The sequence below is a fragment of the Homo sapiens genome, chromosome X, assembly GCF_000001405.40.
Source record: "Homo sapiens chromosome X, GRCh38.p14 Primary Assembly".
NCBI classification, from domain to species: Eukaryota; Metazoa; Chordata; class Mammalia; order Primates; family Hominidae; genus Homo; species Homo sapiens.
Genome location: NC_000023.11, coordinates 151,888,076 through 151,959,466, shown reverse-complemented (window position 1 = coordinate 151,959,466; position 71,391 = coordinate 151,888,076). Strand labels below are relative to the sequence as shown.

Sequence of the window (71,391 nt, the reverse complement as noted above, 5' to 3'; positions counted from 1 at the left end):
ATCCAGTCTGGTTGAATGGGAAGCAAAGTCCATTGTAGTGGGAGGTGGAGGCTAGAGTTCTAATGTCAGCTAGTTTAAGGCTGGGAAAGTCTGGAGGAAGTTACAGCAGCTACACTGGCTGCTGCATTGACATTTATCTTAAAGGAACAAGTCTGAAAAGCACAGATTCTTATCAAAGGCTTCATGGTGGATTCCACATAGACATAGTGGCCACTGGTTTTCTGACCTTTTCTCTGACAAAGACTAAAGGGGAAGGTCCTGGGTATCTTACACTTCAGCTCCCAATTAGATGTGAGCACCTTCACTTATGTTCCTAGGTGACCTGAATGAGGAGCCAAGGGACCTCCCCAGGGTAGCTCCCAGAGCAACCCTGGAAACACTCTTCACACATCCTGACCAAGTTCAGGGCAGTGAAGGCACTGCCCTCATCGTTTCCAGAATGTGGATGGAGCCAGTCACCCAACCAGCCATTTGTCGTGAGAGGCATCTTGTTCTGCTACCATGTGACTAGGCAGAAAATCTGCTTTTGTTTCATTTATTGAGTCAGTCTCTGGATGAGGGAAAGCTCATGCTCATGTGGCTAGAGCTTTGCTTGCACAGTATTAGGCAGGGGCAGAGGGCTGGGCTACCTTAAAAATACTTGCCCTTTTTCTTGGGGACTCTGGGGAAGCGGTTTTACTACCTTTGACTTGGGAGCCTTGCTCTTCTGCCAGCTAACCATGGGCCTGCCTCTTGGTTTTCTGCACCTCAGCTTTTCCCGGATAGGTGGGGACCCATCATCAAAAGTGACAGAGAAGATAAGGCCCAGGGGCTTTCAAGTCACTAGTGGTTCCGTTTAGTAGATGATTGTGCATTGTTTCAAAATGGTGCCCTAGTGACTACAAAGCCCCAGAGCCAGCATCATCATCAAAGCAATGACAGTAGGTAAGCACCAGACCTCCTTGGGAGTGAGGAGGATTCTTGAGGAGAAAAGAGGTCTTCTTTCTCCTCTGCTGGAGACTAGTTGATCTGGAGACGTGGTTCCTTCAATGTCAGAGTTATCTTTGGGACTGGTCTCAAACTCTTCCAGTTGGGCCCTGGGGCAGGTCTCTCCATCTGGAGCATACTTACGTGCTCGGCGATTAAGGGTTCAGAATGCAGTGGTAGCCTGCTACTCTGGCCATCTTGGACCTTGATCCAGAGAATCTCTGCTTCAGGAGCTTCTAAGAGAGTCCAGCCCTGCCTCCAGAGAGAGGCTTGCCCTTCACTGATGGCTGTGGAGCCTCTGATGGAATATTATTGCTGGTCAGGAATTCACTGTCTTACAAGGAGGTTTCCTTCTTCTCTAGACAGTTCTGTTCATCAAAAAACTCTCCCTGTTCTTCTGAAATTGGAGTCTCTGGAAGTTCCACACATTAAGCTTAGTTCTTTTTCCTTGGAACTGTCCAGGTTACATTAGTCCAGCCACTGTTTCACAGGACCGAGATTAAACGATCAACATCATCATTCCCGGCATGGATCATAGTCTGTTGTAGTCTACATAGCCCTAGTTTATTTTTCTTCCCTTATTCTTCAAAGCTTTGGGTCCATTCATTCTTCTAGTCCCAGTCCTCTGGACATGGTCTATTTAATTGTGTCCCTCTGACACTGCAGTGACCAACCATGATCTGGTCAAAGAGGATAAGAGTTTGAGCAGAAAACCATCTTTAGCATATATTTTTTTGCTTTGGTTCATCAGCCCCAGATATATTGTTTTCCTTACCCGTGCTTCTCTCACTCCTCAAGAAGAAGAAAGTGTGTGTTAGCATCTTTCTCTTGTCCTTCAAGACAAATTGGCATCTCTTGACGAGCGGAGAAGGTTCTTTTTTGGCCAGAATAAATAAAATTAAAATAGAATCATCCAACAGAATAATAAATCTTCGTGCAACAAGAATATATTATATAAACCCAGCAATTTTGCAGGGCCTGGGTATAACTAATTAGAAGTGTCTTAAATTGCAGTCAAGATCCCACGGCAAGAGGACTTTTGATAAATACATTCTGGCCAGTAGGCAAGTGCGAGGGTGGTCCGTGCAGCAGCTCTGGAGGAGTTCTATCCCAAAGCTATACTCAACACACAGGTTTCCCACTGACAACAGGTCGCTCCCTTGCCTTCTTCCAGAAGAATCTGAGAAGCTTTGCTCCTTGAGTTTCAGTGCTGCCAAGGTGAGTACGAAAGGCTGCTCTTCTCATTCAGCTCCAGCCCACCCAGACCTGCTGGGCAGTTGATCCACTTTCCAAAATAGGAGGACACACGGACAGGTTAGTGTTCTGGTCTGCTTTACAAAGCTGTTGCCTGACAGGAGCAAGAGTTGCTGAGTGTCTGCTGGGTTCCAGGCTGTTCTGAGCTTGGATGGGCAGGGGCTAAGCCACAGGGCCTGCATGAGCCCTGCCTTGAAGGGACTTAAAAGACGACCTAATTATAGGCCTAGGAATTTTACAGTATTGCAACTGCAATGTGATGCTGAAAGTGGAAAATGATGTCCTGGGCTCAGAGAAAAGCCCACACCAGCCTGGGAGTCATGATAGCAGCAGAGTGCTTGGGGAGGGTGTGTCAGAGCATAAAGCAGCATGAATGCTACAAAAGAAGATGCCAACTAGAGATATAGGTTGTCATCAGGTCCCGGAGGAGCCATGACCGTCTAGCTGAGAGCCATGACCAAGGACACAATGTCCAAGTGACTGTGAGGACCTCAGTCTGCCCTGTGGATGTGTATGCCACAGACCTGACTTCTGGAGGGCTGACTGAAATGTTCATTTTAAGCTTTTTCTTCTCTTTCCCTGAAACACTCAGTTTGGGTTAGGGGTCATAGACTAAGACCAAAGAGTCCAGGGTTAGAATCTTGGTGTAAAATTGCAGGCCATCTCAGGAAATCTGTGAGCAGATGGGATTGGCTTTGGGTAAGGTGCGTGTGGAAAATGTCAGTGGGAGCCGGGTCATGGTGGGCCTTTAGCATCAGATTCCAGAGTGCAGATAGTCTGTATAGCTCATGTGAAACAGGGAGCCACCAAAACTTTGGGGAGCAGGCTAGTGCCGGTTTTGACCACCTGTGGAGCAGTGCTCACTCACGAAGGCATTTTGCCATCACATGAATGTGCAGAAAGGAGGCCAAAAGCATTCTGTGCTTCTCCACCACAGCACAGACTTCCCTAGTCTCATTTGCTGAGAGTAGACATTCTGAGGGCCAGCAGTGCAGGTGTGATGTGCCTCAGAGGGTATGAAGCCCTTAGTCAGCCATCTGGATATCAGCTGCGTGGGCATGATATCTAGAAGGCTAATTGATTTTTTCACTTTCACCTGACTCTCTTGCCAACCTGCAGAGACAGACATTGGGTGTAGGACAGTGAACTGAGAAGGAAGCTATTAAGATTCTGGCCTTGGCTTAGCTCTCAACTGGCCATTGGTCTTGCAGTAAGTCTTTTTTCTGGGCTTCTTCTGGTCCTATTTGTATGTATTGCATTGTCACATCATGCCTCTATCCTAGGGAATACTGTGAGCTGAAAAATGAGACCCTTACTGTTCACGTCCTGCTAAGGGGGACCGTCGTGTCAGCACTGTAATGCAGTGATGTTTTTTGTGTCTTTCAGGTGACTTCATGGTCATGACGATTTTCTTCAATGTGAGCAGGCGGTTTGGCTATGTTGCCTTTCAAAACTATGTCCCTTCTTCCGTGACCACGATGCTCTCCTGGGTTTCCTTTTGGATCAAGACAGAGTCTGCTCCAGCCCGGACCTCTCTAGGTAAGAGGAGAAACAGGTATACGCATAGGCACATGGCTGGGAGTTGGCTGGGCCAGGGCAGAGTTGCCTTGTCATGGAGTCTTTTAACCAATGTCGCACATAGGTCAGGAGCTGAGCCCATCACTCTTGTGCTCTTGCAGGGATCACCTCTGTTCTGACCATGACCACGTTGGGCACCTTTTCTCGTAAGAATTTCCCGCGTGTCTCCTATATCACAGCCTTGGATTTCTATATCGCCATCTGCTTCGTCTTCTGCTTCTGCGCTCTGTTGGAGTTTGCTGTGCTCAACTTCCTGATCTACAACCAGACAAAAGCCCATGCTTCTCCTAAACTCCGCCATGTATGAGCTGGGTATGGGAGTGGTGGCAAGGCTTTGGAGTGTAGAGACATGCTAGCAAGGGTACTGGGGTTATGGCACATGGGTGGTCAGCTTGCTGAGTGATGGAATGTTACCCAGGGTGGTGGCGGGGTTGAATCAACTTCCTGATGTAATGGTGAGAAGTTGGAGGAGAGAAGCCAAGATATGGTGTGCCAAAGACAGTTTCCAGAAAATCCGGAGGCAGCACTTAGACTTGGGTTATCTTCCCTTGACTTTTCCCCACTTCTTTCCTTGTCCATTTTAGCCTCGTATCAATAGCCGTGCCCATGCCCGTACCCGTGCACGTTCCCGAGCCTGTGCCCGCCAACATCAGGAAGCTTTTGTGTGCCAGATTGTCACCACTGAGGGAAGTGATGGAGAGGAGCGCCCGTCTTGCTCAGCCCAGCAGCCCCCTAGCCCAGGTAGCCCTGAGGGTCCCCGCAGCCTCTGCTCCAAGCTGGCCTGCTGTGAGTGGTGCAAGCGTTTTAAGAAGTACTTCTGCATGGTCCCCGATTGTGAGGGCAGTACCTGGCAGCAGGGCCGCCTCTGCATCCATGTCTACCGCCTGGATAACTACTCGAGAGTTGTTTTCCCAGTGACTTTCTTCTTCTTCAATGTGCTCTACTGGCTTGTTTGCCTTAACTTGTAGGTACCAGCTGGTACCCTGTGGGGCAACCTCTCCAGTTCCCCAGGAGGTCCAAGCCCCTTGCCAAGGGAGTTGGGGGAAAGCAGCAGCAGCAGCAGGAGCGACTAGAGTTTTTCCTGCCCCATTCCCCAAACAGAAGCTTGCAGAGGGTTTGTCTTTGCTGCCCCTCTCCCCTACCTGGCCCATTCACTGAGTCTTCTCAGCAGACCATTTCAAATTATTAATAAATGGGCCACCTCCCTCTTCTTCAAGGAGCATCCGTGATGCTCAGTGTTCAAAACCACAGCCACTTAGTGATCAGCTCCCTAAAACCATGCCTAAGTACAGGCGGATTAGCTATCTTCCAACAATGCTGACCACCAGACAATTACTGCATTTTTCCAGAAGCCCACTATTGCCTTTGTAGTGCTTTCGGCCCAGTTCTGGCCTCAGCCTCAAAGTGCACCGACTAGTTGCTTGCCTATACCTGGCACCTCATTAAGATGCTGGGCAGCAGTATAACAGGAGGAAGAGATCCCTCTCCTTTGGTCAGATTATTATGTTCTCAGTTCTCTCTCCCTGCTACCCCTTTCTCTGCAGATAGATAGACACTGGCATTATCCCTTTAGGAAGAGGGGGGGGCAGCAAGAGAGCCTATTTGGGACAGCATTCCTCTCTCTCTGCTGCTGTGACATCTCCCTCTCCTTGCTGGCTCCATCTTTCGTCTGCACTACCAATTCAATGCCCTTCATCCAATGGGTATCTATTTTTGTGTGTGATTATAGTAACTACTCCCTGCTTTATATGCCACCCTCTTCCTTCTCTTTGACCCCTGTGACTCTTTCTGTAACTTTCCCAGTGACTTCCCCTAGCCCTGACCCAGGCACTAGGCCTTGGTGACTTCCTGGGGCCAAGAAACTAAGGAAACTCGGCTTTGCAACAGGCATTACTCGCCATTGATTGGTGCCCACCCAGGGCACACTGTCGGAGTTCTATCACTTGCTTGACCCCTGGACCCATAAACCAGTCCACTGTTATACCCGGGGCACTCTAACCATCACAATCAATCAATCAAATTCCCTTAAATTTGTATGGCACTGGAACTTTGGCAAAGCACTTTTGACAAGTTGTGTCTGATTGGAGCTTCATGATAGCCTTGTGACATCTTTAGGGCAGGATTCTTATCCCCATTTTGCAGATGAAAACCCTGAGTCACAGATTTCTGTGGGACTGTGGATCTCACTGGAAGCTATCCAAGAGCCCACTGTCACCTTCTAGACCACATGATAGGGCTAGACAGCTCAGTTCACCATGATTCTCTTCTGTCACCTCTGCTGGCACACCAGTGGCAAGGCCCAGAATGGCGACCTCTCTTTAGCTCAATTTCTGGGCCTGAGGTGCTCAGACTGCCCCCAAGATCAAATCTCTCCTGGCTGTAGTAACCCAGTGGAATGAATTTGGACATGCCCCAATGCTTCTATATGCTAAGTGAAATCTGTGTCTGTAATTTGTTGGGGGGTGGATAGGGTGGGGTCTCCATCTACTTTTTGTCACCATCATCTGAAATGGGGAAATATGTAAATAAATATATCAGCAAAGCATTCAAGGTGTGGCTGGTTTCTCTGGTGTTCAAGTTTGTTCTCAGCCCAGGTTTTAAATCTGAAATCCATGACCCAAGTGTTTGCTCCCCTCTCCCATCCATAATTTCCAGACCTGCCAGGCATGGACCATGTACCCTTCTCTCATTAGTAAGGAATGGGAATGAAGGGAGAAGTGCACCTGGGTATGTGGCACCCTTTACAGTTTCCCTTAATTGCTCCTATGCCCCTGCTGGCTCCGTGTCCCTTTTGCCTTGCCTATCACTCTAGCCCCCCTTATCAGAACGAGACGGTTCCTAGGGACCACCAGACTCAAAACATTCCCCTCCTCTACCATGGAAAGATGAGGATTCTGAGGCACAGAAAACAGGAGATACTTGTCTCCTGTCACACAAGGACTTAATAGTGGAGTGGGACTGGACCTTAGAAATGCTAATACCCTGGCCAGGCTTGGAGCAAGCCTGGACACCTTGGATTATTCACCTTTCAAAATAAGAGAGTCTAAAGGTATGCTGGGAAGTGTGGCCCTGGCATCCTGTGACACTTCTAACTCTAAAGGAACTCAGAAACAATAATGAGAACCAAAGAGGAGACAAAAAGGCTATATTTGAACAGCCATTTTTGCCATAAAGCCTTTAGAATGATGCTCAAACACTTTGCATGCAAGAAACTCACAGAAAATATAAGGAACAATTTTAGAACTAGGAAAGTAGTTCCTCACTAAAGATATAGGGAGGAAAAAAGGCAGTGTGGCTCTTGGGCAATGTAGACATGCAAATTTGTAAGCAGTCATATTTAAACGGATTTTGAAACACAGAAATAGTGCAAACCAGATTTTGTAATCACACTGTAATAAATCTACAAATACATAAAATCCCTACATCGGTAAATTTTTAGAAGCTCACATAAATAGTTATTTTGAAAGGAAAAAATTAAAATCATAATTAAGTGCATAATATCTAAAAAATAAAATTAATGAATGACATGCAGCCAACACTGCACTTAGAGAAAAATTCATAATTTAAACATTTCAATTACTAAACACAATGGAAGAAAACTGAGTTAGGCATTGATAACTAGAAATTGGAAAAAGGATAAAAACATTATACATTAGAAAAATTTGGAGCGTTAAAGGAATTTTAAAAATAAATAGCACAGGGAACCAATTAAGCATTTGAAAAACAAGAAATAAAGCTAGGTCCCTATGTCTCTCCTCATCCAAATTACAGATGAATCAAAAATTTAAAAACTTTTTGAAAGGAAACCATAAAGACACTATAAGACAATATGGGTGAATATGTTTATATTCCTGGAATGGGAAAGCATTTCTAAGCATGACGTAAAATACCAGAAACAAGAAAGGAAAAGATTGAAAACAGTGTTCATATTAAGAAATAATAACAAAAAAAAAGGAAAAAAATGTAGAGTAAAACACACTTTCACATTTTCATAGGTCAGGTTTTCTGGGAAGCAGTCTTTGAGACCAAGATTAGAAGGCAGGAAGTTGGTTGAGGAGTGCTCTTTGGATCCCTGCCTTTGGGAAGAGTGCAGGGAACAAGGTGAGGTGGAGAAGAAATCGGACTATGATGCATTGGCTGTTAAGAGCCTCAGATTAACAAATTAGAAGTTCTCAAGCTGAGATGGTCCTTCTGAATGATCACAAATCAGGGCAAGGGGGATGGGCCCTTATATTCTCTCACTGAATGTGAGCATGAGCATGGGTATGCCTGAGACGGTCTCAGTTAAAGGCTGTCAGCCTCCAACAATCTCAGCAGCTGGAGAAGTGAGAGCTGTGCCCAACGGGCAGTGGTAGAGGAAGGACTTGGTGGAACACTACAGCATCCACGATCATTCATCCCTTACCTCGCTGAGGCTCGTTTGCGTCATACAAATACACAACAGAATCATCTTCCCCTGGTTATGTTGAGCTTCTTTTCCTTAGAGGATTTACAAGACTAATGAAACACACTACTACACATCTGTTATGGGAGCTGGTCTTGGGGCCTTAACTGATACTCATCATCTCTGTCCTGTACTACTCATTTCAGAATTCCTCTCACCCTTAGCTAGTATCTGCTTATCTAGGTAGCTTACCTCATGGACTGACTGAAACCTTCACCCCTGGAGGTTCTGAGCCTCTGGATACCATGTCATTCTCAGGCCATGGCTGGTGGACTTGTTTATCATTTCTAAGGGATATCTAAATGGGTCCCCTGGATACCAAACTTATTCTTGCCTGCCCCAACTGTAAAGAAATGGCATGATCTCCTCATGGTAATTAGAATCAATTACCCCTGCCAGGAAGGTGACTTGTTTTCTTTTGGCTGGTGCCAAACATGACCAAGCAGCGGCCATGGGTAAAATCCGATGGAACTCTTGTGTTCCCTGGTAAAGGCATTGGCAATCTGGAAGCTAAGAGCTCTAAACCTGTAGGACCCAGAACTATGAAAACTGGAGCCACAGATTCCCCTAAGTGGGTCACCAGGAGTGGATAAGCAAAACAACTTCTACTTCTACTCCTCAGTTCCCAAACCTGTACATTCTACCCCATAGGGTGCAAACTGATTTAGGGTCCAAAATGCTTCCTGGTGAGTGGGATCCCATCCTCTTAGAGTATCATCCCTAAGCTTACACTTCAGCTCTGTCTTTAATACACCATTTCATCACTCTATCTGGCTAGCAGTTTCAGGGTAGTATGGCATGTAATCGAATTCCAGATCATGTCCCCAGTGTTGCCTTCCTTTTTCTGGAAAGGGAACCTCTGGGTCCAATTCAATGTTATATAAAATCTTGTCTCTGTATATTGTTGGCAAGATTATATAAAATCTTGTCATAGTCAAACACTATGCTCTTGACCAACAACTGGCTGAGGACCTCCAGGAAAATAATCATAACTAGAATTTGTGTCAATTGCAGTCAAACTGAATTATTGCTCCATCCGGTTTTGAAGAGACTCCATATTTGTCCCCAAGTTGCTTATTGGTTTCCTTCAAGAATGGTGACATATTGGGGACTCACCATTGGCATCTTTTATAGGCAAGGACAATAGCTAAATGAGCCTTAATGTGTAGGTAGCTATGCTGTTGTGCCTACATATAACCTCTAACCCTGCCACTGTGGAAGGGTTGCTGGATTTGGCAAATACAGGATTTCCAGTTACATTTGAATTTCTGATAAATGACAAACTTCAGCATAAATATGCTTCATGTGAGGTCATGCTGTTCTTGGGCTACTCCTAGCCCAGGACTGAATATAACAGGGGTACAAGAGCATGGATATGTCTACCAATTGCAATAATACAAGAAAACATGCAATTAAAGGGAGTTCTCAGACTGGATTACTCACCACCATCTTGAGTAGTATATGGGGCATAGGTAGTACCTGGCACACTGTGACAGTCCAGATCCTGAAGATTTCACTGATGGTTACCTGGGAAAACATCCCCGTTGGGGGGAAACCCCATTGCTGATTCAGGCATTTGAAGGCTGTGAGGGGAACATTGTATATACAACAAGGGTAGAGTTGGCCAGTTATTACTAGATTGTACTGATGCTCTACAGAGAAATAAGGAGAAACTGAGGACATAGTCAACAACAGTTAAAATTTAAGGAAGAGAGTCAGAGGGCCATTTGGGAAACTTACGAAGAGGACTTTATCTCCTTCAGTGGGAAATCAGGCATAGATGAGGATCAAATGCAGAACTTGAGAGTTAGATTTGCAAATTTGCAGATATGACCAGATGTCCAACCAAGCCCTATCTATTAGGCTAAAATGAGGGCCCTGTTTTGAAAAGCCTGGAACTCCAAAACATTGAGTGAGTTCATCTGGATGTGTGCTATCAAGGATTGAGGCTTTGTAGACTTCCCTGAACCCTCTCAAAGCCTGTAGAGGTAGTCCACCCCTCCCTATAAGAGTTAGCACTTCTCAGTAGTGGAAGACCTTTTGGAGACTATTCTCCATCAAGATAACAGGTGTTTGCTTCAAGAGCACCCCAACTTCCTTTCCTGGCTGTTAAGCCAATAATCGGAATCAAATCCAGACAAGGCCGAGCGTGGTGGCTCACGCCTGTAATCCCACCACTTTGGGAGGCCGAGACGGGCAGATCACGAGGTCAGGAGATCGAGACCATCCTGGCTAACACGGTGAAACCCCATCTCTACTAAAAATACAAAAAATTAGCCAGGCGTGGTGGCGGGTGCCTGTAGTCCCAGCTACTCGGGAGGCTGAGGCAGGAGAATGGCGTGAACCCAGCAGGCCGGGCTTGCAGTGAGCCAAGATCTCGCCACTGCACTCCACCCTGGGGGACACAGCGTGACTGCATCTCAAAAAAAAAAAAAAAGAAACAGACATAATCCGTTAGGACAGTCCTAGGTCTCATAAAAAGATAAAAGATTACACCCCGGATGAGCTATAAGAATTAACTGCCATGTACTAGAAGGGGTCGGGGGGTAGCACAGGGACTTGTTTTGAGGATCCTTTGTTAAGATAACTGAGACATAAAAATGGATAAACAGAAATCTATTGACATTGGACAGTTTTTCAAGACATGAGATTGAAACCTGGCAAGAAACCCAAGGGATGGGTCAAAAATCTCTGCTACAGTGGCTCCTAGAAGCTTGAAGAAAGTGATGATCAACGCTGAGTGAGGTGGAAATGCCTGAGTTGCCTCGGCAAACAGTATTAAAAAAAAAAGATTCAAAGACTGAGGGAAATCTGCATGCTACAATATATTGATTGGAACTATCATCTACTAGGTGAGGCCCAAAGACAATTACGTTCCATGAGAGGACCCAGAGGGCATGTAATTCCCCAAAACCACGAGGAATGCAAAGAAGCACCAACACCACTAAGAAATGAAGTAGTTATTCTCTGCAGGCCGGGACTGACCATAGCAGAAATATTACCTTGGATGGTGTCTTGGTCTGTTTGGGCTGCTAAAACAAATGCCATGAATTGGGTAGCATATAAACAACAAAAAATATTTCTCATAGTTCTGGAGGATTGGACCTCCACAATTAAGGCCCTGGCAGATTCTGTGTCTGGTGAGAGCCTGCTTCCTGGTTTACAGACAGTCATCTTCTCACTGTGTCCTGACATGGCTGGAGAAGTGAGGGAGCTCTCTGGAGTATCTTTTATAAGGACACTGATTCCATTCGTGAAGCCTCCACCCTCATAACCGAATCACTCCCTAAAGGTCCCACTTCCAAATATTCTCACATTAAGAGCTATGATTTCAACATAAGAATCTGAGGGCAACAATCATTCAGTCTACAGTAGATGGCTAATAGCAATGGGGATGACAGTGCCCTGAAGGAATAGAGACCAAGTAGCAGTGCTTAACCACCAGAAACCAGGGTCTGTTATGTTAACTAGCAAAGTTGGAAGGGCATCCACAGAAACTTGACCTACAGGAAGTTGTAGAGATGGTCAACAAAGCAGGTAAGAACAGATTAATAGTAAACAAAGGTGTTGCTTAAAATCTACACTCAAAAGGCAAGGATGCAGGATCAGAAAGCTAAGGCTGATTTCTCAAGTTAGAAAGGCATGATGCTTTGCTCAGTTATTGCACCTGAGACAATTTTCAGAACTGTAGCCTACTGACAGAACAAGCGGCTAGGTCTGAAGGAGGAAGTACACTGCAACACCGTGGCAAGTATATACTGTGATTATATCCCCACTCCTTTTCCAATGGGTTTTCCATCTATTTACTCAGGTGATTGTACACTTGGGAGAGGAGGGAACACCCAGACATTTCAAGAACTATTGGATATAGGTCTAAATTAACACCGATACCAGAAGACTAAAGCATTATTAGGCTTCTCTGTTAGAGTTGCAGGCTTATGGAAATCAATAAATAAATTTAGTCCTGGCTGGAGTACAGTTCTTAGTGGGCCAATCAGATTCACAGACGCATCCAAACATCCTCCCAGTTCTGGAATGCATAATTGGATTTGCTGTACCTGGAAGTTGGAGTAAACCCCACATCGAGTTTCTGATCGTTATAAGAGCTTCTGTAGTGGGAAAAGCCAAGTGAAAACCTCTTAAAATACCTTCCTCCTGCCAAGATAGTAAATCAAACACAATTTTGCAAACCAAACACAGGAAATTAATGCTACCCTTCAATATCCTAAGGATGTTCCTATTGCATCTCCATTTTATTCATCAGTCTGGCCCCTGTAGAAACTGGATGGATCCTGGCTAATGAAGCCAGGGCTTCACTAAGTGGTAGTTCAGATCACAGCTGCTGTGATTGTTGCTAGCAAATATTGTCACTAGAGTAGGTACATGGTATACAACAGATTTGGCAAGTGTGTGTTTTTCCATTCTAATTAGAAGAGAGGATTAAAAACAGTGGGCAAGATAAGAACATTTACTTACAGTTTTTCTAAAAGCTATGTTAATTCTCACACCTCCAGTCATAATATTGTCATACAAGATTTAGGCTGTCAGGATATCATGAAAAACATCACTTTGATCCATTACCCTGACACCATCATTCTGATTGGACAGGACAGGTAAGAGGTAGCCTGCACACTGGAGGCCTTAGTAAGACATGTGCACACCAGAGGATTGGAAGATAAAGGCCATGGGGATTCAGAGTTCTACATCGGTGAAGTTTTTAAGGGTCCAGTGGTCAAAGGCATGCCAGGATGTCCCCACCAAAGGAAAAGACAAATCACTGCCTCTTGAATCTCCCACTGCAAAGAAGAAAGTAGTGCACCTGGTAGACCTCTTAGGGTTTGTGGGAGAAAATGTCCCGCCCATAAGATAACTTCTCCAGTCCACACACTGGGTGACACGGAAGGCTGAGAGTTGTGAGAGAGGCTGGGAGCAAGAGAGGGATCTGCAGTAGGTCCTGGCTGCAGTGCAAGCAATTCTTGGACCATCTCATCTGACAGACCGTGCAGTGTCAGAGGTGTCAGTGATAAGAAAGGAGGCAGGGTAGGGTTTAAGGCCATTCCCCATGGGAGGATCGCCATACAGACCCCTAGGGTTCTGGAGAATGGCCATGCCATCCACGTAAGACAATTAGCTTCCATTGTGCTTTTGGGCCCTGATAGAGACAATGCTTGACCATGGGACACCAAGTGACTGTGTGCCTCCTAGCTAGTTGCTATCAGAACTACCAAGTCATAAAGACATATCCAGTAGTAATCCTTCCTAAATTGAGCCTGAGCATCACCAGAAGGCAAGAGTCAGTGCCAGAGCAGTAGCCCAGACCCCTGTGTTACAGTTGCCCCATAGTGTGGTTACTCATGTTAAAAGCCAGTAGAGGGGAAAAATCTCCCCAGTGAGTGGAGCTGCAAGCAGTGCACCTAGTCACCTGGTCGTTAACTTTGTGTAGAAGGAGACGCAGCCCAGGATGAGAAAAAAATACACACATACACACACACACACACACACACACACACACACACACACACACACAGCATATATGTATGTTTGTTAATGTGTATATATATATATAAAATAGTATACACATATATATAATGAATAGTGTACATATTATACATAATAATTAGTGTGTCTATGTATACACACACACACACACACAAATTCATTGAATGGATTCTGAGTTTGAAGAATGGCTCACATCCAGAAACTAGGCACGGAATCATGACTTTTTATTGAAGTGTCCCTCATCTGCCTCCTGATTATCCATTATTTTGGTGGTATAGATGGAGCAACAGCCTTGGTATCTGCCACTAGAAAATTTATTTTCTAATAATTATCTTCATAGCCCTCTTCAAGTCAGACCTCTGGCTGCTACTTTGATGTTGTTGCTCATTCTGATAGTTGTGCTCACCTTCCTTATAACGGTTAATCACCATCACCTGGTCTCCATTATTAAAGCATCCTCTTATTGTTAATAGGGAACCCGATTCTGTAACAGCATATTTTACTGGCTACCTTGACCTTCAGATACCCATCACTGAACTTCTTCATGTTACTGGTACTTACTTATTTACTTACTGCTGTGCTAAACCGAGCATCCTCCTGGCTCTCCCACGGCCATTCCGGTGGGTTTTCTGGTCTGATGCAGGATATCCACTCTTCCACATTAATTTCTCTGAGTGTTTTGATCCCTTCTTCCACTGTCAGTCTTGACAGTTCTGGCATTTTACCTTCACTTAGTGTGGCCCATCACTTTCCTAATGCTTCTAAGAACCATGTAAACAGTACATTAACACTGTTTCCCAGGGGCCTGGCCAGGCTGTTACATCTTTTGTTACAGGAGAGTACTCCTATACCTATAATATCTCTCCTATCCAACGTTATGCTCCACCTCCATTGATCCAACATTCTCAGAACCTAGTCCCATGCTTACCGTCACAGCTTGATGGTATATATTTGCTAGATCTTGTAGCTCCTTTGGAAAACAGTTTGTCTCATCTTCTAGCAAGTTTAGCACTTCTTTGTCCAGGTTATACAGTAACTTAATGCTAGTTATTGCTCTGGTATATGGGAGGGTGAGTGGAAGCAGACCTTGAGGGGGATACATATTGTCTATAAAGGTCACATGGACTTTAAGCAAGCATGGAGTACTGTTTTTTAATAGGGAGAAATGGTCCCCTTTGAAAGCCCCTAGAAGGTTCAGAGAAGTTTGGGCAATCAAGATGCTAGAGTACATCAACTTAGATGTTCTTCCTTCTTGTCTCAGGGTACCAATCAGGGCACTGACCTTTATGTAGCTGACCTCCAGAAATTTAGAATTTATCCTGCTCTTCTCATAATTACGCCCCGGGTCTCATAGTCAGCATTTCCTGCCTACCTTCTGGCTGCAAGTAGAGTTTCTATATGTTGCCAAGGAGGTCTTCTATTTTACACACAACCTCTAATGGGTAACTAATCACCCTCAGCCTTTGATTGCCTCTCTCCAATATTTTTATTGCTCCCAGCACCGTTCACCCATTCTATTTTTCTTGTATTTAATTCCTCTGCAATTCTCAAATACTTGATATTTTGCATCTGCCATGCATTCTCTACCATCTCAGTTCATCACTGAGTAAATGTTATCAGTTGCACTGCTATCTTCCAGGAAGACCGGGTGCAGTTCCAGTCCAAGCTGAAAGACTGAAAACCAGAGGAGCCAATGATGTACGTTGCAGTTTGAGTCTGAAGGCCCTAGTAACTATGGGCTGCTGGTATAAGTACTGGTTCAAGTCCAAAGGCCTGAAAACCAGGAGCACCAATGTTTGAGGGCAGAAGATGGATGTCTTAGCTCAGGCAGAGAGAGTGTGTCCTTCCTCTACTTTTTTGTTCTATTTGAGGTCTTAGCCAGATTGGAAAATGCCAGCCCTCATTGGAGAGGGTGATCTTCTTTATTCAGTCTACCTATTCATATGCTAACCTTTTCTGGAAAAACCCTCACAGACACACCCAGAAATAACATTTTACCATCTCTCTGGATATCCCTTAGCCCAGTCAAGTTGACACATACAGTTAACTAACTATCACAATCTGTTGGTCATTTGTAAGTACTTTGACTATTCCTCGGAGTGTGAAGGCTCCTGATCAGAGAAATGTTCTAATCTGACTTAGTTTTTAAAAGGATCACCCAAGCTACACTGTTAAAATTAGTCTATGATATTATCTATAAAACTACTGCAAGAGTCTAGGTGAGAGTTCATGATGGCTGAGACCAGGGTAAAGAAGAAAAATGATGGGAATATTGTTAGGGTTTAGCGAATAATATTCCTGTATGAAGTGGATAAAATTCTTGCAAGTGAGACTTTTCTCTCCCTCCAGTGAATTGTTTCAATTCTCAGTCTTTGCACAAAGGAGCACACCTGGAGTTCCAAATCAGAAAGGGAATCCAAGGGGTCCTGTACCTCTTGATTTATAAATTTGAAAACATAAGATCTAAGAATGGATACTGAAACTGATGTTTGCTTTATCCTGTGGGGCACATTCAATCTCGTGCAGCTTACACACTCTTAGTTTGAGCTCAATAACCATGTGGCATGTTTTTTGTTTGCTTGTTTTTGGTTTATTTGTTTGTTTGTTTTTTTTTGTGACAGAGTCTTGCTCTGTCGCCCAGGCTGGAGTGCAGTGGCACGATCTCGGCTCACTGCAAACTCCGCCTCCCAGGTTCACGCCACCATGTGGCATGTTTAATTCTTTGATAAATGCAGTTTTGCCTTGGCCCCAGTGAAGCTGATAGGGACCTGAAGTAAGGTCAGACAAGTAAAATCCTCAGACAGAGGATTACTCTAATTCCCACTGGAGTAAATATAAACTCATGAGGGAAAATGCAGCGTTATGACTTCTCCAAGGTCAAATATACATGTCTCAAGTAAAGCACTTGAAATTGGGGGAAAAATTCATAAAAGGGACAAAAAGTGTGGTCCGAAGCACATGATAGTCCCATGTTGCATTTCAAAAAAGTTGTAATCAGTCCAGCACGGACCCCAGCACGGTGGTAGTAACAAAGTAGATGCTTTGTAAGCCAAAAGGATGGACTTCTAAAAGCTTTATGAGCTAGTCTAAAAGTAAAATAATTGCCTCAAAATTGGAGACCCAGTGTGGTATGTATTTCAAATCTGTTTTATATTTTAATAACTGAATAATAGCAGCCTACGGGAAGGTCAGTTAGGTGTTTCTTATTTTTATCACTAAATCTGACTGACAACAAGGGAAATACTAGCAGCCATCCATGTGGTAGTCAAAATTTAAATCCAGTCTGTTAGGGGCAATACAGTATTAATGCCATGCCAGGAAATATTGGCCCTTCATAAGAAAAGCAATTATGTTCTATTTTTATACTTAGATTAGATCCCAGTTCAAGAGAATGTAAGAAAAGAGGCAAACATTTTAGGTAGTAGCCCACAGAAATTAAAGATGATATAAACAAATGGAAAAACATTCAATGCTCACAGATAGAGATAATCAATATTGTTAAAATGGCCATACCCCCCAAAGCAATTTACAGATTCAATGTTATTCCTATCAAACTATCAATGGCGTGCTTCACAGAATTAGAAAAAAAAAAACTCTTTTAAAATTCATGTGGAACCAAAAAATGAGCTCAAATAGCCAAGGCAATCCTCGGCAAAAAGAACAAAGCTGAGCACAACATAGTACTCGACTTCAAAATATACAAGGCCACAGTAACCAAAACATTGTGGCACTGGTACAAAAACAGACATGCAGAAAAATGGAACATAAGAGAGAGCCCAGAAATAATGCCACATACCTACAACCATCTGCTCTTCAACAAAGATGACAAAAACAAGCAATCGGGAAAGGAATTCCTTTTCAATAAGATGGTACTGGGATAACTGGATAGCCATATGCAGAAGATTGAAACTTGACCCGTTCCTTACACCATATTCAAAAATCAACTCAAGACGGATTAAAGACTTCAGTGTAAAACCTAAAACTATAAAATCCCTGGAAGATAACCTGGAAAATAGCATTACCAACATAGGAATGTGCAAAGGCTTCTTGACGAAGACACCAAAAGCAATTGTAACCAAAACAAAAATTAACAAATGGGACCTAACTAAACTAAAGAGCTTGTACACAGCAAATGAAACTATCAACAGAGTAAACAGATAACCTACAGAATGGGAAAAATATTTGCAAAATACGCGTCCAACAAAGGTCAAATATCCAGAATCTATAAAGAACTTAAATTTACAAGCAAAAGCAAACAGCCCCATTAAAAAGTGGCCAAAAGTCATTAACAGACTCTTTTCAAAAGAAGACATACATGCAGCCAACAAGAATATGAAAAAATGTTCAACATCACTCATCATTAGAGCAATGCAAATCAAAACCACAATGAGATACCTTCTCATACCAGTCAGAATGGTGATTAATAAAAAGTCAAAAAATAACAGTTATGGTAAGATTTCAGGGAAAAGGGAACACTTATACTGTTGGTGGGAATATAAATTAGTCAAGCTGCTGTGGAAAGCAGCTTGGCAATTTCTGAAATAACTTAAAGCAGAATTACCATTCAACCCGGCAATCTCATTATTGGGTATGTACCTAAAGGAACAGAAATTATTCTGCCATAAAGACACATGTACGTGCATGTTCATAGAAACACTATTCACAGTAGCAAAGACATGGAATGAACCGGTCTATCAATAGTAGACTGGATAAAGAAAACATGGTAGATATACACCATGGAATACTATGTAGCCCTAAAAAAGAAGGAGATCATGTCCTTTGCAGCAACATGGATGCAGCTAGGGGCCATCATCCTAAGCAAACTAACACAGGAACAGAAAACCAAATACTTCATGTTCTCACTTATAAGTGGGAGTTAACTTCGTGTGTATATGGACGCAAAGAAGGGAACAGCAGACACCAGGACCTGCTTGAGGGTGGAGGGTGGAAGAGGGTGAGGATGGAAAAACTACCTATCCGGTACTATGCTTATATCCTGGGTGACAAAATAATCTGTACACTAAACTCCTGTGACATGCAATTTACCTATATAACAAACCTGCATGTGTATCCCTGAATCTAAAATAAAAGTTAAAGAAAAAAGTTCATAGAAGGAAGAGTAATCATGAGAGTAAGTTTTGGGGAAGTCTGGGAAAAGGGTTCTGGCCTTAGGACTCTGCAGAGTTTTGCTAATTAAAAACTGAAGAGGAGAAAACTTCTTCTTGCATGACAGTATGAGGAACTCTGCAGACCCACTGCCAAGTGAAACTAGTAAAAACTATTTAAAAACAACCTTTTAAAGTCTCTGTAAATGGTGATAAGGATGGGCAGCAATTGAATAAATACCTATTCAAATCATCTACAAATATTCTATAGATTATCATCAGGTATTCGTTTTCCTATGCCTACTTTAACAAGCTACCACAACTTTGGTAGCTTAAAAGAAATTTATTCTCTCACAGTTCTGGAGGTTAGAAGTCTGAAATCAGCATCACTGAGCCAAAATCTAGCAGGGTTGTGCTCTCTCCAGAGGCTGTTCTTTGCCTCTTCCACCTGGCAACCAGCATTCCTTGGCATGTAGCTGTATCACTCCAATCTCTGCCTCCATGATCACATTGCTTTTTTCTCTTTTGTCTGTGTCAAATCTCTTTCTGCCACTCTCTCATACAGACCTATAAAGTAAATTGTCATATAAGGTAATATTCAGAGGTTACAGGGATTAGGAGGTGGATATCTTTTGGGGAGGCTATTACTCAGTCTATCATCCTTCAAAAAAGAAATAATTAGATGGACAGCTCAATTCTCAACAGAAACTATAGAAGACACAATACAATAGTATGATGTGCTCAAAGCACAGAAAAAATATAGCTGCTGATTTAGAATTCTATACCCAGAAAAAAATATGCTTCAATAAAGAAGATGAGTAATATTCCATTGCACGTGTGTATGTGTGCGTATCACATTTTCTTTATTTACCCATTTGTTGATTGATACCTAAGTTGTTTCCATATCTTGGCTACCACAGTAGCCAAGATAATGCTGCAATGAACATAGAAGTGCAGATATCTCTTTGAGATAGTGATTTTATTTCCTTTAGATCGATACCCAGTGCAGGATTGTCAGATCATATGTTTGTTCTATTTTTAATTTTTTTAATGGAACTTCCATACTGTTTTTAATAATGCTATACAAATTTACATTTCTGCCAATAGTGTACAAAGCTATAGTGATCAAGATGGTGTGGTTTTAGCTAAGAGACAGAGACATAGATTAATAAAACCAGATAGAGTTCAGAACCAGACTCACATAAATACAGCCCAGCAATTTTTACAAAAGACTAAGGCTATTCAATTGAGAAATATTGGCTTTTCAATAAGTGCTATTGGAACGATTAGACATGTTTTGTTAAAAATTGAAACTCTACCTAAACCTCACACTTTAAACAAAAACTAACTCAAAATGCATTATCTAGATGTTAAATGAAAAACTATAAAAGTTTTAAAAGAAAACATGGAGTCAAGTCTTCATGACCTAGAGTTAGGCAAAAAGGTCTTAAACATGACACCAAAAGAATGACTCATAAAAGAAAAAAAGATAAATTAAACTTCCTCGAAACGAAAAACGTTTGCTTTGAGAAAGAATAAAAAGTCAAGCTACAAACTGGAAACATTTTTGCCAATCATATATCTAATAATGGTCTTACACACGGCCGGGCGCGGTGGCTCACGCCTGTAATCCCAGCACTTTGGGAGGCCGAGGCGGGTGGATCATGAGGTCAAGAGATGGACACCATCCTGGCTAACACAGTGAAACCCCGTCTCTACTAAAAATACAAAAAAATTAGCCGGGCGTGGTGGTGGGCGCCTGTAGTCCCAGCTACTCGGGAGGGTGAGGCAGGAGAATGGCGTGAACCCGGGAGGCAGAGCTTGCAGTGAGCCGAGATCGCCCCACTGCACTCCAGCCTGGGCTACAGAGCGAGACTCCGTCTCAAAAAAAAAAAAAAAAAAAAAAAGTCTTACGCGCAAATTACATGAAGAGCTCTCAAAACTCCAATATGATAAAATAACAACACAATATTTTAATTGCCAAAAGATAACGATACATACTTCACCCAAAGCAGACATGTGGATGGCCAGTAAGCACATGGAAAATTGTTCTACATCTTTAGCAATAGTGAAATGCAAATTAAATGCATACATTTGAGAGAGAATAAAATTCAAACAAATTTTTAAGTTAAAAACAGCATTACAAAATGATAGCAATAATGAACAACTTTGACTCTTATACATTATTAGTGGGAATGTAAAATGGTACAGCAGATGTGGAACATGATTGGGTAATTACTCATAAACATACACTTACTGTATGACTCAGAAATGCCACACCTGAGAGAAATAAAAACATATGTTCACACAAAATCCTACACATCAATTTTTATATAAGCTGCATTCATATTTGCCAAAATGTGGAAACAATGCAAATGTCCTTCCACAGTGATGGATAATCTGTGTTGCATCCATACAATGGATTACTATTGAATAATAAGAAGGAATGAACTGCTGATATACACAACAACCTGGATAAACCTCAAATATAATGTGCTAAGTGAAAGACACCAGTCTCAGCAAGTTACATTCTCTATTCTCCCATTTATATGACTTTGTCCAAAAAGCGAAACTATAGTGATGGAGAACAGATGAGTGGTTGTCAAGGTTATGTGTGAAGGGAAAGGAGTTTTTCATTTTGAGGAAGTCTAATTTATCTTTTTTTCTTTTATAAATGAATAGCACGTGAAATTTTTTTGCAGAGGGCGATGAAACAGTTCCACATTCTCCTTGTGGTTGTGGTTACACAAATCTGTACATGTGTTAAAGCCTAAAACTGTACATACAGCAAAAGGGAAAAAAAGAGTTTTATCATTTGACAATTTAAAAAAATAAAATAAGAAAATGAGAAAACTGTAGTTAACAATATTAACATCAGAAATTCTTGCTTTCATAAGAAGGAAAGTTACTTTGAATAAACAGGGACATTACATAATGATAAAAGATTCAATTCACCAAGAATATAGCAATACCAAAGGTGTGAACCTAAAAGCAGAGCCTCCAGATAAATGAAACAAAAACTGATAGGACTAAAATGATAGCCAAATCTACAATTATATTTGGGGATTTTTATACTCATCAGTGAGTAAATAATAAAGTAAACAGAACATTTCTGAGTACGAAAGAACTGTAATGACACTATTAACAAACTTAATCTAATTTGCACATGCAAACCACCACACACAACATGGAAATATAAATTACACTCAAGCACACATGGAATATTCACCAAGAGGAGCCATAAAACACCTCTTAAAAATTTAAAAGAATTGAAATCATGCAAAGTATGTATTATATTTTGAATGTGTCCCCCAAAAGCATTTGTTGGAAACTTAATCCCCAATGTAAAAATGTTGGGATATGGGACCTAATGAGAGTGTTTAGGTCATGAGGTCTCCACTCTCATGAATGGATTAATGCAGATTATGAAAGACCTTGAGGCTGTGAGTTTAATCCCTTGTTCTCCCTCACCCTTTCTTTTCGTCCTTCTGCCACGGGATGACACAATAGGAAGGCCTTCACCAGATGGTGGACTCCTCAATCTTGGACTTTCCAGCCTCCAGAACTGTGATCCAATAATTTCTGTTCATTATAAAGTACCCAGTCTGTGGTACTCTGTTATAGTAGCACAAAAGAGGCTAGGACAGTATGCTCTTTAATTACAATGAAATAACACTGAAGAATATAACAAAAGAAATATCTGTAAAGTCCTCAAATATTTGCAAATTATATAACACATTTTTATAACCCATGTTTCAGAAGAAACAATTCAGGGAAATTAGAAAATATTTTCAATTAAGTTAAAATTGCAACATGAGAATTTGTGAGATTCAGCCAAACTCATGCTTAAAGGGAACTTTATATCATTACATGTTCATATTAGAGAGAAAGAAAGAGATCTAAGCAATAATCTAAGCTTTCTCCCTTAAGAAACTATATAAAGAAAAGTAAAACAAATCTAAGGCAAGGAGAGAGATGGGGATAATATAGATAAGAGCAGATACTAATAAAATTAAAATTGGAAAAACAATGACTAATATCAATGTAACCAAATTCTGACTCTTTGAAAAGACCAGAGAAGCTGAAATACCCAGTGTCAGAATGATAAATATTTGAAACAGGATTGTTGAGAAGCCATGGCTAAAGAGTACAGCTAAAAGCCTAGGAAACTCTACATATAGAGTGAGGGATATATGATACAAGAGTTTTAAGAAAGGGCAAAAATGACCTTAAAATTAACAAATCTCTTATGATCTAGTAGTAATGTTTAATTGTTTAAAAGTGTGGAGTAGCCCACAAATCATTTAAATATACAGCAAAAGCATATAAAGAAAACAAGGTGAGAACACGGAAAAATAAGAAAGCATTTTTATATTGTAAGGGGAAAAATACTGCCTGAATATAAAATGGTGTTAGCAAGAAAATGTATTAGCAAAGATACTAGTGTTTACTCATTTCATTTTTTTTGAGAACGTGAACTCATATTTTAAAAGAAGAAAAAATAAAAATACTATGAGATTATTCCATTGCAAAGCAATAAATTATGTGCATATATTTTATATCTGAAAATCTATAGACATACATTTGGATCAAAATAATTTGGTAAAATTCAGAGATTTATGAGTTTTAGGAAAAAAGCTATGGAACAAAAAGTAAAGGAAGTACTCACAGGAAGAAAAAGGGTGTGTATTCCTTCTACAAGGGAAAAAAAGAAACAAACAATATGGCGCTGAGAAAATTCTGAGGCCCCAACACAATACAGAATCATATCAGTGTGAGAGACCGCTAATGGCTTGGTTAGGACAGTGTGGGCATGAAAACATTAAAATGGAGAAACTGTGATTACAGAAAATAAATATGTGGGATGAGCACATAACACTTCCAGTACAGAAGAAATATTAATAAAATCATAAATTACAGTTATTTTTACATGGTATTGACTTTGTGAAAGACAATCATGTATTAACTGAAGAAGCCGTGATGTGTAATCACCTGTGGAGAAAATTGTTGATCATTATTCTGAAAATCTTGCATCATTCTTATTAAAATAAAGAAATGTTGCATCATTCTTATCAAAATAAAGAAATGTTTAAAGAAAAGTGCATTTTCAGACATTGCTTGGAATTAGTGACAATAATGACTGAAGCACTTTTTAAAAAACATAATTTGTTTATTGTGAGCTTAGAGAAGAGACATGAATAACATTCATAATAATGAATATAACCATAATAATTCCTTCTGCCAAGACTGCCTATACACAGTCCTTTATATAAATACTGGATTCAAACATGCCATGTAGAATATGATTTAAATATAAATATAATTTTCCTTTAAAATATAAGTTAACTTTTCTAGAGGGAGGACTTTAAAAACAAGGTAGTTTCTTACCTCTTTAGCATTGTATTTGAAAGTGTGAAAGAAACTGGGTGACAACATATAGCCTACTAATTTTATTTCAAATTATTTGTTTCTTTCTGGTTACAAAGATGGTAAGCATATCAGAGGCTGAATAAAAGAATCAAGCAAGAGGTTAATCAATATTGGAAACAAGCCAACTAAAGAATATATGTTTATTTTTGGTAGTCTAAATCATCTTTTAAAATATTTATAATATTTTATAATTATCAAGGTAATTCATGTGTTTCAGATGTGTTGGAAAATATTGAAGGCATAAATAAGAAAATAAATAAATCAATTACATTTCCCCTAGCAAGAAAAGAACATTGTTGCTATTTTGCTGTATATTCTCCCAGTTCCACGTAAGTCTATAAGAACACATATGGGTGTCCCATAGTCTTCCAATCCTGCTTTGTAATTTAAGTAAGTTTGAAATATTGGCATCTCTGTCATGCAAAGATAGGTTTTAAATTTGGAGCACAGAGCTTCTGCTTCTGGCCAAGATTAAGTAATAAGGACCAAAATTATACATATGCTTACAACAACTAGAACCCAGACAAAATATATGAAACAACACTTTTCAATTTATTGGACATAGGCAACAAAGGTTAGTTATTTCTGATAGATGAAAAACAAAAAAGGAAAGTCCTGCAATTGTACCCAGCGTATTGCCTGAAGACAGATTGCAAATGGCAGTGCACAAAGCAGGAGCCTGATTGTATCCTTCAGCTGAGGATCTGGAGCAGGCAGTCCAGAAAGGCCAAAGTGGCTGGAGGTTTCAGTGCAAAATACTGGAAAAGAGAAAGGTACACAGGGAGATCTCCTGAACTCACAGAAAGCTTGACATAATTCCCATTCCCAACAGGTAAAGTACAGTATCTCACAATTGACAGGGCATTGGTTAGAGCACTCAGAATGGTTTTGTCTTAGTAATGAAGAAATACCGACCATAGACAAAACACTGCTCTGATCTCACATAACAAATTAAAGCATGGCCCAATAGAATCATACTATTTCCAAGAAACTTAACTATGGCCCAGAAAAAATCTCAAGAATATTTATTTATAGACACACAAAAATACCCAGCACACATCAAGGTAAATTTCACAATGTCTAGCATCCAATCAAAATTGCCAGGCATTCAAAAAGAAGGATAGTAGGATGAATGATATCAAGAAAAATCAATTGATAATACTAACATACAAATGAGACAGATGACATAGTAGATAAGGATAATAAAAACACTTATTAAAACTGAATTATATATGTTCAAGAAATTAGAGGAAAAATTAAGCAGGTAAAATAGAGACATAGACAATATTTTAAAAACTAAATCATCTTTGACATATGAACACTATAATGTCTGAGTTGAAAAAATATAACAGTGTGGATTAATAGGGGTCAAGTCATAAAAGAAGAAAAGATTAGTGAACTTGAAGATACAGTGATAGAAACTCTCCAGAATAGAAACAGAAAGAAAAAACACAGGAAATAATGAGTAGACCATCAGTGAGCTATGAGGCAACTTCAAATGGCCTAATATGGATGCATTGGGAGACCTCCCAAAGGAGAGGAAATATGGAGGATAAAAATCATTTGAAGAAATAATGAAAATTATCCAAATTTGATGAAAACCATAAATCTACAGAGGCAAGAAAATAAAAGAATCCCAAGAACAGGAAATATGAAGAAAACTGTACAGCACCTCATAATAAAATTGCTTAAAACCAGTGATAAAGGGAAAATCTTAAAAGTAGAAAGAGGCAAAAAAGGTATTTTACCTACATATGGATGAAGATAAAGACAACAGCATATTTCTTGTCAAAAACAATGAAAGCCAGAGAAAAGCAGAACAATATCCTTAAAGCACTGAAAGAAAAATAGTGAACCTAAAATCCACAATGTCTGACATTCACTGGCATCCCAGGGAAAATACGTTTCAAATCAAAGATGAAATAAAGTATTTTTCAGAATCAATCACCAACAGAAATGCAGTACAGGAAATGTTAAAGAAAGTCCTCCAGGTAGGCAGAAAATGATACCAATAGAAATCTGGACTAACACAAAGGAATGAAGAGCATCAAGATTTGCAACTTTATGGATAAATATAATTTCTCTATTATGTAAATGTCTTTAAAATGACTGTTTAAAGCAAAAAACGTACTGTATTGTGAAGTATATAACACATGTAGGAATAAAATGTGTCTCAACAATAGATGAAAAGCTAAGAAGGGAGAAATGGAAGTAAATTGTTGGTTTTCATGTGTTTGACTATTCTGAGTTCCAGTGGTCAGCTTGCTTCCTTTTTGTACCCAAGGCCCTAGCACAGTAGCCAGGTGGGCCTATATATGTCAGGCGTTTAAATACCACTCATCATTTAAAGTGTGAACACAGTGTCACTGGAGGGAATCTGTGAACTCCACACCCAAATTACTCTTCTCTGTTAAATAAGGAACTCATAGGAATCCCTTCATCTTGTGTTCTTGAAGGGAATTAAGCTATACATCTTTAATAGACTTTAGTTGAGATTAGGCAATCTGAATATCAGTAAAGATGATTATGTGCTGTGTTGGGGGAGCAGAGGCAACATACATAAGTAAAACGTACCAAGCTCTTTGCTCTTGTTTAGGACGGTTGAACGTGATCTGAGAATACTTTCAAAAGAAAGTAAAAATGCCCGGCTGGGTGCGGTGGCTCACGCCTCTAATCCCAGCACTTTGGGAGGCCGAGGCAGGCGGATCACGAGGTCAGGAGATGGAGACCATCCTGGCTAACATGGTGAAACCCTGTCTCTACTAAAAATACAAAAAAAACCAAACAAAATTAGCTAGGCGTGGTGGTGGGCGCCTGTAGTCCCAGCTACTCAGGAGGCTGAGGCAGGAGAATGGCGTGAACCTGGGAGGCAGAGCTTGCAGTGAGCAAAGGGGAATGGTGAGTTGGAGGGAGGGGAGTGAGTCCCATGCTGACAATAAAAAATACATGAGTGAGCAGGAGGACAGTGTGTATCTATGTGGGTTTAGGTCAGGGGATGGGGTGGGGGGACACAATGAGGAGCCTGGGAAACCAGAAATGGAATTGTAGCATATACAGAGAATGGAGAGTTTGGGAGGTCACAAGTTTTTGGCAGTGCCTGGCAACAAAGTTGAGATTCTGTGTGGCAGACAGAATGGCATCCACACAGATAGATGCCTGTGTGAGGGCATGAGAAAGTCCGTGTCTGGGAAGGGCCTTTTGCACAGAACTGCTCCAGTAGTGCTCAGGGGTGTCAGGGCCCAATGCTCTGAGGGAAAAAAAGGTGCTGGGTAGACAGGACTATGGGATGAGTCCTCGCTTCATCCACACTGCTCTGTCTTCCTCATGTTCATGGACTGGAGTTCTGTGGAAGGCTTCTGTTGGAGTAAGAGTTTCCACATCTAAAATTTTGACAACCACTTTCCACCAACTAGATACAAAATACATCATGAAGTACTGACCCCCAGGTACTTCGACTCCAGATTGCTTCTTGCCCCTTGTTCTGTTTGTCATGATAATCTTTATTTAGTTATGGTAGAGCTGCCAGCTGCCAAAAACAGCACACTCTTATAGGAGATAAGTGTCTGGGTATTAGTAGTTATACACTTAATCTTGGACAACAGATGCCAAGAGCACTAAAAGTAACATAATATAGCATATATGACATTGAAAATGGATGATATATAAATCTGGCCAGGCACAGTGGCTCATGCCTATAATCCAGGCATTTTGGGAGGCTAAGGTGGGCAGATCACCTGAGGTTGGGAGTTTGAAACCAGCCTGGAGAACATGGCAAAACCCTGTCTCCACCAAAAATACAAAAATTTGCTGGGCATGGTGGCACATGCCTGTAATCCCAGCTACTCAGGAGGCTGAGGCATGAGAATCTCTTGAACCCGGGAGGAGGAGGTTGCAGAGGGCTGAGATCGTGCCATTGAGTCTGGACAAGAGAAACTGTGTCTCAAAAAAAAGGATGATATATAAATCTATATACAACATGAGACAGCTGAAACATATATACAACTATATATTGACACAAATGCATATGCACATATACCCATATGCCCATATACCCGTATGGGCATATACACATAAGTAGTTGCATATACACATATGCAACTATATATATTCACACAAATGCATATACACATATGTATTTTTATACAAATATACATGTTTATATACAAATATACATGTTTATATATATACAAATATACATGTTTATATACATGTTTACACATGTATATAACAAATATACATATATGTATATGTATATATGTTTATATATGCATATATAACAAATATACATGTTTATATGTGTATATGCAAATATATACATATATTTGTACATATACACACGTGTATACATGAAGATATACATATATCTTTGTATATATGTATATATACACAAATATGTATATACACAAATGTATACACACATATATAGGAAACATTCCCTATTTGGATTTCTGGAAGTGTTCTCTCTCCCTTTCAAGCCTCCTGTACGCTTCCTTCCTTTATTAAACTTTGTGTAACTTTGGTTACCAAATAAATGTGTTTGCAAGAAATGGAATGGCGTCATGTAGCATGTAAGCCAGTATCTACACAATAATCACTTGATTTTACTTAAGCCTATAGCCTCAAATTACTTCTCGTGATGCAGCCAACCTAATATCCAGTCTTGGCCCCAACCAGATAGACAGACCCCTTTCTCTACTGCCTACTTGATAGCACCACCTGGACAGGCTACAGTACCTCCCTGACTACATAGTGCACACGGACCTCATCTCCACACTCTTCCCCACCAAAACAACACCAACTCTTCCTCCTGCACCTTACTCTCAACTAAAGGAATAGCATCACCTAGGCACAACCTCAGAAGTCAGATCAATAGCAATTCTCTCCATCAGTTCACAGTCCCTCACTTCCTAAAACGCTCACATGTCTTTCCACCTCACCATCTTCTCCACACCCCTCACAGAATGAATTAAGGGGCTTGCCACTTTCTTTTGTATTGTTGACTTGGTGTGTCCTCAGCATGTGTTCAATAAATGTTTGCTGGATGAACAAATGAATGAATGAATGAAATTACCAGGCAAGGCATCAATGAAATCACTGATTTAAATTTCAGAGCCTGACCCCACCTAGGCCTCCTGCCTCCATGAGGAAACATACACTTCCCTCACCTATGATTGCTTGAGTTCAAAATTTCCATGGAAACTACCACTGAGAGGGTCACTGTGGATGCCTCCTTCCCAGGCCCAAACACCATCATGGAGATGAGGATGCTCCCAACAGGATGGTGCATGATGCTTCATGCATTGGACCCTGTACATCCCTGTCAGTTTAACAAGGGATTGTGCCATCTCTACTGAGTTTCCATCCAACCTGCCCATGTCCACACCTTGGGCCAGCCCTCTACCCTAGACAGTGTCTGGAGGCAAAATAGGCAAGCGGTCACAGCTTCAGGACACCTGCCCCTTGTGGTCCAAGAGCTCAGAAGACACAGGAAGCCATCTGAGACATGTTCACCACCTGGATCGCTTTCACTGCACTTCCCCACACAGTGCTTCATGTGCAGAGTCTGAGCAGACTAGTCCCGCGGCACTCTTCCTCCGACTTTCCCTCCATGCAGCCACACTGCCACCTTCAACTGCATTCCTGGCCCATCTTGGCTTTCGGTCATCAGTCACCAACCCATTCACATAGCCCAGCTTTGGTGAAGGGTCCCCAGGGGATAAAACACCAGCCCCCAGCAGGCATGAAGACAGCTCCCAGCCCTGGAATGCTGCAGACTTTGCACAGGACCACTGGAATCGTCAAGAGAGGCAGCTTGCCCAGAAAGATGCAGGAAGCCAGCCATATGCTTCCTGACAGAGGGAAGGAAATTCTGAGGGAGGGTGTGGTGTCCTGCACGCGGCTGATGCATTCAGCCAAAAGGCCTGCACATTCAGATCACAGGGCCCAGTCCAATTGGTGATGATGGTGCCCGATTTCCCAAATCTAATCCTGTTGGTTGTCCTGTTCTCCCTCTTCCCTTCCCACTTTTCTTCCTCAGGTTCCTGACCCCACTGGGCTGAACTCTGGATTCAGAGCACTGAGTACCAGCCTGCCTGGGGCTCTGTGGACTTGGTTTCACATGTGGTCTCTCTCATACACCCTGGCAATTGCTCTCCCCTGGATCCTCCCAATGACCCTCATGGGCTGAGGGTGTCCTCCCTGCTCCACTTCCCTGGCTCCTGTTAAGTCTGACCAAAATCCTTCTCAAAGCAAAGTAGAAATGTCCTGTCCACATTTCAGAATTTTAAATAATCTGTGATTTTTATTAGAATGTGAATTGGTACAGCATTTTTTGTAATGAAATTAAAAAATATTTATAAAATGTTAAACTATTTACAACCTTTTCATTTTAACCCAATGTCCATGTTAATACATTTCTTATAAGAAAACATTCATGTTTGCTCAATAATTCATATTCAAAGATATTGATTTTATTCGGTTTATCATACACCAAATGGTAAATAATGTGTTTACTAGGAAGAAAGAGTTTAATTAATTATGGTGCATGCGTACTTCAGAATTATAGAAAGTGGTATCAAAAGAGAGATAGATGTATATATGTGCTGTTGTGGAAAGATCCCATATCCATTTTATGAAGGGACAAACACTAGTGGCAGATCAATATGTACATCATTATTGTCTTATATTAAATAAAAATAATATATTGTTAAAGTTTATGTGTCAGTGAAGAGCCTAGGGTCAGCTTTAAAATAATACACACCAGATGGTTAATTGTGGGACCTCTGAGGAGGGGGCTAAACCGTGGAAGAGCTTTGCAAACTTTAAAATTGTAAATTATCTACATTTCTATAATTTTTGCAATAAGAATATACAAACTATTACTTTTTAAATAAAAAATATTTACATCTAACAGCAGAAATAGCAGCTGTGTCAGTTAAAGTAACTGCTAGCTGATGCAACAGACAAACCCTGACATTTCAATGGCTTGACACAACAGAAGTTTATTTTATGCACACCTAAGTTCTGATGTGGCTTGGCAGAGGTTCTCCACTCCCACGTGACCTGGGGATCCATATTACTTCCACCTTGTGATTCCATCATCTCAAGCTGAAGCTGCCATGTTTGCCATTGAAAGGAGGGAGAAAGAATGGAAATGGCACATTGGCTCTCACATGCCGGGATGTGACAGACAACGCTTCTGCTCATGTTTCAGTGGTGAGGAGTCGTCACACTACTCTTCCTAACTGCAGGTGAACTGTGCTGTTCCTTTGTCAAGGAAAGAGAGGAAGACAAGGTGTGGGTGAGTACTGTAGTCTCCCCCATAAACTGTTACAAAGTGCTTAATAAAAGGCAACTATTCATATTATAATTCGGTGTTACACGATCCAGCTCATTTCTAGGAGGAGTTTCTGAGAAGGTCAAATTTGCCTTGAAGTTCTCCAGATTGTTCAAGTGCCTAATATGTGACTGATACTTTCAAATGTAGGATCACAACTGTCCAGAATCTTGAAAGTCTCAGCAGGAAGGCCTCCCTTTGCAATGCCCTTTATTTTTTTTAACTTTTATTTTAGGTTTGGGGGTACATGTGAAGGTCTGTCACATACATAAATAAGAGTCACAGGAGTTTGTTGTATATATTATTTCATCATCCAGGTATTAAGCCCAGTACCCAATAGATATCTTTTCTGATCCTCTCCCTCCTGCCACCCTCCCTACCTCAAGTAGACTTCAGTGTCTGTTATTTCCTTATTTGTGTTCATAAGTTCTTCTCATTTAGCTCCAAGTACACCGAAAATATTTTCTTCCATTTGATTCCTGGTTAAAATCTTAACCTGTGAGTCTCTGCTACCCTCCACATGCCTGAACACCTGTCGGGTGCCTCTAGGCACACTGAAAGCCAGTATTTTTCCATGGGGCAGTTAAGCATCCAAGAGGCAGTAGAAGGCTGCTTAATTATTCCTTTTTCATCGGAGCTGACATGTATTCCAAGGAATCATTTTTCACCTCCTGGGAGACTATAGGCATTTAGGAATTCAGCCTCAGTATGTAGATGTTTGTTCCACTAGGATTTTCAAAGTTTTTCCCCACCTAATACTCATGAGGGAGGCTTTGGTTTTAAAGCATTCATCTGTGTATGTGTTCAGAGCTGGATTCCAAATAAAACACCCGGTTAAAGTCTAATTTCAAGTATCAAGGTGGTTCCAAACCCCTATTAACTTCGGGGTGACATGCCAAAAACTGATGGATAATATGGCAAATCAGACTCTACTCAACCCATTCGGAAAACACTTGGAGACTGTGTTGAAGATAACCAGAGTGGTACCCAGTTGTCTAAAAGCCACTGTCCCTATGTGAATTTTATATCAAAAAGTTTGCTTATTATCACACGGCTTCCTGGGTGAGAGATGGGACAGCCAGAAGACTTCTACTGTCCCAGAATGCTCCCTGTCAAGAGGTGAGCAGGTGATTTTGGGCTGTTCTGTGGGGACCAGTGACAAGGTGGTCAGCAGGGAAGGTTCCAGAGTCAGACAGGACCATATGGAAGTGACCAGAGGAAATGCGCTGTAGTTCCAGAAAGTGCTGAGACCGGACAGAAATGCCCACACCTGGGGAGACTCAGCTGTCAAGGAACCCAGCGCAAACCAGCCCCGAATGGTGTTTGATTCTCATTGCCACCTTCTCCAAGCCTGCTTTTAGTAATGTTGGCCTCAAGGTCCTTCTTTTTGTCACCTGAGAGACATGGTGCAGTGCTGAGAAGAGAAATAAAGTACCAGTCGGGAGGTCAACCTCAGGCTGGGGGGAATGGGAACAGCATGGGCTCTAAAGGAATTCAGAGCAGGAGTCTGATTCCAGCCCTGTTCCTTACTAGACACATGATCCTGGGGATACCCCGGAAATACTCTGTTATTATGTCCAAGTTCACAAGCCCTGTGAGCCTTGAATTCTTCATCTGTAAGCAGATTTGATAAGCCCTGTCTAGTAGGACTGTTGGAGTGTGTGCAATGTACGTGAAGCACCTGGCTCAGGGAATGGAATTAAATTGGAAGTTTAAGGAAAGGCAGATGGCTGTTACTTCTAGTATTATTTGACCCCAGACCCTAGCATTCTGGGATTTTGTTGCTGTTGTTGATCAGAGAATATACAGCTCAATAGGGCATGGAATAATTAGCCAAAAAAGGAAGTTTCGTCCATAAAATTCAGTAAGAATTACCACTTAGAGAATGTGCCTCAAAATTTGAGTGTGTGGGAGTTTTCCCCAGCCAGATGCAGCTCAAAGCTCCTAGAATTTGAGTCAAAGACCAACTCCTTCCCTCGCTCCCAGCTGCTTTTCCATCCATACCACTATTTTCATTTTGTTACCACCCAAAATCTAGCCCCTGCTTACAATTGGTCAAATTGCACTTGAGATAACCTAATTAGAATGCCTTTTTAATAGTCAGTTCTGGTTCTCCCAGCCAGGTAGAAAAGCACCTGGCCAGTGGCTTCTGGGTCTCCCTTTTGGGGGAGACATACACTTATCTCACAGGAAACCCTTGCAAATAACGGGTGTCCATCACCTAGCTCATGCACTGTGTTCAACAACACTGGGACAAAAGCGCAAGACACCTTCCATTCCTGCCCCAGGTAGAGGCTCCTCTCTGTTCATCCATTGTCACAAAGGAACCGCTCAGAGCACTTTTCCAATCTGGGCTTTTCCCTCTCCCTCTGAGAATCTGGCCCTGGACCCACCAAGCTTCATTAGAATCAGATCCCTCAGAAGAAAATGGAGTTTCCCAAAGCCCAAAAGGCCCCACACAGGGAATTTACACCCGACCACTCTCACCTGGAGCCCCATACCCACACTCGTTACTTTTCCCCTACATCTTAGAGGACATCTTGTCACCTTAATTATATGACCGCGCTCCTAGACTCTTAATACCCTATCGGTAGGTGTGTGTCTGGCTTACCCTAGTATCTCCACTACTAATCCTGGGCCTTCCACAGAGCAGATGCTCAGTGCATAGAGAAGAAATGAGCCAGTTAACAGAAAGAATTATTTATTCAGATTTAATTTCTCTTACATTCACGAAGCCAAGGAAATCCAGGTATGCATATATATTTTTTAAATTTTACAGAATAGACTGAGGCATAAGGCGGGAATTAAGTATCTTTTAATTTATCTCACCTATTTCACGGTGAATTCACACTTCTAAATACTTACTCCACTGCTGTTATTATGTCCCAAATTCACAAAATAGAACGGATTTCCCAATCTGAATAAAAAACAAGACTCTTACTCCTAAACTATATTAACAGCAATATACGTTAACTACGATTCATAAACTTGGATGCTGAAGTTAATTCAACCATCCATTAAAAGGAACATTTCAACAATTGTAAAAGGAAACAGAGATAAATCTCCAAGTCATCCAACAAAATAGAAACCCACTACTAAGAACACTGACTATTTTCTTCAAACAGAGTGAAGAATGGGCCTCATGTTACACGAGGCAAGGGAAGCTGCTGCACAGGGCTGTTAGATGCACTGGCCCAGCCCTGCCCCTTCCCCACAGCCCTGGCTGCAACTCATGCTCAGACTCCCTCTTCCTCCTCTAACAAAGCTGCTTCACGCAGGGATGGGTAGGCAATGCGAACTCTTGCATTGACCCTGACCACATGCTCCAGGACTTTCACATAGCTGGTTTCAGCCAGAGCCCTTGGACCCCACAGGAACTCATAGCGCGCAGGATTACTGCCGGGTACCTGCCGGTACTCCAGGTAGTTTTCCTGCACCCAATCTTGGGTGAGCAGTTTCCTGGGCTCCCCATAGACAGTGTGCTCCCTCCCATCATACACCCCCATCACACCCAGCTCCTCCCAGATTTCCTCCTCAGAGGCGCTGTCGCCCTCCATTGCAATTGTGCCCAGGACGATTATCAGAAGGCCTGTCTTGGGAAAGATCTGATTATTACCCAGCAGGCCATCATAGGAAAGGCCCAGGCAGGTGACAAGGGTGTAGGTGTTGCTGGCGGGGTCCACTTCCTTCACGTCAATGCCAAAGATCATCTTCAGGGACTCGGAGGCTTTGCCGAAGATCACAGGAAAGCAGCGCTTGTAATTTTTGATGACTCTCTCCAGCATTTCTGCCTTTGTGACCAGCTCCTTGGCTCGATACTTGCGGAGCAGAAAATGAGCCAACTCATCCACCTTGTTACTGAGTGCTTCTCGGAACAAGGACTCTGCGTCAGGCGAGGTGCTTGGCCCCTCCTCTTCTTGGCTGCTGGAACCCTCATTGGGTTGCCTCCAGCAAGTGAAGCTGATGGTAGTGGGTAAGGCAGAGGCTCCCTGAGGACTCTGGGGAGGACCTGCTGACTCAGCAGCAGGCACTTCCTCCAGGGTGCCAGGGACCAGAGGAGAGGAGGAGGAGACAGCAGCCTCCTGCTCCTCAGTAGTAGGAGCCTGTGCACCCACCAGGCCCAGGGCCTCTTCTTGGGCCTCAACGCCTTCCTCAGGCTTGCAGTGCTGACTCTTCTGCTCAGAAGACATGATGACTCTGGTCAGGGCAGCAGGCAAGAGTGCAGGCAAAAGCTGGGCAATGGGGACCCACAGGCCTACGGAGAGAGGGAGCATGTGAGAGACCTCAGCTGAGAACCAAATCTTAGAGGCTCTAACAAAGGCTTACTTACAGATCTTCTCCTTGGTGCTCCTCTGTGGCCTCCAGGGAATCCTGTCCTCCGGTTGGCCTGTCTGCTCAGAACCTGAAGGAGGAAGTGAGAGAGCACCTCAGGGTATAGCCGGCCAGCAGAGGTCGATTCTGCAGGATTGATGGTAGGGAGGTGAGGCCAGACTCTTTGGAGTCCTATGTGTCTTGTGGCAGGTGGGGCCCTTGGTGTGCATTCAGGGCAAACATTCACTGCTGGCACAGCCTGTGCATCCTCTGCTCTGTAACCTGAGGACACTGTCTCAGACCAAGGCCTCACTGCCTTGTTCCTGGAGCTCCTAGGAGAGGAATCCATGGGCCCTTAGGGTGCAGACTGTAAGCACAGCCCCGGTCCCTCAGTGCCATCAAGAGGGTAGGCTGGACTCTGTGAGGTCCCCACTCTCATGGAGTGGATGATCCCCACTGTGTTCACTCAGGGCCCTCACATTTCTCCAGGCAGGGCCTGGATCCCACTCTTTTGCTGGCCTGAGAAACTCAGATCAAGAGCTCACATGCCTGAGAGGGAACAGGACCTAAGAAACCCCACATCTGGCCACCTGTGCCTAGGTCTTCCGAAGAACGACAGCAAAAGATGTCGAAATTCATTGGAACCCATGTGTCCTGGATGCGGAGCCTGCTTGGTCCTCACCTCAACTCCTGGCAGAGCCTGGGACCCTCCCTCTACTGACCTGGGTGCAGCCCCCTCAGACCAAGGCCTCCCACTCCGTGACACCAGTGATCCCAGGATAAGAGAGGGACCTCAGCAGAAAGCCAAGCCCATGCTCTCTGGGGTGACAACAGGAGCAGGGCTGATTTCTGTGGGGTCATCATCTGCGTTCTGGCCCTGTGGTACCCTCAATCCTCCCTCACATTCCTCACCAGGACTCTTGGCAGATCCTGGGACCACTGTGTCTGTAGACCAGATGGGGGTCCCTGTGGTGACCTGAGTCACCCTCTGAGAACAAGGTCCTCACCTCACTGAGATCTGGAATCAGAAATGAGAAGGAGCCACATCCTGTCACCCCTGTGTGGGGTGCCCAGGGCTGACCCCTTTGGTTCTGGGGTGAGGGTTCTGATGGCCTCCTGTGGGGTACTCATGTTTGCTCCTGACAGGGCCTGCCCTTCCTCAACCCCCAACCCCCTGAGATGAGCAAACATTGCCCCTTTACTCCAAAACCTCATCTCCCTGAAGGTTCCCCAACTTCCTGCCTGTGGAACAAGTGAAATTGGCACATAGGGCCATCCCTCCTCTGGTCCCCCCTGAGCTAAGAACAGGGGACAGCCAGACTCTGTGGGGTCCCGTCTTTCTGAGCCACAGGTATCCCCATTCCTCGTGAAGTGTGGCACACCTTGGGTCCTGTAGATCCTGGGACTCCTCCCTCTGCGGACCTGAAGTACCACCCCTCAGACCATAGCCCTCTCCTCTCTGTGACCTCGAAGATGCAGGAAGTATGAGCTACAGGTGGCTACCTTGCCCAGGACCTCCCAGGGCCCAGGTCTCCACTGATCTGGAATGCAAGGCCCCCTGAATCCTCCCTCGTCTTCCTTTCCTTGATCCTGGAAGGGCTTGGAACCCACCCCTCTGCTGACCTGAGTTGCCATCCCTTGGATTCCTGAGGCTAAAAGAGGAGGCACCTCATTCTCAGACGGGGTGGGGTGGGCTCCCTGCCTTGGGGTGCTGGGTCTCCTGAGGCCTTCCTCATCTCCCAGGAGGGCCAGGGTCCTCCCTCTGCTACCCTGAGGCTCTGCTCATGATACCAAACCCTCTCCCTCCTTCAGCCCTCGATGTGGATGTCAAGATCCGAGTGCCTGACCATTCCCAGGTCTTCCCGGGGTTGACTGCAGGGGAAAAAATGGATTCTGCAAAACGGAGTTGGGGATGGGGCTGGGCATGTTGGAATGCGGATGGGGTGGGGGTGTAGCGCCCTCAGTTCCCTCTCAAGGTCCTGACCCCGATGCCAGGCAGAGCCTGGGCCCTGCCTTGGGCACACCAAGCTCTTGACTCTAGAGTCCCCTGTAGCTTTAGTGGCAGTGGGAGCTGGGATGGCCTAGCCTGAGAAGTCTTCCCCCGGGTGGTCCAGGACTGGCAGCAGGAGCTGCGCTGGATTATTTGGGTTCCTCTATCTTGGGTGGGGGCCTCCTCAGTCCTTCCTCAGAGTCTCACCTTGCCTCGCCACAGAGCTTGGGCCCGCTCCCCTCAGCCGATCTCAACTGGCCCCTCAGGACTATGCCCTTGATTCTCTGACCCCCAAAAAACATCCCAGCACCAAGCCTGGGGTTTCCCTGGATTGATAGCAGAAGGGGAACTGGATTCTGCCTGGTGAGGGTGGAGGGCAAGGAATGGGAAATGGAGCAGCGAAATGGCAGCGGATTTGTGGGAGTGGGGGTTAGACTAGGATCTTGGGGGACCTCAGTTCCCTCTCAGGTTTCTGACTTTGATTCCTGGCAGGGCCTGGGCCATGCCCTCTCCTAACCAGCCCTTCCCTGATCACACCAACCTCTGACTCCAGAGTCCCCTGTGGCTTAAACAAACGCGTTGCGAAGGGGGCGGAGGTGGGGAGCAGCCCAGTCTGAGAAGTCAGCCTCCGCGGGGTAGTCCAGGGCTGGGACCCTCTATCAGGGATAGGGGTTTCCTGAATCCTCCCTCAGAGTCTCACTTTGCCTCTTCACAAAGCCTGGGCCACCTTCCCTCTGCCGATCTCAAGCCACCCTTCAGACCCAGAAACTCACTTCTCTCTAACCCTCAATTCACAAGTCAGTGGCATCACATCCGGCCACCCAGGGCTTGCCTGGATTGAAAGCAGGGGTGGAACCGGATGCTGCGCTGATGGGGATGAAGGTAGGGGTGGGGGAGGGGGGTATGAGGCTGGTTGGGGGGTTGGGGAGGATAGGGGCACAGGTGGGGAATGGGGGTACAGATGGGGTAGGGAGTGCAGATGGGAAAGGGGTAGGGGATAGGAATGGGGGTGGGGGACACTCAGCCCTCTCCTAGGGTCCTGACGTTGATGCCTGGCAGAGCCTACCCCCACCAGTCCTGCACTGATCACACCAAGCTCTGACTCCATAGTCCCCTGCGGCTTCAGCGGCAGTGGGGTGGTGGGCGTCCCAGACTCAGAAGTCCGCCCACGGGTGGCCCAGGACTGGAAGCAGGAGGGGTGCCGGATTATTTGGGGTCGTCTATCTGGGGTGGAGAGGGCCTCCCGACTTCTCCCTCAGCTTCTCACTATGCCACCTCACAGAGCCTGGACCGGCTTCCCTCTGCCAATCCCAAGCTGCCTGTCAGACTGAGAAGCTAGCGTCTCTCTAACCCCCAATGCACAAGTCACTGGCATCACATCCAGGAACCTGGAGCTTCCCTGGGTTGAAAGCAGAAACGGAATGCGATTCAACCTGGATGGGGATAGTGGTGTTGGGGTGGGGGATGAGGACATAAGGGTAGTGGGGGTTTGGGGAGGATAGGGGTGCTGGTGGGGGATAGGGTGTAGATGGGGTTGGGAGTGTGGATGGGAATGGGAAGGGGGATGGGAATGGGGGTGGGGGACCCTCGGCCCTCTCTTACAGTCCTGAGGTTGATGCCTGGCAGAGCCTGCCCTCACCAGTCTTGCACTGATCACCCCAAGCTCTGACTGCAGAGTCCCGTGCGACTTCAGAGGCAGTGGGGTGGTGGGCGCCCCAGACTCAGAAGTCCCCCCACGAGTGGCCCAGGGCTGGGAGCATGAGTGGTTCGGGATTATTTGGGATTGTCTATCTGCGGTGGGGGCCTCCTGAGTCCTCCCTCAGCGTCTCACCTTGACTCCTCACAGGGCCTGGCCCGCTTCCCTCCACCAGTCCCAAGCTGCTGGTCAGACAGAGCAGCTCGCTTTTCTCTAACCCCCAATGCGCAAGTCAGTGGCATCACATTCCGGCACCTGCGGCTTTCTTGGGTTGAAAGCGGAAGCAGAACCCGATTCAGCGTGGATGGGGGTGGGAGGAGTGAGGTCGGTGGAGGGGGCGCGTTTTGGGGGTGGGTTGAAAGCGGAAGCAGAACCTGATTCAGTGTGGATGGGGGTGGGAGAGGTGAGGTTGGTGGAGGGGCCCGGGTTTTGGGGTGGGAGATGGTGGTGTGAGAGAGGTGCGGGGTTGAGGAGGATAGGAGCCTGGTGGGGGATGGGGGCGCGGATGGGTTTGGGAGTGCAAATAGTAATGGGAAAGGGGAGGGGGTGGGGGATGGGAATGGGGGTGGGGTACGCTTAGCCCTCTCTTAGGGTCCTGAGGTTGATGCCTCGTAGAGCCTGCCCTCACTAGTCTTACACTAACCACCCCAAGCTCGGACTCCAGAGTCCCATGTGACTTCAGACGCAGTGGGGTGGAGGGCGCCCCAGACTCAGAAGTCAGCCCACGGGTGGCCCACGGCTGGTAGCAGGAGTGGTGCGGGATTATTTGGGGTCGTCTATCTGGGGTGGGGGCCTCCTGAGTCCTCCCTCAGCGTCTCACCTTGACTCCTCACAGGGCCTGGCCCGCTTCCCTCCACCAATCCCAAGCGGCTGGTCACAGAGCAGCTCGCTTCTCTCTAACCCCGAATGCGCAAGTCAGTGGCATCACATCCGGGCCCCTGGGGCTTTCTTGGGTTGAAAGAGAAACCAGAAATCAGATTCAGCGTGGATGGGGGTGGGAAGGGTGAGGTCGGTGGAGGGGGCGGGTTTTTGGGGGTGGGTTGAAAGCGGAAGCGGAACGTGATTCAGTGTGGATGGGGGTGGGAGGGGTGAGGTTGGTACAAGGGCCCGGGTTGTTGGGGTGGGAGATGGCGGTATGAGAGAGGTGGGGGGTTGAAGAGGAGAGGAGTGCTGGTGGGGGATGGGGCGTGGATGGTTTGGGAGTGCAAATGGTAATGGGAAAGGGGACGTGGTGGGGGATGGGAATAGGGGTGGGGTACGCTTAGCCCTCTCTTAGGGTCCTGAGATTGATGCCCGGCAGAGCCTGGCCTCACTAGTCTTACACTAAACACCCCAAGCTCTGACTCCAGAGTCCCATGCGACTTCAGAGGCAGTGGGGTGGTGGGCGCCCCAAGCTCAGAAGTCCGCCCACAGGTGGCCCACGGCAGGTAGGAGTGGTGCGGGATTATTTGGGGTCGTCTATCTGGGGTGGTGGCCTCCTGAGTCCTCCTCAGCGTCTCACCTTGACTCCTCACAGGGCCTGGCCTGCTTCCTTCCACCAATCCCAAGCTGCTGGTCAGACAGCAGCTCGCTTCTCTCTAACCCCCAATGCGCAAGTCAGTGGCATCACATCCGGGCCCCTGAGGCTTTCTTGGGTTGAAAGCGGAAGCGGAAACACGATTCAGCGTGGATGGGGGTGGGGGGGAGGTCGGTGGAGGGGGCGGGTTTTTGGGAGTGGGTTGAAAGCGGAAGCGGAACCCGATTCAGCGTGGATGGGGGTGGGAGGGGTGAGGTTGGTGGAGGGGCCCCGGTTTTTGGGGTGGCAGATGGCGGTATGACAGAGGTGGGGGGTCGAGGAGGAGTGCTGGTGGGGGATGGGGGCGGGGATGGGTTTAGGAGTGCAAATGGTAATGGGAAAGGGGACGTGGTGGGGGATGGGAATAGGGGTGGGGTACGCTTAGCCCTCTCTTAGGGTCCTGAGATTGATGCCCGGCAGAGCCTGGCCTCACTAGTCTTACACTAAACACCCCAAGCTCTGACTCCAGAGTCCCCTGCGACTTCAGAGGCAGTGGGGTGGTGGGCGCCCCAAGCTCAGAAGTCCGCCCACAGGTGGCCCACGGCTGGTAGGAGTGGTGCGGGATTATTTGGGGTCTTCTATCTGGGGTGGTGGCCTCCTGAGTCCTCCTCAGCGTCTCACCTTGACTCCTCACAGGGCCTGGCCTGCTTCCTTCCACCAATCCCAAGCTGCTGGTCAGACAGCAGCTCGCTTCTCTCTAACCCCCAATGCGCAAGTCAGTGGCATCACATCCGGGCCCCTGAGGCTTTCTTGGGTTGAAAGCGGAAGCGGAAACACGATTCAGCGTGGATGGGGGTGGGGGGGAGGTCGGTGGAGGGGGCGGGTTTTTGGGAGTGGGTTGAAAGCGGAAGCGGAACCCGATTCAGCGTGGATGGGGGTGGGAGGGGTGAGGTTGGTGGAGGGGCCCCGGTTTTTGGGGTGGCAGATGGCGGTATGACAGAGGTGGGGGGTCGAGGAGGAGTGCTGGTGGGGGATGGGGGCGCGGATGGGTTTAGGAGTGCAAATGGTAATGGGAAAGGGGACGTGATGGGGGATGGGAATAGGGGTGGGGTACGCTTAGCCCTCTCTTACGGTCCTGAGATTGATGCCTGGCAGAGCCTGGCCTCACTAGTCTTACACTAAACACCCTAAGCTCTGACTCCAGAGTCCTCTGCGACTTCAGAGGCAGTGGGGTGGTGGGCGCCCCAGACTCAGAAGTCCGCCCACAGGTGGCCCACGGCTGGTAGCAGGAGTGGTGCGGGATTATTTGGGGTCGTCTATCTGGGGTGGGGGCCTCCTGAGTCCTCCCTCAGCATCTCACCTTGACTCCTCACAGGGCCTGGCCCGCTTCCCTCCGCCAATCCCAAGCGGCTGGTCAGAGCAGCTCGCTTCTCTCTAACCCCCAATGCGCAAGTCAGTGGCATCACATCCGGGCACCTGGGACTTTCTTGGGTTGAAAGCGGAAGCGGAAACCCGATTCAGCGTGGAAGGGGGTGGGAGGGGTGAGGTCGGTGGAGGGGGCGGGTTTTTGGGGGTGGGTTGAAAGCGGAAGCGCAACCCAATTCAGCATCCATGGGGGTGGGAGGGGTGAGGTTGGTGGAGGGGCCCCAGTTTTTGGGGTGGGAGATGGCGGTGTGAGAGAGGTGCGGGGTTGAGGATAGGAGTGCTGGTGGGGGATAGGGGCGCGGATGGGTTTGGGAGTGCAAATAGTAATGGGAAAGGGGAGGCGGTGGGGGATAGAAATAGGGGTGGGGTACGCTTGGCCCTCTCTTAGGGTCCTGAGGTTGATGCCTCGTAGAGCCTGCCCTCACTAGTCTTACACTAACCACCCCAAGCTCGGACTCCAGAGTCCCATGCGACTTCAGACGCAGTGGGGTGGAGGGCGCCCCAGACTCAGAAGTCCGCCCACGGGTGGCCCACGGCTGGTAGCAGGAGTGGTGCGGGATTATTTGGGGTCGTCTATCTGGGGTGGGGGCCTCCTGAGTCCTCCCTCAGCGTCTCACCTTGACTCCTCACAGGGCCTGGCCCGCTTCCCTCCGCCAATCCCAAGCTGCTGGTCAGACAGAGCAGCTCGCTTCTCTCTAACCCCCAATGCGCAAGTCAGTGGCATCACATCCGGGCCCCTGGGGCTTTCTTGGGTTGAAAGAGGAAGCGGAAATCAGATTCAGCGTGGATGGGGGTGGGAGGGGTGAGGTCGATGGAGGGGGCGGGTTTTTGGGGGTGGGTTGAAAGCGGAAGCGGAACGTGATTCAGTGTGGATGGGGGTGGGAGGGGTGAGGTTGGTACAAGGGCCCGGGTTGTTGGGGTGGGAGATGGCGATATGAGAGAGGTGGGGGGTTGAAGAGGAGAGGAGTGCTGGTGGGGGATGGGGCGTGGATGGTTTGGGAGTGCAAATGGTAATGGGAAAGGGGACGTGGTGGGGGATGGGAATAGGGGTGGGGTACGCTTAGCCCTCTCTTAGGGTCCTGAGATTGATGCCCGGCAGAGCCTGGCCTCACTAGTCTTACACTAAACACCCCAAGCTCTGACTCCAGAGTCCCCTGCGACTTCAGAGGCAGTGGGGTGGTGGGCGCCCCAAGCTCAGAAGTCCGCCCACAGGTGGCCCACGGCAGGTAGGAGTGGTGCAGGATTATTTGGGGTCGTCTATCTGGGGTGGTGGCCTCCTGAGTCCTCCTCAGCGTCTCACCTTGACTCCTCACAGGGCCTGGCCTGCTTCCTTCCACCAATCCCAAGCTGCTGGTCAGACAGCAGCTCGCTTCTCTCTAACCCCCAATGCGCAAGTCAGTGGCATCACATCCGGGCCCCTGAGGCTTTCTTGGGTTGAAAGCGGAAGCGGAAACACGATTCAGCGTGGATGGGGGTGGGGGGGAGGTCGGTGGAGGGGGCGGGTTTTTGGGAGTGGGTTGAAAGCGGAAGCGGAACCCGATTCAGCGTGGATGGGGGTGGGAGGGGTGAGGTTGGTGGAGGGGCCCCGGTTTTTGGGGTGGCAGATGGCGGTATGACAGAGGTGGGGGGTCGAGGAGGAGTGCTGGTGGGGGATGGGGGCGCGGATGGGTTTAGGAGTGCAAATGGTAATGGGAAAGGGGACGTGATGGGGGATGGGAATAGGGGTGGGGTACGCTTAGCCCTCTCTTACGGTCCTGAGATTGATGCCTGGCAGAGCCTGGCCTCACTAGTCTTACACTAAACACCCTAAGCTCTGACTCCAGAGTCCTCTGCGACTTCAGAGGCAGTGGGGTGGTGGGCGCCCCAGACTCAGAAGTCCGCCCACAGGTGGCCCACGGCTGGTAGCAGGAGTGGTGCGGGATTATTTGGGGTCGTCTATCTGGGGTGGGGGCCTCCTGAGTCCTCCCTCAGCATCTCACCTTGACTCCTCACAGGGCCTGGCCCGCTTCCCTCCGCCAATCCCAAGCGGCTGGTCAGAGCAGCTCGCTTCTCTCTAACCCCCAATGCGCAAGTCAGTGGCATCACATCCGGGCACCTGGGACTTTCTTGGGTTGAAAGCGGAAGCGGAAACCCGATTCAGCGTGGAAGGGGGTGGGAGGGGTGAGGTCGGTGGAGGGGGCGGGTTTTTGGGGGTGGGTTGAAAGCGGAAGCGCAACCCAATTCAGCATCCATGGGGGTGGGAGGGGTGAGGTTGGTGGAGGGGCCCCAGTTTTTGGGGTGGGAGATGGCGGTGTGAGAGAGGTGCGGGGTTGAGGATAGGAGTGCTGGTGGGGGATAGGGGCGCGGATGGGTTTGGGAGTGCAAATAGTAATGGGAAAGGGGAGGCGGTGGGGGATAGAAATAGGGGTGGGGTACGCTTGGCCCTCTCTTAGGGTCCTGAGGTTGATGCCTCGTAGAGCCTGCCCTCACTAGTCTTACACTAACCACCCCAAGCTCGGACTCCAGAGTCCCATGCGACTTCAGACGCAGTGGGGTGGAGGGCGCCCCAGACTCAGAAGTCCGCCCACGGGTGGCCCACGGCTGGTAGCAGGAGTGGTGCGGGATTATTTGGGGTCGTCTATCTGGGGTGGGGGCCTCCTGAGTCCTCCCTCAGCGTCTCACCTTGACTCCTCACAGGGCCTGGCCCGCTTCCCTCCGCCAATCCCAAGCTGCTGGTCAGACAGAGCAGCTCGCTTCTCTCTAACCCCCAATGCGCAAGTCAGTGGCATCACATCCGGGCCCCTGGGGCTTTCTTGGGTTGAAAGAGGAAGCGGAAATCAGATTCAGCGTGGATGGGGGTGGGAGGGGTGAGGTCGATGGAGGGGGCGGGTTTTTGGGGGTGGGTTGAAAGCGGAAGCGGAACGTGATTCAGTGTGGATGGGGGTGGGAGGGGTGAGGTTGGTAGAAGGGCCCGGGTTGTTGGGGTGGGAGATGGCGGTATGAGAGAGGTGGGGGGTTGAAGAGGAGAGGAGTGCTGGTGGGGGATGGGGGCGTGGATGGTTTGGGAGTGCAAATGGTAATCGGAAAGGGGACGTGGTGGGGGATGGGAATAGGGGTGGGGTACGCTTAGCCCTCTCTTAGGGTGCTGAGGTCCATGCCTGGCAGAGCCTGCCCTCACTAGTCTTACACTAATCAACCCAAGCTCTGACTCCAGAGTCCCCTGCAACTTCAGAGGCAGTGGGGTGGTGGGCGCCCCAGACTCAGAAGTCCGCCCACGGGTGGCCCACGGCTGGTAGCAGGAGTGGTGCGGGATTATTTGGGGTCATCTATCTGGGGTGGGGGCCTCCTGAGTCCTCCCTCAGCGTCTCACCTTGACTCCTCACAGGGCCTGGCCCGCTTCCCTCCGCCAATCCCAAGCTGCTGGTCAGACAGAGCAGCTCGCTTCTCTCTAACCCCCAATGCGCAAGTCAGTGGCATCACATCCGGGCCCCTGGGGCTTTCTTGGGTTGAAAGAGGGAGCGCAACCCGATTCAGCGTGGATGGGGGTGGGAGGGGTGAGGTCGGTGGAGGGGGCGGGTTTTTGGGGGTGGGAGATGGCGGTATGAAGGTGGTGGGGTGTTTGGGAGGATGGGGAGCTGGTGGAGGATGGGAGTGTAGATGGGTTTGTGAGTGCGAATGGGAATGGGAAGGGGTTAGGGGATGGGAATGGGGTTGCGGGATGGGAATAGCGGTGTGGTACGCTCAGCTGGCTTTTAGGGTCCTGAGGTTGATGCCTGGCAGAGCCTGCCCCCACCAGTCTTGCACTGATCACCCCAAGCTCTGACTTCAGAATCCCCTGAGGCTTAAGTGGCAGTGGGGTGGTGGCCCCCCCACCACAGACTGAGAAGTCTCCAGGAGTGGCCCAGGGCTGGCAGCAGGGGTGGTGTTGGATTTTTTGTGGTCGTCTATGTGGGGTGGGGGTCCTCCTGAGTCCTCCCTCAGCATCTCACCTTGTCTCCTTATAGAGCCTGGGCGGGCTTCCCTCCGCCAGTCTCAAGCTGCGAGTCAGACGCAGAAGCTCGCTTGTCTCTAACCCCCAGTGCGCAAGTCAGTGGCATCACATCCGGGCAGCTGGGGCTTTCCTTGGTTGAAAGCGGGGGCGGAACCGGGGATCCTGCCTGGATGGGGGTATGGGTGTTGGGGGGTGGGGGTGCAGGTGTGGGGTGGGGGATGAGGGTGCGGGGGTTGAATTGGGGATGGGGGTATGAGGGTGGCACGGGGTTGGGGAGGATGGGGTGCTGGTAGGGGATGAGGGTGTGGATTGGGTTAGGAGTGTGGAAGGGAATGGGAATGGGGTGGGGGATAGGAATGGGGGTGGGGAACCCTCAGCTCTCTCTTAGGGTCCTGACTTTGACGCCTGGCACAGCCTGCCCCCACCTTGCCTCCTCACAGAGCCTGCGCCTGCTTCCCTCCGTGGATCTCGAGTTGCTGGTCAGACCAATGCGCAAGTCAGGGATGTCACATCCGGGCCACCTGGGTTGACAGCAGGGGTGGAACCGGATTCGGCCAGGGTGGGAGTTGGGGTGGGGGAGGAGGCGAGAGGTCCTGGGGTTAGGGGTTGAGGTAGGCGTGCCCCTCAGTCCTTTGATTCCTGGCATAGCCTGGACCCCTGTTCTCTGCGGATGGTGTCTGCTCCCCTCAGACCAAGGTTCTGACTCCTAGTCCCCTGAGGTCACAGTGGGGGGAGAGGTGTCCTTGGGCGACAAAGCCGCTGGGGTCTTCCAGGGCTGACAGGAGGGACTAAGCTGGATTCTGTGGCCCCTCTTTGAGCGGGGGTTTACCCTCAGTCTTCACTCAGGAGGGTCCTCTTCCTGGGTCCTGGCTCTTTGTTGAAGTGATGGGTTGGAGATGCTCTTTTTCTCTCACCTCTGAGCATTTGCCCAGCTGTACCCCTTGCAGAAAATGGCTGCGGGTACCAGGCGAGGTGTTCCCTGGGTGGCTGCAGCACCCGTTATTGTAGTGACCTCTGTGAGAAGATGCACGCCTTCCCACGGGGGCTCCTCCCCAGCCAGAGCTGGACTTTGGAAACCTTTTTTCCTCAAAGAAATATATTTTACATATCTTCCAAGGATATATATAGGTAGCAACATATATATTTATTTCTATGAAAGAATACCTACCCTTAGTTTGCATGATTCACTCTGATACCCTATTCAACTTCTATTCCATTGTTTATGTTCTGTTAAAATAATTCTTTTCGAGACCAGCCTGGCCAACAGGGTGAAACACTGTCTTCACTAAATATAGAAAAAAAATTAAAAAATTAGCTGGGCGTGGTGGTGGGCGCCTATAATCCCAGCTACTTGGGAGGCTGAGGCAGGAGAATCGCTTGAACCTGGTAGGCGGAGGTTGCAGTGAGCCAAGATCGAGTCATTGCACTCCAGCCCGGGCGACAGTCTCAATAATAATAATAATAATAATATTAATAATAATAATAATAATAATGCTAATCCTCATCCACTAAGTTGGTTTCAGGTTGTAATTAGCAGATCTCCGGAACCATACTGCCTTAACCAACCCAATTTTCCTGCTGTCCTGCTATTACCCTAGGGTTACTGGAATCGTGTTTTGAGGTGCTGCCTCAGATTGTGCAGTGCAGTGAGGTGGAGATTTTAAAATGTTCATCCTATTCATTCTGTCATCTGACGTCTAGGCAGGCTATAGACTTCAACATCCCTGCAGCCAACCCCCCTCCAACTGACACCGCCCCAAACATAAGTACCAGTTCAACACAGTCCTCAGTCTCACCCAGGACTTTCTGTGTTTTGTTGCTTAGATTTTATTGCTTATATTGTTGTTTTTTCTTTCTTTCTTTTTCTCTTCTATAATTTTCCAGAGTTGATTTGGGAACCAGAGAACAGCAGCCTAAGTGTGACTGTAATTTTTGGCAGCTACAGGTAAGACACTAAATTGTAAATCATTTAAGCAGAATTGACATTTTTACAATGTTCTGCTCCTGATCAATGAATAGGTTATGCTCCTTTACTTATTTCAAACTCCTTTTACCTGAATCTGTCAGTATACTTTGATAGTTTCCTCTAGAAAGACCTTACACATTTTTCTTAGGCTTCTTTTTTGGTAATTCTTGGATTTTGTTGCTATTGCAAATGGCATATTTTCTATTAATTGTTCTAATTAATGGAAATTAATTAACTCTAATAGTTATTGCTATTGTGTGGCAGAGAATTTGATTTTGCTATAGTAATCTGTTGTACACCTCATTCTGAAAACCCATTGACTTGAATATTCCACATGCCTTTTTCTTTGAATTTTCAAGAATGATAAGGGTATTATCACTAAACATTATGTATTTTTCCTATATTCATGCCCCTTATTTATTATGATACTTATAGCTCTGACTTTGTGTCTCAATGATGATTTAAAACGTAGAGATAATAGCCTACATCTACTTCGTGTTCCTGCCTTTAATGATAATTCTTTGAACTTCTTAAATTTGTTTGCTGTTGATTTTAGGAAATGTATGTTCTCTTTCAATATAGGTTAACTAAATATTTTTACCATGAACTCATATTGAATTTCTTCCAAAAGCTTTTCCTGTACCCATTGATGTGATAAATTTTTTCTCCTCTATTTTGTGTGTAAAAAATTACAATGAAACTTTTTTTTCTAATGTTAAATCATATTTTCTTTCCTTGGGTAGAGCTTGTTTGTTCATTTAATATTCTACTAATTTACATAAGATATTTGCTGCTATGTAAGAGAGCTTGTTTATGTGTTTTTTCCATCGGGAGTGGGGGGTGGTCCTCATCTGATTTTTGAATCCAGAAGGGTTAATCTGGGAGAATGAATTGAAGAATTGTCTATATTTTGCGTGCTTTGAAGAGTTGAGATAAGATGATGGTTAGTTTTCCTTGATCATTTGGTGGAATCAGCCTCCGAAACCGACTAACCTGGGACGTTTGAGGATGGCTTGAGCTTTGAATATTGTATAGTTTCAGTTTGTGTCGTTTAATTGAAGTTTTCTTTTTGGATCAATTTGGTCATTTGTTTATTTTATTTCTACAAAATAGTTGGATCATTTAGGATTTCATTTTTAATGGCATGATATTTATGACAAAAAACGTTTTTTTATCAGGGAAGCCTCACACATATAGAATAATAGAGAGACTAACATAATGAACCCAGCATACCTGACGCTCAGCATCAACAACCTTAAATACACGGCAAATCTGGTTCCAGTTAGACACTCACCTACCTGCATCTCAGCTGCTGGAATAATGTGGATCAAATCAAAGACAGCATACCATTTCATCTCTAAATAATTCAATATTCATTTTTAAAAGACAAGGACATTGTACCCAGCTGTACCCCTCGCAGAGAATGGCTGCAGGTACCAGGCGAGGTGTTCCCTGGGTGGCTGCAGCACCCGTGATTGTAGTCACCTCTGGGTCACAATCACTACAAATAAAAACCCAATACAATTCTCATTTCTAAAAAATAAATAAATGATTATGAAATGTTCAACTGTTTTATGCACTTATCTAGAAGACTTATACTTTATAAAAATTTGTTTATTTGGATGAGTACCCAAAAATAGTATTACATAGTGATTTTTTGTAATTAAATCTTCTCTCACCTGTAGGTCCCCTCCACATGATCTGTTTTCTTGCCATCGCTTCGTTGTTGGAAAGAAACATATCTTATGTTCTTTCCAGTTTTCCATAGTCTGGATTTGCAACACTGTAATGTCCTTTATCATATTCTCTAGCCCTTAATTTCTAGGGCTGCAAAATGGCCCAGGCTCGTCAGGTTTATGCCCTGCCCCAGTCATAAATAAGCCATTTCTCCAAATATCTGGTTCCTTTTAATGGGAAATGGTTCTAGAAATCTACTTCTGGGTGCTAGGTGTGCTCATTGCTACTTTTGCTTTTGGTGTTTAATTTAAAAGCTCTTTAACAAACAAAGTTATGTAAATTTTCTCATGTTTTCTTATAGAAGTTGTATAGTTTTTGCATTTTGCATTAGGTCTATGATGTATTTTGAGTTAATTTCGTGAAATACCTAAGGATTTGTCTAGGTTATTATTATTATTTTTGTTTAGATACCCAGTTGTTCATGTACCAATTGTTGGAACAACTATACTTTCACCTTTATTGCTTTTGTTATAAATCACTTGATTGTATGTGTGCAGGTCTATGTTGGGGCTCTATTCTGTTTTTTTAATCTACGTGTTTTTTAATCCATTCACCAAATGAAATACATCTTGGATGCCTCTGTTTTTGGTGATTATGAAATAAGCTATTGTATACATTAATATACAATTTCTTATGTAGATGTAAGTTTCCAAATTAGTTGGATCAATACCTAGGAGTAGGATTGCTGAATCTTATCGTAAGACTATGTTCAGTTTTTTAAGAAAATGCCAAACTGTCTTCCAAAGTGCCTGTACCATTTTGCATTTTCACCATCAATGAATGAGAGTTTCTGTTGCTCCATATCTTCATGGACTTTTTTTATTATTATTGTAGACATTCTAATTAGGTGTACAGTGGTACCTCATTTTAGTACACACTTCTCTAATGACAAAGGACGTTCAGCACTTTTATTATGCTTATTTGCCATCTGTATATCTTCTTTGGTGTAGTGTCTGTCCAGATCTTTGACTATTTTCATTTATTTCTATCATCGAGTTTTAAGAATTTGTGTATATTGTAGAGACAAGTTGTTTATCACTTATGTATACTACAGATGTTTTCTCCTAGTCTGTAGCTTCTGTTTTTATTCTATTCACACTGTCTTTTGAAGAGCATACTATTTTTATTTTAATAAAGTCCAACTTGGCAAATTTTTCTTTCATTGATGATGCTTTTGGTGTTGAATTTAAAAACTCACCACCAAACTGAAAATTATGTAGATTTACTCTTATGTTTTCGTATAGAAGTTGTATGGATTTTGCATTTTGCATTAGGTCTATGATGTGTTTTGAGTTAATTTTTTTTGAAATATGTAAGGATATGTCTAGGTTATTATTATGTGTGTATAGATGTCCAATGTTCAGGCAGCATTTGTTGGAAAAACTATACTTTTACCATTATTGCCTTTGTTGTAAATCACCTGACTTTATGTGTGCAGGTCTATTTCTGAGCCCTATCCTGTTTTATTAATCTATGTGTCTATTCTTTGCTAATGCTTATGTCCTCTGCCAAATTCATATTTTGAAGCTTTCGGCCCCAGTATTTCTGTATTTGGAGGTGGGGCCTTTAAGGAAGTAATGAATGTTAAAAGAGGTCATAAGGGTGGGGCCTTGATCCCATAGGATTAGTGTGCTTATGAGAAGGGACACAAGAAAGCACTCTTGTGCTTAAATGAGAACTCTCTCTCTCTCTCACCCTTCCTCCCTTCCTTCTCTCCATGCACATACACAGAAGAAATGCCAAGAATGGACATAATGAGAAAGGGCCATCTACAAGCCAGGAATAAGAAATTACAGCCTCCAGTCCTTTATCTGTGACTTTCAGTCTCCAAAACTCTGAAAAAAAATAAATTTCTGTTGTTTCAGCTACACAATCCATGGCATTTTGTTATGGAAGTCAAAGCTAACTAAGACATAACCCCAGGTAACAAGTTTTTCTTCTGTTTTCTTCTAGAAAAAAAAGTATTTTTGACATTTAGGGCTATGATTCATTTTGAGTTACACTTTTATATGGGGCAAGGCATGTGCAATGGTTAGTTTTATGGGTCAACTTGTCTAGACTATAGTACTCAGTTGTGCGGTCAAACACTAGTCTAGATGTTTCTGTGAAGGTATTTTGTAGATGTGATCAGCATTTAAAATCAGTTGATTTTAAATAAAGCAGTTTACCTCCATAATGTGGGTGTGCCTCATACAATCAGTTGAAGGTCTTAAAAGACCAAGGTTTTCTGGAGAAGGAATTCTACCACAAGATTGGAACATAAAAACGCTGTGTCAGTTTCTAGCCTGCTGGCCTGTCCTATAGATTTTGGATGTATCAGACCTCATAATCACCTGAGACAATTCCTTAAAATACCTTTATTTTTCTCTCTCCCTTTTTAGATAGATAGATAGATAGATAGATAGATAGATAAAGTATGGATTGAAATTTAGTTTTGCATATGGATATCCAATTGTTCCAGACCCAATTGTTGAATACACTATCATTTCTCCCCTCTAATCTTCATTTGCATCTTTATCAATAAATAGTTATCTATAGATGCATATACATGTTGATTCATTCCTGGAGTTTATTCTCTTCTGTTGATATATTGCTGTAATTATGACAGTCCCACACTATACTGATCATTGTTAGTTTATAAGCCTTGAAATGAAGTAAGGTAACGCCTCCAACTTTGTTCTATTTTTTAAAGTTTTCTTTGGCTATTCTAAGGCCCTTGCACTTCTATATGAATGTTAGAGTCAGCCTCCCAATTTCTATTTAAACATTTCTGGAATTTGATTTGGATTGCACTGAATCTTCCAAAAACCTTGAGGGAAAATGACATCTTAATATTCAGTCTTTTGACTAATGAATAAAGTTTATATCTCTATTTACTTAGTTTCTCATTAAATTTATCTCTGTAATGTTTTATAGTTTTCAGTGGACAGATCTTATACATCTTCTGTCATATTTATCCATTTAATGTTTATTTTAAATTGCATTGTTTTGTCTCAATTGCCAATTGCTCATTGCTAGTATAAAAATACAGGTATAATGATCTATATCCAGTGCCATTGCTAAACTCTTATTAGTTCTAGAAGCATTTTTAAGATTGATAGAATTATCTGCATATGCTCTTATTTTCTGTAAATAAAGACAGTTCTACTTGTCTTTTTCCAATCTGAAGGCCTTTTTTGAAAAAAAAAAAAAAAAACTTATTACACTGGACAGAACCACAGGCACAGTGTTGATCTATTCTACTCAACACCACCCTGTTCCATGAACTCATCAGTCTTAGGTTGTATTTTTCTACAATGCAAACATCCTGCATGATTTCTGACATGTGAAAATCTGCCTCATTCACCCTACACTGTTAAAATCCAAACATGGGTACTGCACCTGCTGAGATGAGCATGACCCCACAGTTGAAACAAGATTCATAAGATATCCAGTGGAGGAAGTGTATTCACTGAAGTTTGACAGCCTGAAAGCAGTGATTTCAGACTGGGGAAAACTGAAACCCCAGGAGACTTCTGTGGACACTGGGAAAAGGAAGTAAGATTGAAAAGTTCCCTGGTAGCAGCCAAGTGAGTGGTCTTCAAGATGTATAAGAGAAATTTTTAGGAGGGAAGTAGGGTGATTCACATTTACACATAGACTTAAATACAGCCAGATTATCTTGGAGAGATTTCTGGTAAAATACAATAATAATAATAATTTTTAAAAAACTAGATAATGGTGAATGGCAGGAGAAAACAGAAAGAAGCATTGAAATGGAGTGACCTGGGGGAAAAGCTTGGAGGAAATACTCTCTCCCTGCCATGTGACCCACCCCAGTTGAACATGGGAGGAAAGGAGCAGCACTATCTGTTTGGGAAAGCTCTTTAGCAGTTCTAAAGAAATGCCCCTCTTTTCTTCAACCAGACCACTCTGGCTTCCTCCTCATCCTCCCGTCCCCTCCTCGTCTTTCCTCCTCTCCTCCTCTCTCTCCTCGCCCCTCCCTCTCATGACAATGTCCTGAGGGCGGTTTGTGACATCTAAGACCTTCTCCACGACAGGGCAACCATTGGCTAGGTAGTAGCTTGCTGACCAATCAAAGCTCAGGGGTCTCGTTCGTCATTGTCCTGGGAGGGGTATGTATAGGGAGACCAGGCAGCCTGGAATAGACAATTGAGAGACGCTGGCGAAGATGACCAGGAAACGACGAGCCTCCAGCCCACTTTTGGAACAATCACCAGCCATCACCAAAATGGCGAGGAAGATGAAAGCCCCCTCTCAACCTAGATCCAGAAGCCCTATCAAGATAAATGAACCACCTAGCCTCCTCCCTTTCTTGACCCTGACTCTTCCCTCCCAAGACTCCTACCCTGTCCTCACCTAGCACAACCCTCACCTCAGCCCATGCCTTTCTCATGAAGCCCCTGTTCCCGCCCCTTCTCCATCCTCTTTCCCCAAACCAATGCCCTTCTGAGATCTCCCTGTTGTCATTCCAGATTCCCAAGACAACTAGGAAGGGAAAAGGAACCCTTCAAGGAAGTTCCAGGAAAAACGTCTCTCCCAAAAAGACCACCGCTTCAGGAAAACCTGAGGAAGGGAGTGGGCCAACAGTATCCTGCCACTGTGACCAGCTGAACGAGGAACTCCATCAAAATGAGCCACAGCTGGACCAAAACAGTGAGGAGACCTCCACCTTCTTCAGTGTCTCCCTGAGCAGTCAGTAATTTCAGGGCAAGCTGAGAGGTCTCCAGAGGTCTAACCCCAGATAAATAGCCAACAGGGTCTAGAGTACATTTTATACCCAACAGGGTATACCCCATGGTGATCAAAATAAAATAAACCTGTTGTAAAATGATGTGTGGGTCTGTGTGCTCTCTGATGGTGGGGAGGGAGGAAGGAGGGAAGAGGTGGGAGTTTGGGAAGGGATGGGGGTGGGGTCCTTCTTTAAATTCAACTCGTTCTTCTTTCTTTGGTTTCCTAGTGTGGATGTTTTGGTTATTGATTTTAGATACTATTTTCTAATATAAACATTTAAAATATGCTATAAATTTCCCTCAAGGAAATACTTTAGCTGAATCCCACAAATTTCTGTACATATAATTTTATTTTCATTCGACTTGATGTATTTTTAAAATTCTCCTAAGACTCCCTCTTTGGTTCATAGGGCATTTAGGAGCATATTTTAAAATTTCCAATATTTGGGCATTTTTCAGACATCATGGTGTTTGATTTTGAGCTTAATTACATTATGGTCTAAGAAGATGCTTTATATTACTTCTATTCTTTTCAATTTGTAGGGTTTGTTTGATGGCCTAGAATACCATATACCTTGGTAAATACTTCATGCACACTGAAGAGGAATGCTTATTCTGCTATTGTTGGATGCGTTTTTTTTTTTTATTTTAATTAGGTCAGAGTAGTTAATGGTGCTGTTCAGGTCATGTATTTCCTCCCTGATATAAGTTTTCTGCTTACTTTTTCTCTAAAATACTGAGAAACAATGCAGAGTTTTGAAAAATATATAGTCCCAAGAAACCACAACCACAGTGAAGGTGCAAAATATATTCATCATCCCCAAAAGTTTATTCCTATTATTTTGCTGTCAAACCATCCCTTCAGTAAAAGTGACCCGCATTGAGCTGAAGTGAGCATCTGCCAACCATGAACACTTTCCCTTACAACAGAGGCAGGTAGGCACAGAGAGGGGCAGTTATTCTCACACACAGGCAGTATCCAGGAAGAAAACCAGATCGGTAGTGTCATAGAAGGCCAGCTTGCTGGCCTGGTCACAGGACGTCCCTCCCTTTCTTGTGCACTGCCTGCCTCCAAGTCTGGCTCTGCCTTCCTGGCCTCCCTGGCTCAGATGAGTGACTCATCCCTCTGCAGTTATGATCCAGGAATTTCAACCTTGTCCAACTCCCAGCTGCTTCCTTAGCATGACCCAAGTACTGCTTCCTGACTAAGGCAGAATATCTAGTCTGCTTTATACACCAGACATGTGGACTTTGGTCCTAAAGGTTTCCTGAGGAAGGCACATCAAGCGCAAAGGCAGTAACCTTTTATTTCCTCACCCAAGTGCCACATGGGAACCACAAGTGACAGGCTGTTTGACATCTTGTAGTCACACTCTGAGCACTGGGGTGTTGCAGACAAAAGTCTTGGTAAGCCTGGTGAGGAAGATATTTTTCCACTAGTTTCTCTGGCACTCTCTTTTCCAGCAGCCCCTAAGCCCACTGCCAAATGCAAGAGTCTCATGCTCTGCCACATTGCAGCTCAGCCACAGTGATCCTCTCGGCACCATGGGGATTAGGAACACAATGTGGTGAGGCACTTATAGATGACAGTCTAACAGCTTGCTCTATTCCCATATTTCTGCTAAAAACTGAGTCCCCAAGGGGGGACTAAGACATTGAAGCTAACACGTTACGGTTTCCCAAGCTCTTTAATATATAGTATTGGAAGAAAGGCAAAAGGAGGCTCCTATTTCCATTCTTGGAAGTCAGAATCCTGGAGTTCTACTTGGTAAAGTGTCTTGCCCAGGGTAAGGGGCTTTTGATGTTTCCACTGCCCTGTGAAACCTTTTCCACAACTGGCATAGGGGCTCAGTTGGGCCAGCCAGAGCTCTGCTCCTGAGCAGCTGTGAGTATCCCGTGTTCTTTACAAAGAACACTGTACAGAGCAAGGAATATCTGTTACTGCCAAGTAGAATAGCTGGCAGAACCAGCAAGAACCTTAGAGGTCCTCATTCTATGGAGGAAACTGAAGACCAGAGACAACAGGATCTTGTCGAAGATCACAAGCAAATTCATCAATGGCAGAGCTGAGCTGCTATTGCCTGGCAGGCTTGGGATCATCCAGGGAAAATGTGGCTGTTCCCTGTGGTTTCACCTGCCTATGTGTGCCTCTAAGAGTGTGCCACTATTCTTTCATTGCCCCTCCCTCTGTCTGCATAGGCTATGTGGATTGTCCTGCCAGCCTCTCTCCACCCCTGCAGGGTCAGTGCCACTGGTTACTACAGTTCAGTGGCCAGGCAGAGGACCTTGTGGTCTCATAGACCCCCAGATGACTGGAGGGGGAATACCCTGAGAAGTCCCAGGATCAGCCTTTGTCTTCCTGATGGAGAGCCCCACTCATCACTTCTCCTGCCTCTGGCCTCTCACTGACTTGGCTTGAATCCGTCACTCCTGCTCCAGCCCAGGCCATGTTTTCCCTGCCTTCTATGCCTCTGGGGATTTATTCATAGCACTTCCATCCTCCTCTCTCAGACTCATCTTTCCTTACCACCAAAAGCCACAAGGTGGGAGGCTGGGCCCTCTTCTCAGTGTTTCTGTGGACTTCATGAGTCTTCCCAAAAGTTTTGAGAGGTCCAGGTTACCATGCTCAGGAATAGAGGCTAGAAAAGTGAAGTAACTTGCTGCAAGTCACACAGACACTAAGGAGTAAAGCCAGGATTGGAACCATAACTTGGATTTCAAAGCCTGGGCTCCTGCCACTGCACATGAGCCTCCCTCTCTAGGTGGCCTGGAGTCTCCTGCTAGGAGTGAAGAAGCAATTGTGGCATCATGGTGATGGGGCAAAATGAGAATCAGAATACCTCGATCGATTCCAGTTCCAGCTTGGCCCCTTGCTGCCTATGCAGCCTTGCCATAGCCACCTCATCTTTCTGGGCCTTGGTTTCCCAGCTATATAGTGTGGACTACCCTGCAAATCCTTTCTAAACTTCGGTCAGTCAACATATGTTTAGCGCACACCGATTTTGTGCTAGATTGTTCCAGGCACTAGGGGACAGTTACATAAAGTCTCAAGGAGCTCATAGTCTATTGAGGGCGGAGGGTTAGAATACATAAATAAATGACCAAAGTAGATTATTCGTTGTTTGCTGAGTGCTACAAAGGAGATTCACTAGGAAAAGCGGTGGGAAGTGCTGGGGGTGGGGGGCTGCTTTAGCGAGGATGCTAGGAGCTTAGGGTTCGCATGTGGCTCTAGCAGAAAAGCACATGTGGAAATGCTCAGCACACCAGGCCATAATGCAAGAAGGGCAGGCCAGTTGGCCTCTTACCTTCAGATCCTCATATCCCATTCTCAGTCCTAGCCATCTGCTCCTACTTCCTGGTCTTCAACTTGCCCTGGCTTGAATCCCTTGCTCCAGCTCCAACTCGGGCCCTATTTCTCCGTCATCCATGCCTCCGGGGCTTTCTTTGTAACACTTCCATCCTCCTCTCTCAGACTCATCTTTCTTTAGCATTGTCTGAGGTGCACCTACTGGGAGAAACCTGCCCCTCTCCAGCTCCTTCTGAGGCCTCACATATATGTCTTCTTATGCTCTGGCCTACAGGATGTGATTCTGTGTAAGAATAGCTCTTAGCATGCGGATACTTCACTTAGCCCACCAGACAGGATCTCAGAAGGCTATGACTGCTTCAGAACCATTTTGGTGGCTCCTAACGTTACCCAGCATGCTGCTTGGCACAGAGGAGGAGTGGTGCTCAGTTTTTGTTGTTTGACACTGTCCATAGTGGCAGCAAGGCTTACAAGCTCTTAAACTGAAGGCTTTGTAAAGCCTGGCACTGCCAGGGTAGAGACAAGCAGAGGCTGGTGGTAGGGAGAAAGGGAATATAGGAGAAGAGAGCACTGGGTTTGTCCAAAATCACTGAGATAGAAGACCTAGAACCTTCCTTCATGAAATACTCTTTTCTCTATGTTCTCACAGATCACTTTCTTCTGACTCTCTTCTCATTACCGGCTGATCCCCCTCAGTTTTCTCTGTCCAACCATTAAGTGTGGGTGCTCCTCAGGACTGTGCCCCAAACCCTCCCAGCTTCTCCTCTCTGTCATCATACACTCCCTGGCTAATATTATTCATTCTCTCTCTCCAGCCTCGTCTCTCTCCTGAGCTTCTGAGCTAAGTATATGGTTGTTTCCCAGGTCCCTCTACCTGGAGGCCTAACAGGCATCTCAGCCTCAATAAGACCCAAACCAGCCTCATCTCCTACACTCCCACACAAGAGTACCATGATTAATCCAGCAGTCATCAGAATTGGAAATAAGTGCTCACCACGCCACCTATTTCACTTCTAAATAACTTCTAACTCCATCTTCTCATCTCCATCTCCACTGCCACCATCTTGATATAGGCCCTTATGCTGGTCCATTTGCCCTCAGAGCTATTCATCACCCTTCCTCTGCTCAACTCTGTTTTTCAGGCTGCATTTTCTAATCTCTTGTGCCTCTTGGAGGGAGATTGGAGGGTGAGAGGAAGGGGGAAACCAGGAGGGTATATATTTTGTTCCTCTCTCTGCCTTAAACTGCATCCGTCTCCCCTGTGATTCCATTTCCCACCAACAGACACTCCATGATTCCAGTTTCCACCAGGTGACCCTGTCCCAGGATTCTGGAAACCCTGGTTCCATTCTTTGTCTCTCCAGCCAAGGGCTGGTAGTGATTTCCTGCTGTTACTTATCTCTGGGTTGACTCATCGTATGCAATTTGGCTCATCAGTAATTCCATCTCCTATGTAACTAGTTCCCTGCATTACATTTATCCTCTAAAAAAAAATTGGAATGGCTTCTCTTTCCCTGGTTGAACCCTGACTGATATAGCCCTTATTACTTCTAGCCTAGCTTATTGTAACAGCTTTTTAGTAAATCATCCTGATTCTAGTCCTATTTCTCTCTAATGTTCTCTTAACCCTGCAGACGGAGAAATATGCCTTACGATAACTTTTCATAAAACTTTTCAAGAGCTCCCCATTGCCTAGAAGATGTAGTCCTTACCTTGGCTTGCAGTCTAATGGTGGGATGGATGGGAGAGGAGACCGTTGCCAGTGTTTGGTTACCAGATAGGGGCCAGGGCAGCAAGTGAGGGATTTCCCTTAGCTACAGACTCAGTTTCAGATTCCGTCCTCACAGAAGGGAAGGTGAGCTCCCAAAAATAGCCTTGGTGAGTAATAAAGATTTCAAGACCCCCTGACTGATCCAGACCAACCAATTGGAAGCTCCTGCTTCATCCACTTGCTACATTTACAGGACATTCCTGTCACAACAGAGGACCAAAGTATACCTGGCAAATAAGCTCAGGAGAGTATTTTCTTTACATAGTTCTCCTGGCTTAAAAATTGAATTTGTAAAAATTTTTAAAGAACTTTGATACAATTGGATTTTTTAAAGATCAGGGTGTCAGGGCTCAAGGAAAATAAAAATTAGAAGAAAAAAGATGGAGCCAGGGATAAGTTTGTGCAAACCACGCATGCTGTGGGATTCTGTACTTTTGGCTTAGCCTGGAATTTTTTAGCAGCCGGTTCTAGGAGAAAAACTCTCCTTTACATGATCCTCAGGGTTCGAAAGACAAAAACCAACCGCTGGCTCATAGAAGCAAAACTATTTCACGTAATACATGAGAAAGAAATTGCTTCTAGGGATCTTCATAAAGAGGACAAGATGGACTTAGTGAACAACATCCTCAACAACATTTTCGAAGTTCTAAGGGAGGCTTCTGTCAGAATTAGAGAACATTTCCCTGGGTTCATGGTTTAAGTGTATATGCTGTTGGGGAGAAGAGGATCTGGAGTTACATTTTATCTGCTTTGTATTATTTTTGCCATTGTTTCCTCAGACTCCTGTACTGTAATACTTACTGAACTTGTGATGACCTAGAATTCTTCTACCTTTGCCTCTCCCTTGATTAATATACCAGGTCTATGTCATGTGGACATTTACTAATCCATCCAGCAACCACTTATGGATAACCTACTGAACTTCCAGTACTACAGTGGTGAAGAGGATTGATACAGCTTCTGCCACTAGGAAATTGAAAATGTAGTGTGGGGAGACAGATGATAAATAAGCCAACAGATAAATAAAGTAAACAAAAATATTGATAATGATGATGGCTTGCAGGAAATAAAACACAGTAATGGGATAATGTTTGGGGTAGGGGGATGCTAATTTGTATAAGATGGTTAGGAAAGGACTTTCTCCAGGGTTAAAAGTTGAGCTCATACTTGAATAATGTGAAGGAAGAAACCATACAAAGTTCTTGGATGAAAGTAATTCAAGAAAATGAGACAATCAGTGTAAAGGCCTTGAGGTTGAAAGCAGCTTATTCAAAGAACAGGAAATAGATCAGTATAACTGGAAGGAGTAAAGCAAGGAAAATGGTAAGAGATGCAAACAGGGAGGTAGTCAGGGGCCAGATTATGCAGGACCTTTGTAAGTCAATCAATTAATAACTTGGAATGAATTAGTAGTGAGGCCAGAGATGAAAGGGTGACCTAGAGACACTGTATGTGCAAAGGTATACAGTAAAGTTTTGTACCTTCAGTGCTTTTCTAAAAAACGTCAGAAAATGTTGAGAATTCACAAGAAGATAGAGGGGACACCCCAGGAATCACATATGCAATGTAAAGGTAAAGTTCACTCTGGCAGCAGTTGATTTTTCTCTTCTCTCCTAGAAATGTAATGCGAGTTATTACAGTGTTGGCATGAGGTTAAACCTGGAAAGGGCTATAAAATGTTATGACAGGGAAAGGAAGTTTTCTCTTTCTTATATGGGTTATTTACAGAATTTCTCTTTTGGAGATAGATTGGAGACATTGCCCAAGCTCCCATGACATTCATCCAGAGAAAGCGAAATCAATAACATGGCCAACAAATCTGTGAGTCAGAGTTGCATTTTCTACTTTTAAGTTACCTACAGACTCCAAAGTGCCACTGATACTAAAATGAGTATGTTACAATCAATAACCCATACCTTGGTAGGCCACTTCTTGTGGTGTAGTTGCAATAGTTAAGAGAAAAAATAATGAGAACCTAGACTAATATAATGGCAATGGGGATGAAAAGCTAGGGATCGACTTGAGAAATGTAAATCAAACAAAAATCAGCAGGATATGGAGATTAGTTGGATAACTCCCAAAGTCACTACATCGGTGACTGTGAGGATGATGCAATCATTCACTGAAATAGGAAACACAGGGAAGCAGTTAAGTTGCATGGGGTAGGGTAAGGATGAGGTGGTGAGTTCAGTTTGGCTCTGCTGCCTTTGAAATGCCTGTGGGATGTGCAGTTAGAGATGTTGTGTGGATAGTTTGTTATATGCATTACGAAGTCAGGAGAGCTATGAGCTCCAAGTAAAAGTTTTTGTGGGGAGAAGTGTCTTGAGCTTAGAGGTGGTGGTTGGAACCTTGATAGTGGAGAAGACTGTCCAGGGAAAAAGTTATAGCCTTAAGAAAGGAACCCTGGGTTGTGTAATATTTGACAGATAGTTAAAGAAGTGGCAACCCCAAAGAGAATGAGGAGAGAAATCGTAAGTCAAAGAAGTAGAGTGTTTCCAGAAAGGCATGGCCAACAGTCTTCAGTGTTACTAAGGGGTCAAGTAAAAACAGGACTGAGACTTAATGATGGATTTAGCAATCTGGATGTCATTGCTGACCTTGACGTGAGTGGTTTTCTGTGGAGTAGTGAGTAGAGGCCAGAGCAGTAGAGTAGATTAATAAGCAAGTGGGAGGTTGGTAAGGGGTGGAAACAATAAGCATACATGTCTCTTTCCAAGAGTTTGACAGTGGTGGAGGGAGTGGGGGAAAGATATGGTGGTTGGAAGATAACATGATTGTATATGCATATCCAAACTCACCAAATTGTATGCATTAATTACGTGCCGTAGTGCAGTTTTTCTGTACACTAATTATACATCAATAAAGCTGGATTTAAAAAGAAAAACTATAGGCCATAGGTTTATGAGTTTTAAAAAATAATTATGAGAATCTTTTTTTCTTTTATACTGCAGCAATTTGAATGTGTTTTCAAGTTTGGAGAAGACCTTAGAGAAAAGGAGCATGAAGGAGCAGGAGAGAAAAGGAAAAAGCGATGAGGAGACAGAAGGGGACATATTAAGGACTTAGGGGTATGAGTGTGGGAGAAATGCTTACCTTTAACAGAAGGAGAGACCCCTCTGAGCCTGGAGGTGAAGTGGTCAGAGAAGACTCATACATCGATAGCAGGGCAGAGTCAGGGAGTTAAGAGATTTAATTTCTGATGGCCTCCATGTTTTCAAGGAAGTAAGAGCAAAGTTGTTTTCTATAGGCAAGAAACATGACAATATTTAGGAGGCTTGAGGAAAGCAGAAAGTGTTTATTTTAGTGACTGGTGAATGTAAACATTCGAGAAGTCTTGCTGGCCAGTTTCTTTGCAGTCGTACAAGACTTTTTGAGCTTGCCACTCATTTACAACTTAACTGTCCAGCCTTATCTGCTGGATGAAAACTGGAGGAGAAGGTCACTATGGCCATGGAAAAATATTCCCTTGCAGCAGTGATTGCTCAGTTGAGGACAAACCCTGATTTATAATGAGGCTAATCATGGTTGTGTGATTTGCCCCCGCTAGCCTCAGAGCTGGGTCTAAAAGAAAAGAAATAGGATTATGGATTATTAGTTCATCCAGGGATATGATTTTGTTGAGTGGATGCAGGAGAAAGAGATAAATGCACAAGGATCAAGAGTTCTGGGGACAAAGTTGTTCCACTGATCCATCATGTATTGGGGGACTGGCTTGGGATGAAAGGAACAGAGGCTTGAAGGAACCTGCTGCACTGGGATTAAAGGGATGCACCCCGTGGCCGAAGAACTGTCTGAGGTCAAAGAGAAGTGACTTCAGTGGGATTGAGTTCAAAGGATAGGGGCACATGATCAGGGGATGTGATCTGAGGTCTGGTGGGGGTAACTTAGCTGGGGTTTCAGCATCTGAGCTTTTGGATAATTCTCCGCATCTGTCTGCTCATTGACATTGGCTGACAGCTTCCTGGAGGCCTGCCTCAGGAAAAGTTGGCAGCAGAGAGTGGATGAGTGAACTTGGAAAATTCCAATTCTTTTTGAGATGGAGAAGGGGTGCTAATACTTTGGACCCAGGAGAACTAAATGGAAATAATATTTTCAAATGGAAAAGGCACCACAAATGACTAATTAGAAAGAAGACTTTTTTGTCTCCTGGACCAACTGAGAAATGCATGTGATTTGGAGCATAGTGACTTTTTCAATCTCTTGGAAATGGCTGTGGCTTTTCCTATGTATAATGGCATTAATTAAGCTAAAATTGCTTCCATTCTCTAAAAATATATGAATACAATAAGAAAAGACATTGGCCAAATTAACAGAAACCTGAGGATTTAGTGGAAATGATTTGTGTTCTTTATGAACTTGGATCAGAGTTGGATTAAACAAGTCAGATGCAAAGTTCTAGGACAGACTGGCTTGATGATGTAACAAGCTGGCTTTGGTCACTGGCTGGCCGACTTCAGCCAAGGAGCCAGCTCTGAGGGCACTTGGCTTTATATTGGCTGTGAAACCCCACAGCCATGGCACCCGCTGCTTGGTCCTGATGGGACAGACATGATCGGGAGACCAGGCGGAATCTGTCAGCCAGCTGCTCTCCTAGGCTGCTCTGAACAGTCTGAGTATCCCATTCTTCGTGAGCATTTGAACCTGTTCTGACCTTTAGGCTCGTTCCTGTAATAGACAGAAGATCATGAACGCTCTGTTTTCTTTTAGTTATTACTCTCCTTCTATCAAATCTCACAGTGCTTCTCACATTTTAATCATCATAAGAAACACCTGGGGATCTTATTCAATGCAGATTTTGACTCAGTAGGTCTGGGTTGGGATCTGAGATGTTGCAAAGTATCCTGATGCTGATGGTCTGGGGGCTACACTTTGAGAAGCAAGGCTCTCAACCAGGACTTTCCCCAAGAGAGCATTCCCTACTCACCTTGTTAGTGGGCATTTACTGAAAATCCCCCATGCACCAATCACTGTGCAAAGCACTGGGGTCTGGGGTCGGGGGGATAAGAAGAAGATAAAGAGAATACATAAGGAACAAGACACAGTTCCTGCCCAAAACAGAATAGGTGATGATACTGTACTCATGCCTGTAATCCCAGCACTTTGGGAAGCCGAGGCAGGTGGATCACCTGAGGTCAGGAGTTCGAGACCAGCCGGGCCAACGTGGTGAAACCTCGTCTCTACTAAAAATACAAAAATTAGCCGGGCATGGTGGTGCATGCCTGTAATTCCAGCTACTCAGGAGGCTGAGGCAGGAAAATAGCTTGAACCCTGGAAGCGGAGGTTGTGGTGAGCTGGTATCACGCCACTGCACTGCAGCCTGGGTGACAGAGTGAGACTCCACCTCAAAAAGAAAAAGAGAAAAAGAAAGATAGACAGGGGATTGGGGGAACACAGAGAAGAAAATAATCTGCTAAGATTTTTCAGAAGAATTCACAGAGGAAGTGACATTGAGATGGGTCTTGAAACCTGAGTTGGAGGGCACCAGGCAAAGAGATGCAGAGACTTTTCCAGCAAAGGGAGAAGCTTGTAGAAAGGCCTAGAAATGTGCAGCATGTTTGAGCAATGGCAATAAGTCCAATGTCACCAGAGTCCCAGGTGGCCGGTGGTGAAGAGTGGCAGTAGATGAGGCTCACCAGCTAAGTTTTAAGTGAGAGAAAAGGTCACAGAGGCCTTGGTTACCCTGCTAAGAAGTTGCTCAGCAAACTTATTTGCCTGTTTACACTTATCAGCTAAACAAAAGGTCAGGCAGGTAGACTGGGCAGGCAGATATCTCAGAATAACAGTAACTTCCTATGGAACATCCACAAATGCTCCTGCCTCCTAGACTGGGCTAGGCCTCCCCTGGGAGGAAAGCGTTGGCAGAGCCTGCAAAGGGGCAAAGCCTTTTGATAGCCATCATTGGAACCAAATTAATGTGCTAATTGCTAACAGGACGTATTTGTGCATCAGAGTCAGCATCAAGGCTCTAGGCTACTACTTTGTGTCTGATTTGCTGTGAGAATCCATGTGCTTTATGTAATGAAAATAATTGTCTACTTTTCTTTAAAGACTGTATATAATTGGGCCTTTAACAAATTTATACAGGCTCTGTTTCCCACTGACTGCCATCACAGCACAGCCAAGTTCCATCGGTACAATGAGGGGACTGAAACCTGTTAGCCTTCTCTAGTTTAGCAGGGTAAGGACAGCAAGGGGAAAGATAAAGAGAGAGAGACAGAGACAGATACATAGAGACAGAGATAGGGAGGCACAGATATAGAGGGAGAAATGGAGGAAAGAAGGAAGGGAAGGAAGAAGAAAGGGAATAAAAAGAAAAATGACATTTAAAAATTAAATTTAGAAAAAGACATTTAAAAGACAAAGCACATAGGTAGCTATCACCATGGGCAAAACCAGAACTGTGTCGAACATTATTACGCTCAATTTATGGTTTACACAGTAGCAAAACCATTAATTTTAATTGCATATGAGAGAGTGGCATAACCTTTTTCTAGTTTAGGCCCTTTTAAGCTTATAATCAGGCCCTGTTCTGGGGAATTTAACCATCTGGAGCATGAGTATATGAGGTATGGGTGTGAGGCTGAGCTGGCCTGAATGGTCCAGCCATCAGCACTGAATATTTGGTCACTCCCATTCAGTTTCACCCCAACAATAAAATTACCCACCAGGATGAAAGTTTCCATCCTTACTTACAAACTAACTTTATTGGATTTAGTTGCGTTTGGTCATATACCCTTTTTTCCACTAGCTGCATGAGGCTAAATAACTTACTTGATTAAGTTCTCCATGATTATCCAATTTCTCTGGGCATAATGCAGCCATCTTACATGACCAGAAGTGAGCAGGCAAGTGATGAGCTGCTTATTCTAACTTCTCATTCTAAATGACTGTGAGGATGCTGGCTAACACCCTCTGGATTCATTACTGGGTCTGGGTAATTTGTCCATAGTGTCCTGTGGAATTTGGCTACTAACCTCTGTGCCTCATGAGGAATGGCAGAGCTGGCCGGAGAAAGGGAAAAGAAGGGAGCTTGGTGGAGCCTGACTGAAAACCTTTCTGTCAGACATGAAGGACTGGGGAAGCAGACCTTCTGCCTGCCATTAGCTTTACACCTAGGTTCCAATTATGGGCAAGTTGTTTCACTTCTTTAGGCTTTACATCAGTGAAGTGGAGGTGTAGTACTAACAACTACCTCTTAGATGGAACTATGAATGGGTGGGGATGGGGGGCATCCATTCATTCACGTCTTCATTCATTTAACAAATATGTATTGAGTACCTACTCTGGGTCAGGTCCTGTGGAGGAATGTGGACTACAGTAGTGAAAAGAATAGATATCATGCTGGACTTTCTGTTAGAGGAGACAATGAACAAATATATAATGTCATCACAGAAGGTCTCCCTAGGGAGGTGGCATCTCAATTGAAACCTAAGTGATGAGAAAGAGCCAGGCCTGCAAAAATCAGGAGGAACAGATTTGAAGCAGAAAAAAAAAACCAGCATGATCAATCACTAGGGAAAATCTTGGCTTCTTAGAGCAGAAAAAAGGCCTGAAGCCTTCAGCAGAGTGACCTAGGAGAATTTTGGTGATAGGAGAAACCATAGAGGTAATAAGGGCCTGGCAAGACCATGAAAAGGTATGTGGATTTTATTTGTGGTGTGGTGGGAAATCACTGGAAGCTTTTAAGCATGAGAGAAAGATAAGTGGGTTTAGCTATTTAAAAGATCCCTCTGGCTGCTGTGGCGATAGTGGATTGGAAGGGCTGAGAGTACACATGGGGTGACTGTCACAATGCTCTAAACACAAGATGTTATTAGTTCACTGGAGTTGAATGAACCCCTTAGGTTATGGCTTTTTACTAAGCAATTAATTTTGTTTTGATAATCTTCCATTCTCCTGCCTCATTCTCCAATTTTCCCTCACCGCATTCATTAACCACTTCTGCCTGTGAGCCACAGCTTCTCTGCCTTGGTGGGTCTGGGCAATAAAACATGATAGAATGGAGGAGTAAGAGTGACTGAAGGAAGAAATGGATGGACTGATGGATAGCTAGGTGGATGGTTAGGATGGCCCATATCATCTTTATATATCCCTAATGCCCAGGAGATATCCTGACACAAAGCAGGTTTTCAAACATTGACTGAATGGATGAAGGATTGTGCTGAGAAGTCAAAGTCAGTTTATCTCCAGAATGAGAAATATTGGGTCCTGTTGTTTTAGTGGTGAAAGAGTTATAAACTTTAGGTTAGAGAAAATTGCAGAACAAGGACTTGGGAAGAATATGTAGGCAAGGTGGGCCTCACTTGAAGAAAATAGGTTTGCTTTTTTTTTTTTTTTTTTTTTTTAAATGGAGTCTTGCTCTGTCGCCCAGGCTGGAGTGCAGTGGTGCCATCTCTGTTCACTGCAAGCTCCACCTCCTGGATTCACACCATTCTCCTGCCTCAGCCTTCCAAGTAGCTGGGACTACAGGCGCCTGCCACCACGCCTGGCTAATTTTTTGTATTTTTTAGTAGAGACAGGGTTTCACCGTGTTTGCCAGGATGGTCTCGATCTCCTGACCTCATGATCCACCCGCCTCGGCCTCCCAAAGTGCTGGGATTATAGGTGTGAGCCACCATGCCTGGCTGGTTTGCTGTTTTTAGTAATAATTGACTCAGAAGAAATGTTTCAAAGTGATTTTAGAAAGTCATTTTGCATGGACATTGACCACATGTTTCTTGTTGATGATAATACAAACATGAAAGACTTGGGTTAGTTGTAAGTTCATTCCCGATATAACAAACAACCCTTCAAACCCCTTACCAAGTTTTGGCCATCTCAGTAAGCTGCATTACCTTCCACCCAGTTCCTTAGGCCAGAAAGATAGCAGTTATTCTAGACTTTCCACCCTCTTTTGCTTACTACGTCTAATATATCACCAAGTCCTATCAATTGTACCCCTTAAACATCTCTCTGATCCACCCACTTCTTACCATGCCAACTGACACCATCCCTTTCCAGGCCACTGTTAATTGCTGCCTAGACTTCTGCAAATGACTTCTAATTGGTCTCCCAGCTTCCACTCTTCTACCTAATGCAATCCATTCTCCATCTAGCAAAGACATCTTTTTAAAGAACAAATTAGATCATTTCCTTCCCATACATAAAGCCCTCCAATGGCTAGCTCCAATGCCTACCTTTCCAGCTTCATTTCACACCTGTCTCTTTGCTTCTACTGTATTCTCCTGCCACACTATTCTTTTAGAATATTTTTCTGAAATCTGTGTCTTCACATACTTGGTTCACTCTGTCTAATGTCCTTCTGTGTCTCCCTACTTCCTCTACTGCTCAGGAAGGGACACTAGTTTTGGAAGAGACAGGTCCAAAGCATGAGATAGGCAGAATTTCTCAATCTCTACCCCCACTGCAGTCAGTCAAGCATCCAACAGCAGAAATTCTTGACCTGAAGCTGGGTGAGGAGAGAAGGGGAAGAAAAAGATGGTCTGACAATGAATGATGACGTCCTGGTCCATCTGGGAGCGTCTGATCTCTTCTCATCTGGTCTTACATTTATTTATCCAGTGCCAGTGCTGGAGATTAGCCTGAGCCAAAATAGTAACTTCTTGTGCCAATGCAAGTTGTAGCTCTAAGTAAGGGGACAACATTATCCAGGCTGATTTATTTCTGACCAACCATTTGAGTCAGAGCACTGGAGAATGTAGACCTTGGTTGAAGGCCTTCAGGAAAATACAAACCTATTCCATATTCTTTATGGTTTCAAAGTCCATGCAAGGGCCGGAGCCACTCCTGATAACACAGTTTCTGAGCAATACACACTCCCCAGGTCTCCCTGGTAATCCAGTTGCCTTGGAAACACAATGATGCGAGAATGATACCTACAGTGAATGGTTGCTGCTTATCTCTATTAAATGAAAATCTTCACTCATCAGAGTTTTGAAAATTCAGACAGGTTCCTTTTTATCTTGATCCCACTGCCTGGCACATTCTATTTTATGCCAAAAGCCAGCAGCAGCCCTTCACTTCTCCCTAACTGATGTAGACACTTTTTCTGGTTTTGGATTTTGCTACTGTCGAATTAGCTATTACCCTTTGACCCCAGGACAAAAAAATTACAGGTAGAGAGTGCATGAACTTTTCCTTGTTGATCCCATCTGAAAGTAGACTGAGTTGAGAGTCTGAGGTATCTACAGAAATCTCTGCCCATCTCACAAATCTTGCTCACAGATTATATTAGCCTGTTCTCATGCTGCTAATAAAGACAAACTGAAGACTGGGTAATTTATAAAGGAAATAGGTTTAATGGACTCACAGTTCCATGTGGCTGGGGAGGCCTCACAATCATGGTGAAAGGCAAATGAGGAACAAAGTCACATCTTAAATGGTGGCAGGTAAGAGAGAGCTTGTTTAGAGGAACTCCTGTTTATAAAACCATCAGATTTCATGGGACTTACTTATTCACTATCACGAGAAAAGCATGGGAAGGACCAATCCCTCATTATTCAATTACTTCCCACCAGGTCCCTCCCATGACACATGGTAATTATGGGAGCTACAATTCAAGATGAGATTTCAGTGGGGACACAGCCAAACCATACCATTCCACTCACAGCCCCTCCCAAATCTCATATTCTTACATTTCAAAATCAATTATGCCTTTGCAACAGTCCTCCAAAGTCTTAACTCATTTCAGCATTAACTCAAAAGTCCACAGTCCGAAGTCTCATCTGAGATAAGGCAAGTCCCTTCCACCTATAAGCCTATAAAATCAAAAGCAACTTAGTTACTTCCTAAGCACAATGGAGGTACAGTCATTGGGTAAATATACCTGTTCCAAATGGGAGAAATTGGTGAAAACAATGGGGCTACAGGACCCACACAAGTCCAAAATCCAATGGGGCAGTCAAATCTTAAAGCTCCAAAATGATCTTTGACTCCATGTCTCACATCTAGGTCATGCTGATGCAAAAGGTGGGCTCCCATGGAATCCAGCAGCTCTGTCCCTGTGGCTTTGCAAGGTGCAACCTCCCTCCTGGCTGCTTTCATGGGCTGGTGTTGAGTGGCTGCAGCTTTTCCAGGTACACAGTGCAAGCTGTCTGTAGATCTACCATTCTAGGGTCTGGAGGACGGTGGCCCTCTTCTCACAGCTCCACTAGGCAGTGCTCCAGTGGGGACTCTTTTTGGGGGATCCAACCCCACATTTTCCTTCTGCAGTGCCCTAGCAGAGGTTCTCCATGTGGGCTCCATTCCTGTAGGAAACTTCTGCCTGGACACCGAGGTGTTTCCATACATCCTCTGAAATCTAGGCAGAGTTTCCCAAACCTCAATTCTTGACTTCTGTGCACCCACAGGCTCAACACCACATGGAAGCTGCCAAGGCT

The 71,391-nt window shown here is 44.8% G+C and overlaps 2 protein-coding genes, 1 long non-coding RNA gene and 1 other non-coding gene across 19 annotated transcripts in view; 3 read left to right on the top strand and 1 right to left on the bottom strand.

The window, feature by feature from the left end:
• The window catches only part of GABRE (gamma-aminobutyric acid type A receptor subunit epsilon), a 21,553-nt gene extending 15,210 nt beyond the window's left edge, over positions 1 to 6,343 (top strand). For all 6 annotated transcript variants that reach the window (NM_004961.4, XM_024452360.2, XM_047441959.1 and 3 more), the window contains 3 exons: positions 3,607 to 3,759; positions 3,900 to 4,099; positions 4,383 to 6,343. In NM_004961.4, the coding sequence (NP_004952.2) occupies positions 3,607 to 3,759; positions 3,900 to 4,099; positions 4,383 to 4,766 (737 nt within the window). In that variant the 3' untranslated portion in view covers positions 4,767 to 6,343. The remainder of the gene's footprint in view (positions 1 to 3,606; positions 3,760 to 3,899; positions 4,100 to 4,382) is intronic.
• MIR224 (microRNA 224) lies at positions 809 to 889 on the top strand. The gene has a single exon (NR_029638.1). It is a non-coding gene; the product is annotated as a microRNA 224 (primary transcript).
• On the bottom strand, positions 34,297 to 46,993 carry MAGEA4 (MAGE family member A4). Of its 11 annotated transcripts, NM_001386198.1 has the most exons (5): positions 46,498 to 46,578; positions 43,830 to 43,957; positions 39,745 to 39,874; positions 35,943 to 36,014; positions 34,297 to 35,867 (listed from the first exon to the last, which is right to left on the bottom strand). In NM_001386198.1, the coding sequence occupies exon 5, from the start codon at positions 35,800 to 35,802 to the stop codon at positions 34,849 to 34,851; it is 954 nt and encodes a 317-aa protein (NP_001373127.1). In that variant the 5' UTR covers positions 35,803 to 35,867; positions 35,943 to 36,014; positions 39,745 to 39,874; positions 43,830 to 43,957; positions 46,498 to 46,578; the 3' UTR covers positions 34,297 to 34,848. The 11 variants fall into 11 exon arrangements, with proteins under 11 accessions (NP_001373127.1, NP_001373129.1, NP_001373126.1 ...); NM_001386200.1 differs by lacking the exons at positions 39,745 to 39,874; positions 43,830 to 43,957 and adding an exon at positions 40,430 to 40,557; NM_001386197.1 differs by lacking the exons at positions 39,745 to 39,874; positions 43,830 to 43,957 and adding an exon at positions 36,836 to 36,941.
• On the top strand, positions 48,384 to 55,036 carry MAGEA4-AS1 (MAGEA4 antisense RNA 1). The gene is made up of 2 exons (NR_136578.1): positions 48,384 to 48,444; positions 54,678 to 55,036. It is a non-coding gene; the product is annotated as an MAGEA4 antisense RNA 1 (long non-coding RNA).
• The last annotated feature ends 16,355 nt before the right edge of the window (positions 55,037 to 71,391 follow it).

Bases quoted from the DNA above. Each gene is read 5' to 3' on its own strand.
- MAGEA4 (NM_001386196.1), bottom strand. From the start codon at position 35,802: ATGTCTTCTGAGCAGAAGAGTCAGCACTGCAAGCCTGAGGAAGGCGTT.